We start from the raw sequence: 70,491 nt of genomic DNA on the forward strand, positions 1-70,491 counted from the left end.
GAACTAAACCTACTAAATCCACACCCCTGGGCACAGGTAGGAAGGTGTCTTCAACTCACCTTCACAGTAAGATGGCTGTCTCTATGCCAGCAGCTGGGAACCAGAGGGCAGAATTTTCACTTCTGGGGAAGTCAAGGCCATGTTCAATCATTTCTGAGTTCCTTAGCACTGGCCCATGAAGTGGTTAATATTAGTTGGGAAAAGAATAAATGAACAAGTGAGTGAGTGAGGTCCCTTCCAGTTTGATAGTAAATGTATGACTCCTGCACACAAACACACAATGCTCTACATACATGCACAGACATGGGCACACACATGCAGACACACAGACACATATACACTCACAGACATTCATATGCCCACAGGGCAGAGGTGACACAGCCTGACAAACTCCAGGTGGCCCCAGCTGCCCAGCCCTCCCCTCCCCATACACTCGTGCACACCTCTTTCTTCAATGACCTGCATTTATTGCACACCCATTGGGTGCATGGCTAAGCCCCAGGCCCTGGGTCAGATACCTCTGGCCCCCAAGGGCCAGCTCCACTTAGGGGAGTTGCAGGCTCCACGGCTGGTTACAAGCATGGACATGGACCGGAGGAGGGGGCCTGACCGGGAGGCTGGAGAGGCAGGGCATCTGCCAGCAGGCGGTAGGCGGACAGCAGAGGCCCCTCTTGGCGAGCAGCCTGTGGGCACACTTGGCTGAACAGAGACAATGGTGGCTGCTCCTCCAGTCCAGCCTCCTTCCCACAAGAACAGCCACAGATCCCTGAGTGTCTGGAACCCCCACCCACCCTGAGAACAGGCTCAGCTGGGAGCAGCCAGAGGACAGCTCAAGGGGACTTCTCAGGGAGGGCAGGGGTGCAGAGGGGGCCAGGTGGCTCTGGGGGGAGGAGCTTTAAGGGATAGGGTGTGGGGGAGGGGTCTAGTCCTCCACCATGACCTTCAACTTTCCTCAGCTGCAGCTCCTGCCAAGTGAGCCCCAAGGCTCACTACCTCTTATCCTCAGCCTCCCCAGGGGTCTGAAACTCTTTCCTGGCCCTGGGGACATAAAAATCCCTTGTCCAGGGCTCCCCTGTAGCCCCTACTGCTTTGGGGCCATTGGCTCTGTTCTTTGATTGGCAGTTGGGCATGGGAGGCGGGGCACACTCCCTTGCCCAGGTACAGGGCCCACTGTGGGAAGAGGAGAGAGAGGCACAGGCCCAGCGTCAGTCAGCCTCCCTGAGTCCCAAGCCTGCCTGCCTGAAGGCTGCCTATCCCTGGCAGGGCCAGAGTGACCCTGTCCCCTCAGTTACAGGAGGCTGGCTGGGGTGTTCCAGGGTCTCTCCCAGTAGGCCGCCTGGTTCCCAGAGCAAGACCACCCCCAGGACATTACCACCCAGAGGGCTCTGCTGTCCTAGGCTCTCTCCATCCTGCTCTGATTCTAGAACAAGTGCTCAGCTGCCCCCAGGCTCAGGAAATGTGGCTACTCTGGATTTTGGAGGAGTGGAGAGTGATATGGGCCAAACTGTGGGAGTGGAGCCAAATCTCTGGCCTCTTTCCTCCCTCAGGAGTGGCCAGGGACTGGGGCAGCTAAGGACCTGCCACAGGGGTGCAGGCAGAGCAGTATTGGCAAAGCTCAGAGAGGGAATTGGGCTGTCCTCCAGCAGGGAAGGGAGGTGCCTCACCCCCCCATCATGGGACCACTGCAATGGGTTTCCTGGAGGGTTTCATCCCAGGTCCACCCCAGAGCAGGGGTCAAAGTCTGTGAGGTGACATGCTTCACAACTGGTGGCGGTTCCGCTTGGGGATAATCTTCCGGTAGGTTCTGCGCTCTGAGATGTTGCGCTTCACCTTGGCCGTGGTGGGGGCCTCGTCCTGGTGCAGAGATGGGCTTGAGTGGGACTTCTTCAGGCTGGGCTTGGGCTCCTGGGCACCTCCAGCTTCCCTCCCCAACTGCTCCTCCCACAGGTCCAGATCATCTGAGGGGCAGTGCAGACGGGTCACCAGCAGCTGCACGTACATCTCATAGCGTGTTTTCTGCAACACACAGGCACCCCCACCTTAGTACCACCTGACTCCAGGTGGGGAGGAGGCTGGAATCATGAGGGATAGACAATTCACATGTGTATAACTCTATGGCGGTAAAAACTTCTGCAGAAAGAGGGCTGGATCGACAGCTAGTGTCTGTATTGTGTCTGCAACCAGTGTTATCTGGACAGCATTATAGTAACACCAATCAGCCAAGCCCTCTTCTAACAGCCAGTACCACGTAGTGCTGTAACTAACATCTCCCAGACACCGAAAGACCTGGGACCCACCAGGTAGGCCTGAGGTCTGTGCAGCACTGCACACAAACAGCTCATGCCTGCACTGAACCCTCGTTCAGTCTGAACAGCATTCTAACAACTGGCATTTGGAGAGTGTCATGCTAATGGCCCGCCTCTGTTCAACACTCTAAGACCTCTGTAACTAGAACCTCCAGATATGGTTCCCAGTTTGCTCAGTGCTTTCCCACCCTCCAACCCATGAGGTCGTCACCTCAGCCTGGGAGGTTGGGTGGGGCACATGTCACTGTCCCTGCTTATAAAGAAGGAAAGGAGGCCTTGGGAGGGCCAGTGGCTGCTAAAGATCCTCCTGGTCAGTGGTAGGGAGGGGCTGGAATTCTGCAGGCAGACCTAGGTCCTGTCAGACACACCTGGGGCCTCTGGGAAGTGGTGTGCTCACAGCCCAGGATGCAACAACAAGCCAGAGGGACAACCAGGCAGGGAGAGGGCAGCATAGGGGCCCAGTGGCACAGCCAGCAGGAGACAGTGAAACTGGCTTCTGTGGTTTCTGGCTTTGGATCACCTCTGACCCCTCTGTTGTCACATTGCCCCTCACCTGCCCTTGATGTTTAGGTAATATAATGGGCAGCAACGTCAGGCCAAAGCAGAATTTTGGTAGGGGTTTGGGGGTTAAAACATTTCGTATTGACCATAGAGCTAATAAAAGTCATTCATTAGTTAAGATCACAAATGACTGGAGTAGCATCTAATTATCATAAATGACTAGAGTAGCATGTAATTTTATCAGATTTGGACAAGTTATTTGATCTTTCCATGCCTCAGTTTCCTATTCTATAAAATGAGGATCATAGTCCCTACTGCAGAGCTGTTAGTGATTTAGTAAGATAATCCATGCAAATAATACAAGATCCACAAACATAGCCTACATTTTCCCTTCAACTTAGGAAAAGCCAAATACACTCTCAGGAGAAAATAACTATAAAAACAACGTCCCCTAATAGTGTTTCAAACACGCGGCTGGTCTGTGATCCCAGAACACAAGAACACACACACCGCAAGTACATTTTGTTCAGACAGCACACAGGAACACCCGGCCAACCCTAAGACAGCGGAGCGGCGGCTGCAGTTCCAGACGCGGCCATGAGGGGGAAGGCCTCACCTCATGCTCCAGGTACTCCTTCCGCAGGCGGTATTCCTCCAGCTCTCGGCCTCGACTCCGCCGCTCAGGTAAGTTCCTCTGCAGATCCAGCAGGTCGTCGGAGGCAGCGTCCAGGCAGTTCTCATGAGATCGATGCTGCTCCTCCTAGTTGCGGGAGGCAGGCGGTGGGGGAAGTAATCCCGAGTTCCCCCTCCTTCCGGGCCCAGGTGCATAGCCCACTTCACCCACTCCGTCCCCAGAGCCAGATGTGCAGCTTCATCCCCTTCCCCTTCCCAGGCCAGGTGCGCAACCCAGCGCTTCCATCATCCCAGCTCTAGTCCTCCAGTCCGTGCACCCCCTCCTGCCACCTCACCCCACCCCCCACCCCCACCCCCGCCCGCTGTTCCCGCTCCTCCCTGCAGCCTTACCAGGGAGCTCTGGGAGGGACCTACGGGCAGGATGGGCCGCACAAACCGGCGCTGGGAGCCCACGGCGGCCGGGAATGGAGGCGCGGAGTGCACAGCGGCTGCCAGGTTGATGCGCATAATCCAGGAGCTCATCTCCTTGGCGGTGCTGAGGGCAGAGAGGCCGAGCGTGGGTCCTGTGGCCCACCCCGCCCCCACCTCCTGTGTGCTCACAGCAGTCCAGCAGCTCAGGGCTCAGCCTCACAGAGCCAGAAGCCCTGCGGCTAGCAGAATGATTGACCTCTGCCAGTGGTTTCTCATTCATCAAAGGGGAAAATCCGGGAAAGGAAAGAATTTTATATCAAATGCCAAAAAAAAAAAAAAATCATGTTAGTGACTTTTTGGAATCCTTTGTTCAGAACCAGGAGGCAGCTCTGGACTTAAAAGCCCCTGCTTCTGTGCATGCAGCCCTAGACCCCTTCCAGCTGTGCATCTAAGGTTTGCTGGTCAAGTTGGCAGCTCCTATCAGGGCAGGGCCAGCAGCCACTAGAGGTAGCCAGGGCTCAGGGGACAGGAAGCTGGGGCCCTTCTGCTTGTCCTCCACCACAGACTCACGGTGCCTGGAAGAGGTAGAGGCGCCAGTCGGCAGTCCGCAGCTGGAAGACATGTGGCTTCTTGGTGTAATGGGTGGCTGGCGTGGCCAGAGAGTGGTGTACTCCGACAGGCTCATCCACCATCTGCCCCATCAAGCTCTCCCCCTCAGGGCCATGGTCCTCTCCCTGCCACAGGGCACAGTGGCTCAGAAAAGAGATTTCCACAAGCTGCCCACCATTCCAACCATTCTGGGCATTTCCTTGTCCCACCTACCTCCCCACCCCAACCCCCACTAGAGTGTGGAAACCCTTCCTACCTTCAGGAAGTAGAGGACCATCCCTCGAAGCAAAGTGTGGAACATCTTCCAGCCACGCTTACCCCATGGTGCTGCACAGGTGCAGAACACACAGGTGGGTGGGGGCACCCCACTCGGACACACTGAGACACACCCAGGCCCCCTCTCCTCACCCCTCACACCAGCTCCATTCTCCCCCCAAACCCCAAGTGAACATAAGCATGCAGAAGCATACACACACACAAACCACACACAGTCACAAACGGGCACATACCCATGTCTCACACACAGGCAGTCACACATGGAAACCAAAACAGATTAGAACTATTGACAACAAATTCAGAACATCACCTCTCCAGACACACCCACCCAACTCAGACAACACAGCCCCAACTCAGACAGATTTCTGGTCCCTGAAAGATGATCTCGACTTTAGGAACCCTTCCAGAGGCACCAGGCTCAAGCCCTTGGGCAGGAGAGGGCCTGCTGCCCCGCGGTGCCCCTAGCCTTGCATAGGGCCTGTGGAGTGCTAGTTCCCTGGCTGGTGCCCATCTGATCTGGGATTCCTGCTCTGGTCACATTGCTGCCCTACTCTAAAATTCCACCCATCCGAGAAGGATGCCCCAATGTAGAACTGGGCAATTTGCTCCAAATGCATCTCCCACCATTCTCTTTCACACACCCCATGTTTGGAACAAACTATGCCTGCTCCTTTCTCGGGGCGGGGGGGGGGGGGAGCGAAGGCGCCCTCTGCCGAACTTCAAATACCCAGACTTCCAAGGTTCAGCTCAGATATCATCATTTCCCAGGAGTTTTAACCCTCCTGTCTCCCACATCCCACCCACAACACAAAACTCCAACCCTTGCCCTCCTCCACATCCCACACTTGATCTAGTCCTCCCTATACCACTCTGATACTGACGTGCTTGTCTGATTTCTGCCTTAGCACAGGGGCTCTGGGGGCAGGATATGAGGTCCCTCTTGTGTCTTACACAGTACCCGGCCCACAGCCACCGTCAAGGAAGGAATGTGAGCTGCCTGTCCTCAACCTGTGCACATGTGAGCATGTGTCCTGAGCAGAGCCACTCCGCACACCCCCACAGACAGAGACCCCGCAGAGCAGCAGATACCCACTCTTCTTGCCGTCCACATCGTGATGCATCTTTCGAGCCAGGATGCCGTGCTTGTAGGTGGGCACCGTGGGGTCCTGGGCCAGCTGGAGGAAGGGGTTGATCATCTTGCTGACGAGGGGTGATGGAAGGGTCTTCTCGGGTATGGCTGTATCTTCTTCGTCCCTGAACAGAGAGACTGAATCAGGCAGAGGTCACCAGAAAGCACCCATTGCCCCAGCACTTCTATCCTTTCTCTCTCACTGGGGAGCCACACCTCAGGACACCCCAAAAGGAGTCCTTCAAAGCCAGCCCACCAGTTCTTGTCATCCCCAAGTCCCCTGCCTCTGGCTCCTCCAGGTTTTACCTGGGCCTATCCACCCTCTCAGACTGGTCCTGGGCCCTAAAGTTGTCCCTATTTCAGGTGGGCTGTGGGTAGGGGAAGGGCAGGCCCAGAGGTAAGGGAGGGCTGCGGGGAGGGGAGGGTGCTTTCACTTACATGGCCCACTCAAGCTTCTCACTTCGGATAGACCAGTACAGAGCCTGGAACAGAGGCAGGGGGAGGAGCTCATCCACACATCCGTGCACACATGCACACGTGCAACCACTTACGGGGCATTCACCATGTGCCGGACATGCTAGAAACTAGAGACGAGGTGACCACAGCTGTCCTAGTCCCTGCCTGAGCTCAGCGAGGCCTGAACTTGTTATCTCCAAGGGAAATGAATCATCCACATACCATCCTGCCCACAGGGAGCTGGCAGAGCAGGACTGGCTGACTGATAGGGCCAATAACTGCAGTGACTGAATGAATAAGTGAGATGCCGAACTTTGAAATGATGCAATGAAGAGTATTCATGTAGATGCATCCTGTCAGCTTTGTGTAGCCCTGGGCACACCTACAGATGCCTGGCACACAGTAAGTGTTCACTGACTAGACACAGGAACACATGCTCTAATTGCTAATGAAGAGCACGCTGTGCACCAGACCCCATGCCCAGCACCTGACAGACTTGACGTCATCGTGATAACAGCACTGCAAGTGGTTCTACCTCAGGAGGAACCTGAGTTGGCCACGGTTTAAGTTGTACAAGAGAAGAATTCAGACCCTGGAGCACCTGGTTACTGGCTCTAGACTTTTTGTTCTTGACATTTTCTTCCTGATATTATTCACTCGCAGAACCAAAAGCCAGTGCTTCTCAGGTTTCCCAGGCCTAGGAATCACCTGTAAGCTTAATGACCCTTTTACGGGCCCCAGCCCCAGAAGTCTGGTTCAGTAGGTCCGGGGTGGGGGCTGGGAATTTACACAAGCTAACAAATCCCACGGTGACACTTCAGTCCCTTCAGTAAACAGGCCCTGTCCTCTGAAGGATATGTGGTCAGGGCCAGACCCCTTGGGACAAGGAACCAGGCTCCAGGCCCCAAGCAGGGAGTCGTCCTGTGAGCAGCTCCTTGTACCTCACCTTCAGCAGCTCCTTGGGGAAGTTTCCACCATCCTGCAGGCCATTCAGGTTGGTAATGAATTCCTGACAGCTCATGCTCTTCCCAATGTTCTGTGGCCATGGAGAGAAGTGGGACAGCTGGCATCCCCCACCCCACCACCACCCAATAGGAAAATGCCCAGCCAGCCACTCTGGGACCTTCCCCAGTTCCCCAGGGCCTTTCCTGGTCCCATCCCATGCCTCTGGTCTCAACTCCCCCCTTCTAGTCCCCTGCCTCAGGTCCCACAGGTGCTCTCCCCAGTCACTCACCTGTCCATGCAAGTCTGTGTTCAGGAGCATGATGGCACAGGTCAAGGTGTGTACGGAATCTGCCTCAGAGGGGGTGGGGGGAGAAAGCGCTGGAGCCAAATTCTGCTTTCCCTCTGCCCACACTGGGTGGGTGACCTTCAAATGTTTCTGGTTCTCCACAGTCCCCCAAACATACTCCCACCAGCTGCCACCCAGGGACTCCCGAGCAGGCCCAAGGACATTCAAAGCCACTGTCCCTGGCACCCCAGAGCCCCCTGCCCTCCTACCCACTGAGGAGAAGAGCCCAGGGTTGCAGTGATGGAAGCGTCTGGAGAACTGGTACAGGACTCGCTCCCGCTCCTGGGTCTCCCCACTGAGCACCAGGGCCTGGAGGAAGCCCCTGTGGGGAGGGCCAGAATCAGGACAGTGTCCATGCTGGACACCCGCAGTCCCCAGAGCTCAGGCCAGATTCCAGCCCTGGCCATCCCTCCTCCCAGTAAAGGGCCTAGGGCATTACCGGAGGGCACGGTCCAGGCTCTGGCCACCAAACTGGAAGAAGGACAGGTACTCCTGAGCCACAGCCCTGCTGAAGTCATTACTGTGGAGGGAAGTGGGAATAAAGTCTGGGCTGGGGTCTCCGCAGGGGGCCACAGGTGCAGAAGGAACCCAGGGCCTGCTCACACCCCGGGGTCTGAGAAGTGGTGCTGGAGGCCCCGAGCAAGGCAAAGGCCCAGCCAGCTGGACCTGGGGTCCAGAGAGGGCAAGGGGCAGCCAGGGCCTTGTCTATACTGGCACCCCACCTCATGCTGGGTGGGAGGGACCGTGTAGTTGGGACAGAGAGACAAAGTGGCAGGTCCAATGGCTCTAAGCTGGGTCAAGGGTATGGAGAATTGATGACACCAGTGTGACAGAGGAAGAGGAAGACATGGAGAGGGTACAAGCAGGGGTGCAACCAGAAACAATGGGGTGAGAGGTCAACAGCGGGCTGGAGGGCAGCAGCAATGGGTAGGGTGGCCAGTGGAGCAAGCCTGTCCTGCCTCTCCCTAGAGCCTCTTGGCTTAGGCTCAGAGTCACTTACTTCTTCTGCAGGTGCACAGCGACTTCTGACTTTCGGAAACCCTCCAGGTGATAGAGGCGGGAAGCCAGGTCCCAAGCCAGCTTGTCGGTCCTGACACCATTAGTCAGCTTGTCTGCAGCCTGTGGCCTCTGGCCCTCCTCTGGGGGCTTCACTTGGGGCATGGCGCCCTCAGGAAGCCTGGAGGAGCCCTCAGAGTGCCTGCCCCTTCCCCACCCTCCAGCTCCAGCTTCACGGCTAGACCTGGAAGTGAGAAAGGTGCTTGGATGAGGCAAGAATAGGAAGCCAGACTAGCTTTAGGAATGGCGAAGTCTGGGGAGCCAGGTGGTTTTGTCTCTCCTTGGTACCATGGTAAAGAAAGGCTTTACCACGGGAGATGGGGCGGTGACCTGTTATGAGTGAGCGCAGGCCAGCAATCCCCACCGCCAGACTCAGAAGGACACTCGGAACGTCCGAAGTCACCACATCCCATCTCTACCCGACTCTTCTGTTTCCCCCGAAACATCACAGCTCAGCATGGGATATCCTCAATGGTCTGACTGCTTATTAGCCAAGTTCCCACAGTGAGGGATATTGCACAGGGAAGCAGAACTCATCATTACATGAAAATTTCATTGATAAACTACCTCTCTGGCCTGACAGGGTCAGTGTCTTTGCTGGTTACTTCTCACAGCATCCTGAGGCTTAGACATGCCCAGCAGGGCAGGTCAAACATAATGGAAACCAACTGAAAAGTACAATTACAAATCCTACCGAAAACCCTAGGATTTCATGAAGTCAGTGATGTGGGAAAACTCCAGGAATCACACAGAGAGGAGCTGGGAGAGTTAGTCCAGTAAACAACTGAAGAGCAGGAAATAAAAATGACACACGTACCCCATCTAAAGAGAACTACCTAAGTAATCAGCTGATGAAGCCCTAAAATACTTTTACAAAAATGACCTCATCAATTACTGTCATTCCTAAAATGATATGTAGGTGGAGACACTTTGCAAATATAAATTATCATGAGATTATATATTTTAAATGATTGAATTGTATCTTAATAGAGCCGTTAGTAAATTAAAAAATAAATAAAAGAAAATAAACCTCTTTGACCTCACTGTGAAAGTCAGGTGTGAATGAAAGTCATCTATTGGACCCGCAAGCTTGTGCCAGGAAAATTGAACCTCTTATATGGTGTTAAATATAAAATTAAATAAACTTACTTATGGACTATTTAGTATTACTTGTCAGGAAAGGCCCCAATTAAACCTTTCATTATTTCCTGCAAAAGCATGGTTCTCATTTTAAATGGATTTATTTATTTTATTTTGGGCTGAGGTAACATTAAATTCGGTATGGTGAACCCTCTCTGTGTAGATACTGAGAGACCCCTCTGATCACCCAGCCTCTGAGCACCTCCAGGGACAGCAGAGTTTTCCAGATGCATGAGGGGCCTGGCTCTTTGACCCTGATACTGATGGGTTCTGTGGCCATCACCCAGGGACATGGAGATGGGAGTGGGGCTGACTCTGCAGCCAGTACAACTTCAGGTCCATGACCTGAACTGTCACTGGTCTCTTCAACGTGCCCCCTCATCAGCTAACCTGAGAACAAAGCCCTTTCCTGAGTGGAGACCTCAGGGGCAGATGTCTTCATGCAGCACTCACAGGGGCAGAACTAGGCTGGTTTCCCACCTGGCCTGTTCCCACCTCTGGCCACAGTTCTGGGGATACTCTGTCCTGCGCTGGGCCCCAGGCCCATTCCCTTGGTCCTATGCAAACCCCGCCTTGGTACTTGCTCTAGCTTTGCTTTCCCTGTGACCAGAGCCAGCTCCCTGGCCCAGGCTCCTAGACAGGTTTCTCCCAGGCGCCTCCTCAAATTCAAAGCATGTGTAAAACCACATTGCATGCTCTGACCTCCCATGCTACAACCTTACATAGCACAACTCCCATCTCTCTGGGCACATGGCCCTCGTCAGGTTTCCTGGACACTGCCCCTGCCTCACCTGCTGTCCAGCCTTGGACAGGTCTCTCAGGGTCCTGATTTGACACACTCAAATTCTCCCCATATGGATGACTATCTGCTCTTTGGTTTCTGGAGCATTCAAACCCTCCTATCTTCCTCAAAACCCTACCCGTGTCTGGGCATATAATCCTGGCTTAACTGACATCAGTGTGCTAAATCCCAGGAGGCACTCCTCAGGCTCCCAGATCAGGGTACTCCTACTTACCCACCCCACACGTACCCTCCGGAAGAAGGCAGGTGAGCCTCGGGCTGGACAGCTCCGGTCTTGATGGTGCCAGCGGGGCCCTCACTCTTCACTTCCTCCCCGGGGTCTGGGGTTTCTCCAACCTCCTCTCTCTCCAAGGAACATGGTGTTGCCCCATCTGTCCCCAGGAGTGAAGGGCAGGACGCCTCTAATGTCCACATGGGGAAGATACTGCTGGTGTGGCCGCTCTGGGGCAGAGGGCTGCCTTCCCGGGAAGACACAGGACTGGGCCTGGGACCAGGACCTTTGCTCTCAGACTCAGGGCTGCTGGGCTCTGGCGAAGAGGCTGGGCCCCACCAGGGGCCAGGGGCCGGAGTGCAGGGAGCAGGCTGCTGGGGAGACTCAGCATGTCTATCACCTGAGAAAGAGCAGTAGAGAGCTGGCAAGGGGGCGAACTGAGCTGCAGGCTGAGGGCCAAGGCACCTGGCAGAGCCAGGCCAGCCCTCTGCCGCCTCCCCAGTCTCCCTCCCTGGGGCTCTTCCCTGCAGCTGCGCAGCACATCTGGCCCCTCCTTTGGGCAGTGACCTCCCATGTGCAGAGGCAGAGGACAGAGGGCCCCCAGGACTCCAGCCCTAGGGCTCAGGACCGATAAGCCACTAAGACACAGGCATCAAACATGCTGGGTCTCTTGTACATTTGTTCATTTACTCTATGGGATGGATAATTAAAACCCATGGCCCTGATGATGTCACAGAGGCAGCAGCAGGATTTAACCCCAAATCTGTCTGGCTTCAACATGGTACAATAGGACCCTTAATGATCCCCATGGATCCAAGAATGACCTTTGTCCCATTCCAAATGCCAAAGCCTCCCACCACTCAATGTCCCAGATCTCACACTGGGTCTCACCTCTGTCCTGGGAGATAAGAGGCACCTGGGGCCAGGAAGTACGATGTTCAGTCTGCCAGCCCTCAGGACTGGACAGGGCCTATTGAGAGGCACAGGGCATTCATGAGCCCTGGAGGCCCTAGAGGTGAAAAGGGAGCCCAGGCAGGGAGAGGGGGGAAGGAGGGAGAGGAGAATGACTATGACTTACAGAGCACCCCCTCCCTGCTGTCCTCCCACCCAGCCTGGGCCTGCGTTCAGAGGAGGAACCCTGGATGGGAGAAGACCTACATCCTAGAAGTGTGGCACTGAGCCCTGGAAACCACTGGGTTCACATTCCTCCTTTACAGATGGAGAGGGTGAGGCACAGAGAGGGGAGGTTACTTGCCGGAGCTTGCACAGGATGGGTAGTGGGGCTAGGGTCAGATCTGATATATCTTGTTTCCCAGGTCAATCTTTTGTCCACACAGGATGCTGCAGGATCAAGAATGTCCACCAGAGAAGTCTTAGAGAAGAAGAGGAGAGGAGAGCGGTTTGACCTGGGGAAACTGTTCCTAGGGCCTTCCCACACCCCACACAGCCTCCAGGGCCCCCAGGTCCACAACCGCTGACTTCTAACCTTCCTTGCCTGGCGTCCTCCCTCCATGGTCCTCCAGGTGGCCCTGCCTCCTGCAGCACCAGCCCAAGGAGGGGCTGTGTTATAGGAAGGACAACAGCTGCCAGGCACTGGGCAGGGTCTGCCATCCCAGGTGGGAACACACTGCAAGCTCCAAGGATGAGGACAGGGCTCCCAGGCTTTCCTCTGATGACCCCAAGGGCCCTAGAGCCAGAAAGCCCGCCCACAGTGGGACCCCAGCCTGTGGGGGAGGGGCAGCACTCAGCAGCCCCTCTGCTCTCTGGGATCCAAGAGATTAGAGCCACAGCCCTGCTCTGCCATCTGAAGGTTTCTTATCTCTGCAGCAGAGGCCTCTGCCATTGTCATATAGGCCTGATCTATTGACAAGGCACAGGGAGGGAAAATGAAAGATGATGAGCTAAAAGTAACAAAATGCTAAAATCTCTAAGAAAAGAGAGGACAGGACTCTAACAGAACTGTCCTGTCAGGTGCAGAGGTCGCCCTTGGCAGCTGACCCTGGCAGTTACAGTTGGGAATGTGCTGGAGGTGGGAGGGGCAGAGTCTGAGAATGGCCAGGAACAGGCTGCCCCTGGAGGAGCTACCGTTCCACAGTGTGTCCAGACACCACCCTCCGTCAGAACTGGTGAGGGGAGGAGACACTGGATGTAATGCCCATCATGTTCAGGTGACATCATGGCACCAATGAAATTTCCCATATTTCTAAAGGCCACACTGTTACATTATTCCAGGGTTCCCAAAGGCCCTGGCATCTGAAGAGTGTTCTGGGCCCTGGGACTGCAGAGTAAGGCCCGTCCTTCCATGTCCCCACACAGCTCTGTGTCAGTTCCCAGGGCCTGGCTTACCTCGCTCTCCCCTAGGCCAGGAGGTGCTGCGGGAGCTCGGTGGGTAGTGTCCAGAGCCGCCCAGGAGGAGGGGTGTGGTTTGTAGGTGGGCACAGGGAATGGAGGTGTGGTGTGCCCGCTGCAATCAGCCATGCTGTCCCCTGAGTCTGGCTCATCTCCCAGCACCTCCAGCACCCTGCCTCCAGGAAGAGAAGGCCCCAGGGTCTGTGGGCTCTCAGGCCTCTCATCAGTGCAGGAGTCTGGGAACCCCCAGCAAAAGTGCTCTCCAGGAGCACTGGTGTCCGAGCATGGGCTCTCCAGGAAGAGGGGGTTATTAAAGAACACGCTTTCCTCCTCAGCGCCCCACTCTGGGGAGGAGCCTGGTGTCTCCTCCCCTGGCCACCCTGAGGCCTGGTTCTCTCCTTCAGGTCTGCTGCTGTCTTCCCCAGGGGCTTCTTCCAGGGGTGGGCTGGGGTGGAGGCCCGAGACCAGGGGGCTCACCAGGCTGGAGGAGAAAGCGGGGAGGCCTGTAGGGGCCCTGGGGATGCAGGACCTCAGCTCGGCTCTGAGCTCCTCAGTCTTCTCCAGCTCCTCCTCCAGGTCTAGGACACACATCTGGGCCTGCAGGATGCTGGCCCAGAACACCACTTGGGTTGATGTGCTCTGGCTCTGCCTTGGGCTCCCCTGGGAAGATCGGCTCCCCAGGCCTTCGGGCTCTGCGCTGGAGCCCCTGGGAGGAGCATCCTGCCTTGTGGAATCAGAAGGGTCAGATGCCCAGGTCTGTTCCTGAAAAGGTCTGGCTGGGTCCAGACGGCTGCATGTTTCTCTCGGGTGCACTCCTGGGTGGGGCTGCACATCGTCTCCCAGATAGATGTTGAGAACTTCTGTGGGTTTGGGGTGTTCAGGGAGTCTTTCGTCGCCCATCATCCACAGAATGCAAGTGTGCAGGAGCCCCCAGAAGGGTCCACCTTCACCGTCTCATCGTGCAGATTAGAGGGAGTGTTGGCCACAGGGGCAATGGGAACCCACTCTGCCCTGGAAGTGTCCAAAGCAAACGCAGGTCAGCAAAGGGCTTGCAGCTGGGAGCCCCTGACGCGTCCACAGCCCCAGCCGGGGTGCACTGCCCTCCACAGCGATGTGCGAGAGGAGTGCACCACGGATGCCTTCTGACCCTGCCACCTCTACCGCTTACTTCAAAGACACCCATCTGTAGGCTGAAGGTGGCCTGAGTGGCTCAGCTGAAAAATATGCACTGGCCGAATCAGACCCTCCTCTCAGGCATCTAGACTGGCGAATGGAGAGGGGGTTGGCAGCAGAAGATGGAAATGCCTCAAAACAGCATGAAATCAGTGGCAAGCCAACACCACACAGAAACCAAAGCAGGCAGCAGCCAGATACACAGACTGAAGCTGAAAAAAATGGAACAGAATCTCTCACGAGAGAAGCCACAGCCTGCCTTATGTCCACTCCCTGAGGCTCCTGTCTTTGGGGCCTGCATCCTTTGCGAGATTGGCTGGCTGGTCTTCATTTACAGCTGAGCAGCTTGGCTAGGTGCATAGGTGGAAGCAGGTTCAGGCATCCACTAAGCTCTAAGCTGGGTCTGGGCTCCTGGGGAGTGGATGCTTCCCCCACCAGGCAGACCAGGCTGCCTGCAGAGGAGAGGGAGGCCAGGGACACGTGGCCGTGTCCGCCTGGGCTGCACCACACCTGCTCAGAGCTGCCCTGTGCATCTGCCACACAAGCCACAGCAGTGCTAGAGCTAGAGGGAAGGCCTCATCTGTTGCAGCCTAAGTTTCAGAGCTGTGAGGGGAGGGGCTGCTTCTTCAGAACAACTGGTTTGTTCTGCTCTCCTGGCCACTGAGAGGCTCGTAACTGGACTGTCTCCAGCTTGCGCTGACTCTCAGAAGAGAGTGGGAGATGAAGCACACAGGCCCTCATGTCACGCAATTCCAGCACGAATGCACCCTGACCTCATCTTCTCTTACTTTCCCTTCGCCTCAGACCCCTCACTCATGTATCGCTACCTTGAAGAGTGCGTGTGCCTCTAGTCTGTATTGAAACATTTGGTGGAACGAGTGTATACATACACAGAAATATATGCACACATGCTCACAACCTCCAACTGTGTGTGACTCACCCCCTCGATGTCCCACCTTACACATCCCATAAATGGGAGCCCAGAGCTAGAAAACCAAAGTCAAATGCGGTCCTGTCACTGAAGGCTCCCTAGAAGCCACAGTTTGGGCTGTGCCTCTTGCAGGAGGATGCCTGAGGGAGATGAGATGGGACCGCCACAAATTTCAGTTTCTTATTCTTCTTGAAACCATCCTCCCTCAAAAACAGAGTTCCTTTCTGGGTTTCCACCTCTCCCTCTGTCCCGACCCCATACTCCTCACTTAGCTAGAATATGTAATTGGAGGGTGATGGTCTCAGGATTCTGAAGTTTCAGCCCCGGGAAAGGCCCCCATCCAGCCTCAGGGCCCACTTGTCAGCGGGTTCTCAGTCACGGCCCCTCCAATACACTGTGACCTCCCATTTCTCATTCTTAGTTGTGTGTTCCATGCTCTGAATCAAACTCACTGGAACTGCTTTGCCTTTCCCTTGTCTCCGGGGGCCTCCCAATCTTTTAGCTCAGTCTTCAGTGGTCGTTCCAGGCCTTTCTCTCCACCCCACACCCCTCTCCCAAGCTACCAGCTGAGGAGTCACAGGGTTTGCTCCTGAAGCCCTGGCTACCCTGCTCTCCAAGCGGTGGTCATTTTTTACTCTCTGTCCTCTCAGGATGAGAGACCTACTGTGACCCTAGGCCCAAGAAGGCAGGAGGAGTGAGCCTCAGGACCCACGGTCTGCACTTGGGTGGCCCCTCAGGACTCCCTCCCCGGGCCCACCTGGTGGGGAGTGACTATGAGGGAGCAGGAGGTGGAACAACCCTAGTGCAGCCTCCTGAGCACGGGAAACTCTAAGAATACATATCTGATTTAGGGGAGGGGGCAGACAGAGGGGAAGAGAAAAGAGAAGAGTACCTGGTTTACAGGGACCTGAATGTGGGCATCCCCAGCACCCTTCCCAGGCCCCCTGGCCTCTCCCTCCCTTCCAAAGCCTATTTGTCACCCCTGCAACTGAATGTGTCCAGCTTTGGGAGTTCCTGCTGGCACCAGAGCCTTTTGCCTTAAGGACATCATATCTCTGCTGTTACTAGTGGGCTCACTTGACAGGAAAAGTTTAAATGCCAGCAACGAATGGAGATGGTGGGCAGAGTGAGTGAAGGGTGTCCTGCAACATTTTATATGTCCATCTTTGCAAACTTGTACTTATAAATAAGTATGTACATGTACACAAGCAGCCACACAGGCCAACGTCAATTCTATGCTAGATGCTGGATTTGCAACTCCCGAAGAAAGCAGGTGTTCCCCAAGAAATTCCAAGCAAAAAGATCCCGAGTTGTGGGGCCTGAGAGGTCTGCAGGGCTTGGGAGAGGTGGAGTGAGCCTGGGGATGGGGGAGCCCAAGGCCATGGGAGGAGAAACAGAGAGATAGACAGAGTGGCAAACAGATTGACAGCAGTTGGTGGGAGACAAGTATGCAGCTTGATGGGGTCCTGACTCTGAACCAAGGAAATTCAGCCTGCTACATGCCACCCCCCACAGAGCACTTACCCCAGTTCGCAATCTCGTTTCCTCCCTTCCCAGAATGTAAGTGCCATGAAGGCAGGTTCTGGCTCAGAGCGTCTCCCTAGGGACACGCTGGGTGACTGATTCACTTCGGCAATTGCTGATGTTATGCTCACTCCCACCTACAAAGTTCAGGGTGAGGGTATATGGTTGTGCTTCAGTTCAAGTGGGTTAGAAAAGTAAAGTTTGGTGTCGACTAAGAAGTTCAGGACCACCTGCGAAACACGGGGTTACAGAGCCCTGAGTGGCAGGGCTGACCCATTTAGCAAGTAAGTACATAGGGCGCCCATCCCTCCATTCCCAATATTTGGGATATACTTGTACTAAAATATTGTTCATTGTTTATCTGAAACACCAACATAAGCAGGCATCCTGTGCTTCACCTGGCAACCCTGTCCACAGGGCAGTGCCAGGACTGCATGGAGCCCTGCCTGTGTCAGCTGCCCCGAGCTTCACCATGAGCACCCATCAGCCGCTCGGCGAACAGGACAAGCTATAAGATCTATCTCCTCCCACTAATGGAGAAGCCAAGTTTTAGAAACACGAAGGGAGCTCAGCAGGGAGATGGGATCGGACTCTCTTGACATCACTATCTTTGCACCACCAACTGACTCCCTTGGACATTCACAAAACCCTGTGAGCGGTCACCCATTCATCTGTTCCCAGTGCCCAGAGCAAGGCCTGCTGGGCTCAGGTGGCCACGCTCCAGAGGTGTCTGTGAGAATGAGAAGAGGGATGGCACAGTGGGAGGGAGGGGCAGATCTTCAACAAACTCACAGGAGGCCTGGTGGGCCCGAGCTGAGAGGAGAGTCAGCTTCATGTGACCTTATATCCTGAGGGCCAGGCTGCCCAAGAGCCAACTACATCCTGCCAAGAAGCCCAGGGTTAGGGAGGACCTGTCCCTGATGCTCCTGCTGGGCCAGTAGCTAGCATGCTCATGTGTGTCCCCAGCTCCCAGGGCAGCTGGACAGGGAGACTGGAGGACCCACAGTCTTCTTGTCTGTGCCCTCTGCCTGTGGAAGGGACTCTGCAATTGAGTTTATGAAATATCTATCATCTATCTACCTATCTATCATCTATTATTTTATCTGTTATCTATTATCTATCTTTCCATTACCTATCTATTACCTAGCTATCTAACCCTGGCTGGTTTGGCTTAGTGGATTGAGCGTCGGCCTGCGAGCTAAGTGTCGCTGGTTCGATCTTCCAGTCAGGGTACATCAGAGAAGGAAAACTCTGATTCCAAAAAACCGCCGCTGCCTTGCGGCATACCTCTTCAGGGGAAGGCTAGGGGAGTAAACCCTGACAGAAAATCCGGAGCCGGAGTCCCTAAGGCGGTTTGACGTTGTAGTCAACACCGGCAACTCCTGCGGCGCACCTGAAGCCAAGCTGTATTGACTCCGTCTTTCCCTTGGACCCTTCAGCTGCGAAGAGAGGGGGGGTCTGCTGCATGGGCAACAGCAGACCCTCCATATCACCCTGCCCAGGCTCTGTAGCTTCAGCTTCACTGGAGAGGACACTCCAACGTCATCGCAAGATGTCGATTCAACACGGGAGGAGACAGATACCGTGTCACTCCCGAGTTGGACTGCACAGCCATTCTCGGCGGTGCAGATAGACTCTTAAGAAGCTACACCATCGTCTCTCGAGACGGACGGCTGCCGACGACCTAGCTATCCATTATCTATTCATCCATCCATCCATTCTCTATCTGTCTAAGTCTTTATCTCTATCTGCCCCCCCTTTCTTCCCTCTTTTTTAAATTTCTCCCCCCTGAATGGAGGAGTGGAATGACCTCAGGGGTGGCGTGACTTATGGCCATCGAAGCAGTCCCACCAGTCACCTGGGTCAGAGCAGCCTGACCCAGCAAAAGTCAAGGGTCAAGCAGAGATGGCCAGCCTGTTTTGGGAGGCAGCATAGCACCTCTCAGGCAGAGGTGGCCTGGTCTCTTGCATCTAGAATCTTTTCAGTTTACTTTTTTTCACCCCTGGCATTTAGTGAAATGTCTTGAAATGGCTCATCTCAGGTATCCTCAGAGCAAAGGAGGGAGAAAGTCTGCCACAGGCCTCAAAAGGTGGGTTTTGTTACCTCTAAAATAAAGTGGCCCTTCATTTGCCTAAGTATTGGGATGATAAGCTCTGGGAGAAGTGGAATGGCTGTTTGGAATCCAGGAAAATGCTTAAGCCCCAGAGACAGCAAAGGGGAGGGTGTAGAGGTAGAAAGAGGCAGCTGAATTCCTTTCAGGGAACTCCCATCTCGGGCGGTCTCTCTAGGAGAGCACTGCAGGGGCTACACCTGCACCCAGCTGATGGGGGTAAAAGACACAGAGACTGAGCTGGGAGACCAAGAGGATGTGGTGCCTCTGCACTCACTGCTGGCTCCACTGCACCCTGGGCTTCAAGGTAGTTTCATTTTGATGTTGGGACAGGAGGGAACCCAGTTACCTGGACTATGATTTTTGGGAGTAGGTTTGCCTTTCTCCCCTTGCTGGACACACAGCCCGCACTCTGCCTGCAGGAGGCTGGGCATAGCCTGCCCCGCGGAACGGTGACAGCCTGGCCATCCTGCACGCCTCACACCTGAGGTTCACAGGCTGGACTCAAAGCCTGACTACAGCGGATCAGCCACTGACTCTGGTGAGAAATGCCACCTGGCTCCTCATGTGTAAAATAAGAAAATATGGTGAAGTCAGCTGCTCCATAGATCTGCTTTAAAACAAGAATGGGCTTGAGTGTCATGCTGGGCCTAGGCCTGGGCCTGGGCCTGGGTCGGTGCTCAGAGGTACCATGTCCTGCCCATTTAACTGTGCTGTCCACTCAGAGAAGCAAAAAGAAACTGAGCAGCTGCCCCAAGAGCACGGGTGGCCAGCGGGCACACTTGCTCTCGGCCCCCCACCTCCGGAGCCAGCCCTGAATCTCCTTCTGGACTGGGTGTGTGTGCCTCTCGCCCTTTAAGCTCCCACTCAGCAAATGCTCCTTCTTTTTGCTCTGGAAGTTTTTTCCTTCCTATAGAAAAAGTAAGAGCGCCTGGCCTGTCCAGGGATTGAAGAAGTGACCAGTGCTGTCCCTGTGCAGCCCATGCAGGAACCCTGCAGCAATGTCCCAAGGGCAGGAGCCAAGGGCGGAGTCCTGTCTGGAGCTGCAGGACCAATGCCTCTGCCTGAACCTGGGGACTGAGCACCGTGAGCACCGTGAGCACCATGAGCCAAGTTTGGGGCAGACCATACTTCCTGCCTACACAAGGAGCACTCATGCAAATGTGCCAAGGGGGAGGCAGGGTGAGGGGCTCCAGGGGTGCTGAGGACCCAGAGATGGGAGCAACTAGGAGGAAGAATGAAAGGACAGAGAGGATGGGGCAGAGCACCGACAGGTCTCAGAGCAGCTGCTGCCTGGGAAGGGCAAGGAGCACTAGGAGAGCTCAGGCCTGGCTGGTTTCCTCGCCCTTTCTTGACCATCTCCTCCCACCTCCAACCTCCACAAACAGCTCGGCAACCAGGTTCTGATCCCTGAGCCAGGTGCTTTCTTATTTGTGGATGTCCAGGAGGCTGAGGAGAGAGGGGCTTGGGGCACATCCTTCAAACCTAGCCAAGGCCCAAAAGTCCTGAGGAGACTAATACTGGCTGATCACAGGTTGCCCTGCCTGGCCCTTCAGCAGAGGAGACTCCAACCACATCAAGTCAGACTCTAGAACTAGGGCAGTGTGCGGCATTCCTCCAGGAGGCTGCTGCACCCTGAGGCTACGGCTACACCTGGAAGACCCCGGAGTGCCCCACACAGGGACACTGAGAGAGACACAGCTTCTGCTGCCCATCAGGGCAACAGGAATGAACAGAGCTGACGAGGCAAACTGGCAGGTCTGGTCCCTGCCCCTAACCAGCTCCCTGGGAGCCCCCAAGAGCTGAGTCTGAACTGTTGCACCAACCACACCCAAAGCTGCCCTTGCCCCAAACCTCCGCCTGTCTGACCTCTTTCTCTCAAAGGTTGAGGAGTCAAGGCTTACTGGAAGCCTCAGGCCCCAAGAGCACCGACTGAACACCCAGACATAGCAGTCACCATGTACCCCAGGACCTTGCTTGCACCCCCCATTCACTACAGCAGACCCCAAAGGGTCCTGGTAGGGCTGGGGTAGAAAGTAGAGAAAGGGCCAGAATGGGTGGGAAGGGTGGCAGGGGGCAGGGGGATGGGAAGAGGAGGAAGGGGAAAAGTGGGGGTACAGCCCAGGGCAGGCCAACAGTGCCTTCCTTTCTGCCCACCTGCCCCAGCCACTGCCACCAGGGCACACATGACTCCTGAATGCCCTGCTCCCCTCGCTCTGCCCAGGCCCACCCCAAATGGGCCCACCTTGCTCACCTTCAAAGGACTCAGGAAAGGACCAGGGAGCCTGGCCCAGAGGAGCAGCTCCTGCTGCACAGTGTGTCCACCCCGTGAGCGGTGACTGCGGTGGCTGGAGCTTCCGACTTCCGCTCCCCTCACCCCCAGACATGCTCACCCCTCCCGCTCTGCTCCCAGCCTCCCCAGGGCTCCCCAGCTGCTCGCACCTCACACTTCCTGCCCACAAGACAGAAGCCTCCACTCCCAGGCCCAGGGCTTCACGGCCCCTTACCCACGCCACCCCTCCCCCTAGCAATGGTCCACAGAGAATCACACCCTTCTCCCTGCAGGGCCTGGGAGAGAGAAAGGGGAAGGTGCAGGCCCCGGACTGTGAACAGGCCCCACCCCTTCCTGCCTGTGGTTCTGTCCCCAGGTTCTCATCTCGGCCCAACTCTCAGTTCCCTGCAGGGCACACAGTGGGGCAAAGGAGGCCCTGTTGACCACTGTTCTCTTTTGTTTGTAACAATAGACATTTCAATTTTTGCCTCCTAATACAATTGTCTAGTAGTCAGTGTTCCCCAGCAGTGCCTCCATCATTCCTCTCACTTAAGAAGCATCACTATACCCAGCATATGGGAGGCAGGCTCAGAGTCACAAAGCCACCACCCAGGGCTGTGCAGTTGGGAAGTCACACAGCTGGGGTTAGAGCTCAGTCTTTGACCACATGAACCAACTACCACCATTCCCCACAATGAATACCAGGTGTACTTCTGTGGAACACAGGCCACAGGTGTCCATGAGTGTGAGACAGGTGGGGGGCGGGGAGGACACACCATTGTACCCTTCTTGTCTCTCTGCCAGCCTACCTCTCCAGCCTCACTACCACCGACTTACCTTCTGAGGGTCCTGAGATCCCTGCCCCCCCCCCGCCCCCCCAGCTCTGGTCCTTGTAACTCTAACTGCTATGGAGATTCCTCTACTCATATCGCCTTCAGACCAGAAGGCACAGCCCACAGTCCAGAGGGCAGGGTGGTAGCTCCAGCCCTCCACCCGCTGTAGCCCCCAGGGTGAGGGTCCACAGGGACACGTCTACCAGACCTTTCTCCTACACACTTCAGGCACCAGGAGCCTGGACTTTTCTGCCCCCAAGGCCCGTGTGGCCTCTTCCTCCCATGGGTTCATTGCCTCGCTGCTCCATGCAGCCCTAGCCCTGGAGTGGGGGCAGACAGGATTTGGACCTCTGGGCAAGAGGGAAACAGGAAGGGAAGCAGGCTGTGGCGGGGCCAAAGGCTGGGGGTGGGCTCTCTCGCAGTGGCCACATCCCCAGGAGGCTGAGGATCCTAATTCATGGTTAAGGTGGGAGGCAGTTTGTCAGCTGTGGCTATAACCTGGACACATGCCCCATGTCAGATGGGGTCTCCAGTTTTTTCTGGGATAGAAAATGCTAGGGGCATCTCAAGCTCAGTCGAACAAAGCTGATTCATTACTGCCCGCACCCCCTAGAGGCTCCTCCTTCTGTATTTGGGCTCTTACAGTGTCAGCCAGAAACCTAGTGACCTAGGTCAAAATGCAAGCCCTCCCTTCCCACATGTAGCCTCACAGGGTCTCTGGGATGTGGCCACCAGCTCAGCCAGCACACAGTCACCTCTGAGAGACTCTGCTGAATTATCAGGAAGAAAACACAATCCCTGCCCTCAGGGAGCTTCCAGTTCAGTGGCAGAGACAACAACAAAACAAATGGATGAGTAAGTCAGTGCCTGATTCTAAACTGCTGAATGCTGGGGAGGAAAGGAGTAGGGAGAAATGAGACAGCAGGGGCAAGCTCACTGGGATGGGAGGTCAGAAACACCCTGGGGTAGTCAGCCTGTGAAGAGCATGAGCAGGTGCTTCAGGCCAAGGGCCCTGCACATGTGCTTCCTCACCTGAGGCCAGAAAGGTCTCCCTGAGCTAAGGGAACAGAAGGAGGCCAGCTTGGCCAGGGCACCCGGCCTGGGGACCTGGGGTGAGGGGAAGATGGGGCTCGAGTGGCAGGGCACAAGGTCAGCAGGGAAATGGCAGGACGGAGAGCATTTCTGTACTGTGTTGAAGAGCTTCAGAGGCTGAGTGGAAAAGGCAGTCAGAGGCTCAGTGAGAGCAGGGGGACCAGTCGGGGGCTCTGTGGCCATCAGGGCAGGTGGGACAGTGGCGTAAAGGGCAAGAACATGTAGAGGCGGGGGGACACAGAGGACTTGGGGCACACATTGGATGATTGGTAGGATCTGCCTCTTAGGCAGGTGAAAGCTGGAGGGGACAGGGGAGTCAGGGGTAACCTGCAGATTTCTGGCCGGAGCGACTCGATGGGTAGTAGGTAATGGCATCCATCTGCTGAAATGGGACAGAATCAGGGAGATGGGGCTTAGGGGAGAAAAGCAAGTTTCATTTTCTAAATATTAGGTTTGTGATATCTATGAAATACTCAAGCAGGCAACTGAAAAACACACCTGGAATGGATGGGAGGGGCTGGGTGGGAGAAACCAGCATGTATATGACCAGCAGAAAGGGGGTCCATGCTGGGGGCTGGGGGGGCGGAGCCTCAGGAGAGAGCTTCACTGTCACGGAGGTGAGAGAAACATGAACAGCATTGTCACAGAGGAGGCGAGAGGAGATAACTTTAGAAAAGGAAGTGGTTGGCTCTAGCAAATGCTACTGCGAAGTCTAGGGAGATACGCAGTAAAAGTGACCATGAAAGGCGGCCACAGGGAGGCTACAGACAAGCGGTGGGGGGATGGAGGGGAGGGAAGAGAGCAACGGGAGCAGGAGCCGGGTGGCCATGAGCTCAGCCTCCCACCCCTGTGCTCTGGCCTCTCCCCCAGCCCAGGGGGTCCTCAGCTCCCTGTGCCTGGAATGGGGCTGGGCAGGAGAGGCCCAGAGATCCATCTCATTCCCTTTACTGTGAACATCTCAATGGCCAGGACTGACTGCCTCACCACACAGTGCCAAGCCGTGCAGTGCCTGGCTCACAGCGCCCCACAGGCACATGGCAAGTGAGTACACACTCCTGTCACCTCCTCCATGACCACTCCCAGACAAGCCATGGGAAGGGGAACCTGCCTCTCCCTCTCCTCCAAGTGATGGGTCTTGAATGTGAGGGTGTATGTGTTTGGGGGCTATGGGGCATGGCTAGGGGGTAGTTCCTGTGTACAGCAAACTTTAAGAGATTTCCAGACTCTTGCAACCACCGGCTCTGCTCCTTTTCCTAGAACTTTCATCTCCTTCCCAAGACTGCAAGGAGCAAAGTTCTGGCTGGATGACCCTTGGGTGCGCAAGGATGCAGGGTTAGGGCACAAAAGGGGAAACTGGCTCGTACCCCAGGGCCCCTGCCAGCATTGAGCTCTGATCCCCTGCATTCTCCCCCTCATTCCCGGGGTTTGCTACCCGGCCACCATGCCCCTCCCAGGGCCCAGAGGACAATCTCTGGCCCTGACCACAGCTGTGGGCAGGCAGCCCTGCCAGGCAGCCCTTCCTGCCTCCCTCAAGACAAGCGACTTCCTGTTTGCCCACAGAGGAAGCCACTCAGCACAGGTGGGGTGGTGGCATTTCAAAACCGAGAGCACAGAGACTGGTGCCTAGCCCCCAGAGGAGGAGCTCTGGGGATTTCGGCACAAGGGCTGCCATCCAAGAGGAAGCAAAGGAAGGGAACAGGCATGTGGCTTGTAACTGCTCTTTACCAGGGGCCCCTATTTGCTGACTGACCTTGCACCATGCCCTTTACAGGCAGCACCTCCAATCTCTGTGAGTCTGGGCGGGTGTGGGGGTCGTTATCCCCATGTTACAGAATGGGTGAGGAGACTGAAGGCTGGACTGGAACCCAGGATTGCCAAACCCTAGCAAATATACTTATATGTTCTGCTACACCTGTCACCTCTGGAACCGACAGGTAGGAAGAAGCAGACCTTCTTTCAGCGCTACTGACAGTATAGCCTGAAATCATTTCTCCCAATGGAAAGCTTAAAACATTAGAGCTGATGGAGCTTACCACAGTCCTTTCAGAGGTACCAGCTCCTGGGCAGAAGCACCTGGGCTCCCATGTCCCTGAATGTGTGGGAGGTCTTGGAGCAGGACAGCCACATGCTACTTCCTTTAGAAAAGGCCCATCCCCTCCAACTCTCCAGCCTCAGGGAGGACAGACATGATTCTTGCCTCCCAACATTCCTCTGCCAGGTCAGAGGCTACAGTCCCACTGGCTACCTTGACTGTGGACTCTCTAGAGATGGAGCAGAGCTGGGAAGGAGGGCCAAGTGAGGGCGTCCAGTGACTGAGCCCATGGCTTTGGGTCAAAGGCACCCCTAATGCCTGTGGTCTTAGAACGGGAGGGAGACTCAGGGGCAGGGCAAGGAGGAAAGGGTGCCAGCCCAGTGGGAACATCATCACCAGCCTCCCAGTACATGCCAGATACTGGTGTTGCCCTGGGTTGCCAGGAGCCGGTAGAAAGTGATTGCAGAAGTGAATGACACACCTCTATTTCTTGGACCTGGTTGCCCAATCCCTGGTAGGTACAGTAACCTTTCAAGGCTATCCTTTCTCTGCCGTGCACAGACACTCAGGCCATAGCTCCCTGGCCTGGCCTCTCTCCCAGGCTCCCTTCTCAGCTCCCTCCCAACTTGGTGTGTCTCAGATCAGCACCTTATCTGCAGCCACTTGTCATGTGTCTGTCCTCATATAGCAGTGACTAGGACTCTACAGTCATTCACTTCTGTCCCCAAGCCCCCTTGGCACCCAGAAGACACTTGCAAAACATATGCTGAAACATATGTGCATGAAGTTTCTTATACAGCAAGAATGCTCACCCATCAATATCCACAATTGGCAACTGGATAAAGTAGATAGTGGCAAAACCATAGGGCTATATGGTGAAACTTAGCAGCCTGTGGCTATCTCGTTTCTGCAAAGTATTTATTGAAGTAGAAGGATACTCACAGTATATCATTAAGTAAGAAAACTGTTTGCACTGGCTGGTTAGCTCAATTGGTTAGAGCATTGTCCCAATATGCCAAGGTTGTGGGTTCGATCCCCAGGCCATAACACAACAAGAATCAACCAATGAATGCATAAATAAGTGGAACAACAAATCGATGTTTCTCTCTCTTCCTTCCTCTCTCTAATTAATTTTAAAAATTAAAAAAAAAACTTTATACATTCAGTAAAATCTCAATTTTTGAGAACTTGTTTGTATATTTAGACCAACACCAAAATGTTGGTTGACGGTGGCTATCTGTCTGTTTGGAGTAACAGCACACATGGTTAAGTTCTTTATGCTTTTTGGTATGTAGCTAACTTTTAAAAATAAATATGTAGCATGTTAATCATCAGCAAAGATAATAAAGGTATTAGAAAATTAAATTTGTTAAATTAAATAATGATTGAATATTTCTGTTCACTTCAGAGGCCGAGAGGTTTTTTGCCAGCCTCTGTCCTCATGTCCTGGAAGGCTGAGGTCCTGTGGGCGCGAGAGGGGGCATGGTGGCTACCACTTGCAGTCCTCCCACTGGCCACCTCTCAAGTGGCTGCCAGTGTGACCTCTTTCATGTTGATGTGTGGAACTCTACAGTTGGTATGAAGATTATTTTAAGGTAAAGACATTTGAGATTTGACAGATACAAAAAGCAACCTTCTCAGAGCTTCCCTTATCTGATAAAAACAGTGACTTCTGGGAAATAGGCTGCCATAAATTCCTTCTTCCGGGCAGCTCTACCTTCTGAGGTGAACTCACTGAAAACCAACGAAACCCTTCTCTAGGAGAGAGTGACAGCCCCAAAGGACTGAGAGACCACTCAGACCTGTAAACTCAAGCATTACCACAGATTTACCCATCTCCATTTGTTCTAGAAACCCAACTGTATGTCCTACAAAAACCTACGTCTTCCCATAGAAGCCTTCTCATCCCCCTCCATTTCCCTACTAGGTATATAAGCCTTTAACTTTAGCAGCATAACAAGCCAGCTGCTTCTTTGATTGGTCCTGTGTGCATGTCATTAAACCCTTTCCTACTGTTAATCTGTCTCTTGTCAGGCCCCCATCACTAAATCAAAGAGAGCAAAGGAAAAGATTTTGCCTCTCCTACATAGTGGAGATGACCTCCTCCACACCTCACGAATCTAAGGCTGGGTTGCCTACGTGAATATGTGGGACCCAGAATGAACATCTTAAATCATCAAGCATTTATGTGCATTGCATTAAAAATAATCGGTACAGCAAACTTATAATTTCATAGATGTTATGCTTAGGGCCACGCTAAAGTAGACAATATCTACTTTATGTTGTTTTTTCAAGTTATGTGTATTCAAGGGAAAATATTAAATAAAATAGTACAGGTGGAAAACTATGTCAAAAAAGGTGACAAGCACTTGTTCCTTTGGAGGGAGAACTGAGTCTTCCTAATAATAATGCTTATTAGCTGTGATCTGCCATTGACTGTTGAACAGGATGTCAGGCTCCCACTTAGCAGGGAAGCAACGCTCAGGTGCTACATAAAACAGGGAAAAGGCATGCTGGCTGACACAGTGACACAGTGAAAGAGGAAGACAACTCAGCAGGGCACTTCCTGGGTCACCTGAAGAGTTGCTATTCCCCAGGGGCGGGGGGAGGGGCGGGGGAACGGGGGGGGGGGGGTCGGGGGGGGGTATCCATACTTATCCTGTCTGTAGCAACAAAGCTCAGGACCAAGTGTGCTCTCTGGGCCACCAGCAGCTGATCCATACTTCATACTCTATAGATAAACAGTCACCAGCAGGCCAGGTGGGGGGGCAGGGAGGCCTAGCACAGGGGCCAAGAGCTCATTCCAAAGAGGAAAGCCCCTCGCACCTACCTCTGCTCCCAGAGCCCATTTCCCTCCTTTCTGTTTCAGCATTCCTATGCACCTTCCAAGGCCCCACTGAGAGACGCCAGCAAGGCAGGGACCCCTTCTTGGATGTCCTTGTTTATAACTGTCCCCCATCCCTGCCCACGATCCCTACCAAAAGGATGTTTTCTCAAGGTTGTCTGGCCAGGAAAGAGCAGAGTTCGAAAGTACACGCAGCCTCCCTGCCTGGCTGGGCCTGTCCAGCCACTTAACCCTGCATACCTGCCCTGGGCTCTATCCTACTCAGCCTTTCCTGCTTTTCTTCACTCTCTCCCTGGGCAACCTCACTCACTCCCCCCACACCTTCACTTCCTACCTACTCATTGAACTATTGACAAAACCCTCCCCAGCCTGGAGGGCTTAACTGCCAACAGGGGGCCTCACCCTCATTCTCCTAGCAGGGTGAACAGGACTTCAGATTTGGCTGACAACATGGCCATATGCCCATGAGTGCACCTCCCCATCCCTGGGCCCAGCCTGCCCCTCCTGGGTCCTGTCTGCGGCATCACATCCTCCCAGTCTCCCAAGTTAGCAACCTGGACACTAGCCTAGACCCCTCATGACTCCTTGGCCCAGGCCTGCTGGTTCTCCCTCCCCAGCTGCTCTCCCCTCACACAGAGCCTGACCCTCTCTTATCTGCAGAACTGCAGGGGCCTCCTGCTCTCCACGTCCACATGCACAGTCCTCTCTGGTTCTCCTCCCAGACATCATTTCTGCCCTTGTAAACCTTTACCAACTGACCCCCAATCTACTGCCTCATCCTGTTGCCTTTAGGGAAAGAAAGCCAATTCCTGGCATTGGATTCCAGCCTCTCCTGGGACCACACACCCACACCCTGGGTGGAACTCCAGCAGCCTTTGGGGCTTCCCTGAATGTTCCCAGTACTTTCACGTGTCAGCATGTCCTTAATGCTGCCACTTGCTCAGCTCTGTCCTCTTCCCCACCCTCCTTCTCATCTATCAACTCCTCTTCAGCCTCCAAGGCACACGCCCAATGCACCATTTCTGCAAATAACCTTCCTAGAACAAGTCAATAAGAATCAACTGTTAGGATGATTCCATAATAAATTCTACCCATGGAACACTGAGCAGCATTCACAAAGCGGTCAGAGAGTTTTCTAAAAAAATAATATCAGGTTTAAAAAGTAAAAAGATCATTATTTGTGGCACAATGTAATATATGTAGTTTAATATACATGTACATATAAATCAACATTGTATATTTCTCTCAAATACATCCAGACCTGAGGATAAACGTATCATAAATATATTACTGTGGCTGCTGCTCTCGAGTGTAGAGGAAGGTGGTGAGGGGCAGTCAGTGGGACTAGAGATGAGGGATGACTATAATGCAGTAACAAATAACAAGAGAAAAATACAGTTTAAACACAGGCCAAAGACATCAACAGTTCATGGAAAGAGAAAGACAAATAAACCATATGTGAGACTCACAACCCAACTCACAAAGAAACACCTATTAAACTACAACATGATGCCATTTTTTTCTGTCAAATTGACAAGAACAGGAAGTTGGTAACACTGATTGATGGAGCTGCAAGGAAGCAGTCTCAGAACTAAGTCTCACAAGCTGGGGGCATTGACCGAAATCCAAAATACACATGGTTTTCCAATCAGTGAGTCCACGTGTGTGAATTTCTTCTTCTGAAACAGACACAGAAGTGAGAAAGTATGTAGGTATAAGTGTGCTTCATGCATTACTGTCAGTCACTGCAAACTAACAAACAAAAATGGGGACAACAAGCCAGAAAGCCAGAGAAGACCACTAGGTAAATGTGGGACCTCCACTCTGTGAGCTATTAATGTTTACTCAACAAGGATGGAGGACATCTGTATGTTCTGACTCATAATGGTGAGTATATTCAAGTATGAGTTTAAAAAAGTATAAACCTGAGTATTATTACAATTTGTATAAAAAAAAAGAGAAAGGAAAATAAAAAGAGATAGGGGAGGTATACACATACATATGCTTGCTTATAAGTAGCACATGTCTCTCTAGACCAGAGGTTCTCAACCTGTGGGTCACAACCCCTTTGGGGGTTGAATGACCCTTTCACAGGGTCACCTAAGACCATTGGAAAACACATATATAATTACATATTGTTTTTGTGATTAATCACTATGCTAAAGCATAGTTATGGTTGGGGGTCACCACAACATGAGGAATTGTATTAAAGGGTTGCGGCATTAGGAAGGTTGAGAACCACTGCTCTAGACAGTCTCCAGAAATTGAAAAGGACTGGGGAGCGGAGGACAGGAGAGAGAGGGAGATGTTCCACTGCATACCTGAAGGGCTGTTTGAATTGACATTTGTAAAAATATTTTTTGCACATGCAAGTATTAACCTTAAAAATAATTTTTAAAGAAAATTTACCCATGCAAGTATTACCTTAAAAAGAAGGAAAGAAGTGGAATGGACTCATAGCCCCCTATTGTCTCTCTCTAACCCCCTTGGTGGTAAGAGTGACATCTCCCTGTGACAAACATGCAGCCAGTCAAACCTCTCTCTCAAAGTACCTGGCTCTAAAACAGCACTACCTGACTGTGACCCTGACTTCCACACCCACCAGATGTGTAAAGATGGGCAGCCTCAGTGTTCTCACCTATGAAACAGGCAGTGAGAGTACACCCCACACAGATTTGTGGTGAGGGAGATGTGTGTTTGCACATAAGGCACTCAAAGCAGAGCCTGGCACACGGTGCATGCTCAACATATGTCCACTATTATATACTCTCCTGTTTTCCTTTTAAGCGAACTGATGAGGTCACCTAATTAGTTTAACAATGAAAGGTTATTGGAATTTTCCTAGAAGGTAAGTTCTTCCCCCCCATTTCCAGCTTCCAGAGTCTTAACTGATTTGAAAAACTCAGTCTACTCCCAGTTTAGCACTCTCTGTGTGTGCCATGATGTTTGGGTAAAAGCTAGGTGTGGGACAAGCAAGTGATTCATCTCCTGCCCAGATACACACTCTCCCTCTCTGGTGATCTCCTGTCCCCTGCTTGGGATAAACAACTAACTAAGCCTGACCCTGAGTTTGCTTGGAAACATCTGCTTTTCTGGGTGCCTCTGGTCATGAGGCTGACGCCACCTCCCCTCTGAGGAAAGGCTCTCAGAGGCCTCCTGGCTACTGTTCAGTTCATCCAACGAAGTCAGATGCCCAGCAGGCTCATACCTCCTTCACACCTCAGGTGCCTTTGTATGTGTTATTCCCTCTGTCTGGAACGTTCTTCCCCCAGATAGTCACATGACTATGTCTTGTGTACATGCAGGTCTCCAAATTCCATCCGCTCCACACTGCCTGTCCTGACATCCTACTGAACATAGCAGCCCCCATCACCATTAAGCTGCTCTGCTTGTCTTCATAGCATTCATCTGACTTGACATTAAAATTGCTGTTCTTATTTATTGTCATTTCTCCCCACCAGAAAATAAGCACTGTGAGGGAAAGGACCAGCCGGTTAACACCTGGAATAGTGCCTACAACATGGGGGCCTTCAGTAATATTTGAATGAATGAGCAAATGAGCCAGGAGACACAGAGCATGTTTTCTGGGGAAGCTTAAATCTCTTCCTTAGACTAAGCCTCCCAACAAATGTACTCTCAGGACTCAGAGAGGGACAAGTCACCACTCATCCACCCTCCACCACTCACTGATCTTTTCCAGGAAGCCCCTAAGTCCTGCTCACGGAAACATCCTACCTACCCTGTGCCTAGAGAGTTTGGCCTGAAACAGTGCTATCTTCCTACCTCACTCAGCAGGTCTGCCTGCTGCCTTTTCCAGCTGAGGGCCAAGTTCTCCTACCTGTTCCACTGTTGTGCCCACCAGCACCCTGTTTTGTTTTGTTTTGACAGCACTTATCACTCAGACATAATGAGTCATCTGCATATTTGCAGTCAGCGTTTGTTGAATGAATGAATGACTCTTCTTCATACCCTCCACCCAGAGGAAATGCCATGTCTGGAAGAAAAGAATGCAACCACACTATCCACTGTCTACACTTGATCTTGGTGTTTCTTATTTAGAGAGGCTGGCTAACAGACACCCAATTAGTTGCTAATTATATTCAATCAGCTCTGGGTCTGGGGAAGGGCCAGGCTAATGAGATCCAACTGCAGCTCAGGCCTTTACAGTACTTTGATGCTGGCCTCCTAACCTAGACATGCAGATCATGGGCACAGGGGTCTGAGTTCACTGACCAGAGCAGCAAAATCCATCTTGCAGTCTGGAAAAACAGCAGGGTGCCCCACGGTCCTCTTGAAAGGACAAGCTAGACTCAATTCTGGGGCCAGAAAGGAACCCTGAAGGGGTTGTGAGTTTGTCAGCTGATCAGATACTGTTGACTTTCCCAGGAATCTCTCCAATGTCTCTCGCCAGACACACCCAGAAGGGCTAAGGAAAGCTGGGTCCTCCTCCATCCAGGGCTCTCCTGGGGCCCTGGCTGCCTGTAGGGACAGGCCCCCCATCATGCAGAAGCCCTCAGAGGGGGGATCTGCCTTGGATCTACCAAGGGCCACGGAGGCACCAGACAGTACAATGGAGGCCATAGGGGAAATGGGAGATGAAGGAAAACCCTCAGGGTCATCCAGTCCTATCTAACACTGGATCACTGGGTGGCCTTAATGCCTGGGCCTGCTCCTGCTCAGCCCAGCTCCGCCCAGCCCAGCTGGAGGAGCCAGTGGAGCCACTGCACCCAGGCCCTGCCGACTTTCCCACCGGGGCACAGCCAAGCTTCCCCTTGCTGTCCCTGTCCCTGTTACCTGACCAGGTTAGATACTGAAGGACCCCACTCGCTCTCGACACTCCTGCAGCCTCTTCCGGCTCTTCCCGGCTGCGGTCCCCATGCCCACCCTCAGCTTCCCGGCCCTGCCCTGAGCAAATGCTCCCCGCCTGGCGATAGGCGAGGGGCACTCAGTCCCCGTCGGGGGCGGCGGGATCCCTACCCTGCCCTCTCCAAGGCCCTTACCCATCTCCCTCCGGGCTCCTGCTCGGGCCTCCCGCCGGCCCGGGCGCCTCATGGCCAGGTGCCCAGGTGCCCAGGTACCGGGGCAGTAAGGGCTGAGGGCGGTGGCCGCGTGGGCTGGGCCGTCCAGCTCCGCTGTGCACTCGCGGGAGAGACTGGTTCCCGGGCTCGGCGACGGGGGTGGCCGGGGGCGGAGAGGGGAAGGGAGGGGAGGGCAGGGCGTGAGACGGGGCGGGGCGTGGGGCGGGGTCGGCAGCCGGGGGCGTGGCCGTCGGACTGGTTTGACGGCAGCGGCTTCGGGCTAGTCCTGGCGGGCTCCTAGCCCAGCGCTACGCGCTCCCTCGCGCCTGCAGCGCCCCACCGTGCGCCTCACCCATCCAAGGCCGCGCGGTCGGACAGACAGGACTAGGGGGCCGTGCTCAGTCACCGTGAAGCACTGCTGCTTTGTCTTCGTTAGATGGGGCCATGATGCTAGGTCTGCACGCCTATTAATAATTCATTTGTTCACTCTATAAGTATTCATTGTGCACCTAGTGTACATATGTCAGGCACTGACTGGGCACTGTGGGGTAGGATGAGCCAAATATACCAGAAGATTGTATCCTGGCACGAAGGTCAGTAGTAGCGTGATGTAAAGGGGGGGGGGGGGCACAGGGGGTTCCCTGAGGGAAAACCCTGGGAGGGAGGGAGCTTCAAAGAGAAGAGGCCCTGCCACACTGACCTCAGATCTTTGGCGACCTCCTGAGTGAACACACATGGGGTTAGAATCTAAACAACCAAAGGAAAACAGTAGCTGAGTAAACATTTGAGCAGTGAGTTGCCTGCTGCTAGGGAATTTGGAATTCAAGTTCTGCCATTTTAGAGGAGCTTGGTAAACACTTTGGATTGTCCACTGAAACCCCAGAAGGGCCACATTGAAAGAGCAAAGACTACGTCCCAGGATTAAGAGATATACACTAAAGTTAGAGACAAAACCAAAAGAGATCCATTTAAAATCTGAAATTCTGCCTCTACAAAGCCAAGGTAAGGTCCCAGTAATTTCAGATCCTGCTAGAACACATTTGACACCCTTCAGAGGAAAATAACAGAACCCAGAGCATCTACAGTGTATCATTCACTATGTCCTCTGTACAACAAAAACCAATTAAACAAAAGATGTTCCTATCACCCTATCACTCAGGAAATGACAAGGTTTTTTTAGAAGCTTTGTGCCAGGAACCAAATATATATTTCTTATGTCACAGTGTTACAGAAACAGGGGAGTCCAAAAATCCCCAGAGTTTGCTGCTGGGGGATGGGGAGAAGTAAGCAGCTTTTCAAATGCTTCCACATGCCTGAGGCTGGTGGCTACTGTCTTTCTTATGCAAATGGCTTTAATGCATCCAAAGCCTCAGGCAGATGGGAGGAGTCTTGAACCAGGGGACAGTATGGAAAGCACACAGAGCCTACGTAAGGACCTGTGAATGGTCAGAACTATTTGCAACGCCCACTGCGTCAGATGACGCAGTCAGGGATATATAAGCAGCTGCAGACATTTTAGCTCGGACTCTCTCTGGCTCTCACTCGTGCTTTCACTCTGACTCTCTCTCGCTCTCTGACTCGGGCTCTCACTCGCGCTCTGGCTCTGGCGCTCTGACTCTCTCTCACTCGCGCGCTCGCTCTCGCTCTCGCTCTCGCTCTCTCGTGTGCTCCCTCCACGTGGCTTGGTGAAGGGGCCTTCTCCATGTGGCTTGGAGAAGGGGTCTCCAGGCTGCTTTAAGAGGCTCTCGCCATGCAGTTTTGAGAAGGAGAGAAGATCCACGCGGTTTGCAGGAAGAAGGCAGTTTGCAAGGAGGCTGAGAATCCAGGTGGTTCTGCATTGAGAGCTGGAGGGCACCACAGCACAGAAAGGACCTCCCCAATCAGGATTGAATGATTGGCAGCTGCTGGTAAAGCTGAACTGTGGAAAGTAGGGAAACGGTTTCTCTGACTTTCCTAAAACTAGCCTGGTCTGGAAGGTGGGGAGGCAAGGATATGTGTTTGTGGGTGTTTTAAAGAGCATAAGACTTAACAACAGAAATCCGCAAATAACTAAATCTATATAACTGTTAAATAAACAATTCTTTTTCTTTTCACTAAACTCTGATATTGAGAGTTATAATTTTGGCGGCGGGCAATCGGGCCCCTAACTAAAGAGCCCGTGGGTTTGTTTTCAATTGGAGCAGCCCAGGGGTTCTGTAACAACAGTGTTAGAAATAAGGACATAGTGACTCCCAAACTAGTAAAAAGTCATTAGTAACAAAGGGCAAATGTAATTAAAGGGTCTTAAGAGCAAATGTAATTAGAGGATCTCTGAGAAGGGAGCTGACAGCACTGGCATATCTACAAACCACAGTAGGGGCACTTAGATAACCGTGTTAGATTGTCGGCAGCCGTCCATCTCGAGAGACGATGATGTAGCTTCTTAAGAGTCTATCTGCACCGCCGAGAATGGCTGTGCAGTCCGACTCGGGAGTGACACGGTATCTGTCTCCTCCCGTGTTGAATCGACATCTTGCGATGATGCTGGAGTGTTCTCTCCAGTGAAGCTGAAGCTACAGAGCCTGGGCAGGGTGATATGGAGGGTCTGCTGTTGCCCATGCAGCAGACCCCCCCTCTCTTCGCAGCTGAAGGATCCAAGGGAAAGACGGAGTCAATACAGCTTGGCTTCAGGTGTGCCGCAGGAGTTGCCGGTGTTGACTACAACGTCAAACCGCCTTAGGGACTCCGGCTCCGGATTTTCTGTCGGGGTTTACTCCCTTAGCCTTTCCCCTGAAGAGGTATGCCGCAAGGCAGTGGAGGTTTTTTGGAGTCAGAGTTTTCCTTCTCTGATGTGCCCTGACTGGAAGATCGAACCAGCAACACTTAGCTCGCAGGCCGACGCTCAATCCACTGAGCCAAACCAGCCAGGGCCCTGTTAGATTGTAACTCCGGAGTAACCAGTAATGGAGAAATGGGGAAGAAGGAGAGGGGAGGGGGAACTAGTTGCGTTAGGGCGGGGAAGCTAATCGCTCTCACTTTAGGGCAAGGAAGATAATCACTTTAGGGTGGCAATTTCAGGGTGGGGAAGCTAAGACTATAAAACCAGTTTCCTTTGTCTACTTGGCGCGCACATTCTCCTGGCTGTGAGGGTGCGCCCGGCTCTGCAGACTCGTGAATAAAGGCCTCGCTTTACTGCTCAAGTCCTGTGTCCCAGTTTTTATTGTGAGCGTTTCTCACAACAGTATCACATTTGTAGAAAAGATGTTGGAATCACAGGATAAAGAATTAAAAATGAAAACGATGACAAAGATGTAAAGAACCTACAGCAAAAGATGAATATAATGGGTGAAGAGATAGGAAATGTCAGCAGAAATATGATTATCATTATTTTAAAATTAAACAACCAAGTGGAATACGGATAAATCTGTTCCAGGGATGGAACTATCTGTCTTTATTACCCTGGAATAAAGACACACCTCAACCTTTTCTTGCCAGACAGAAGCTGGATGAGTTTCTCAGCTTTCCTTATGTAAGATCAGGGCCTCTCAATATCAGGGTTTCACTGCTATAACATAGCCTGCTGTCTGTGCAGGCGACATGTGGCCCTGTTCGTAGTACCCTCTGGGGATTGGAGTTGGGAACCTATGCAACGAGTTTACTCTATTACTGCGAGTCATAAACCATCTCATCTTCCACCCATAACTATAAAAACTGTGGCATGCCAACTTGCTGGCTTGCTAGCAGAGAAAAGTAAAATCTCAGGTCCTTTTACAGTTTCTGACTTAACAGAGATAAAGAGAAAATGGGAGAAAATGCACACTGCATATAGGCACCCAATGATAGGAATGATGGCTAGCTTCTCATCAGAAACAACATAGGGCAGAAGACAATGGAACATCGATTAAAGTGCTGACAGAAAGAAAAAGTAATCAATTTATAGCTATGCATCCAGTTATAACATAACTGGAAAGCCAAATAACATTTTCAAATAAACAAAACCTAACAGTTTTCCCACCAACACACCCAGACTACAAGAAAAGTGAAGAAATGCTTTGGGGTAAAGGGAATGAAACAAGATAAGAATTAGAATTACAGAAAGGAACAAAGAGGACTGGAAATAATAAATACAAGAGTAAATATGAAAGACTATTTTCTTTCTTGTTAAATGATTTAAAAGTCAACTGACAATTTAAATGAAAAACGATAACATACTGGGGGTTTACGACACACATGGAAGTAAGGTATACAATAAGAAAAGCACCAAGCACAGAAGGGAAAGGAAAATGCCAGGAAATTGTTGTGAGGTTCAGAGTAATGTCCGGTATGGGATATAAAAATAATAACCGGGAAAAAAGACGAGGTCAGGAAAGTAAGGGAAAAATACACAAAAAACAGAGAGGACATTAAAATAAATAGCTGCATTGAAAAATTATCAGTAATTATATTAAACGTTCTAATTAAAAGGCAGAGCTTATCAAAATACCTAAGAAAAGAAGACCCAACCAAATGTTTAGGAGAGACACACTTTAAATGTAAAAACAGGTTGAAAAAGATGGAAAAAATATACTATGTAAAACACTGAGCCTGAGAAAGCTTGGTGTGGTTATGTTAATTTTGAACAAAGTATGCTTCAGTATAAGGAGTATCTCCAGAAATAAAAAGCTTTATTTTATAAAAATAAAAGGGTCAATTCATCAAGAAGACTCAACAATCCTAAATATGTATGAATTTAACAACAGAACTTCCAAATACATCAAGCAGAAATTGACAGAACCAAAGGAGGAAATGTAAAATCCACAATTTTAGTTGAAAAATTTAACACCTCTCTCAGTAATTAATGATGAGTGCACACAAAATCAGTAAGGGTGTAGGAGATTTAAACATTGTCATTCATCTTTACCAAAATGAAATTACAGAATACATGACCAATTACAGAATATATATTGCTTTCAAGTGCACGTGGAACATTAAGCAAGACCAACTATACAGACTGACAAAACAATCTGTAAGTATTAGTGGGTTGAAATCACATAGATCATATGCTCTTGGCACAATGAAATTAAATTAGAAATCAACAACAGTATTTTATCTAGAAATGCCCAAATATTTGGAAATTAAGCAATACACCCCTAAATAACCCACAGATCAAAGAAGAAATCACAGGGAAAATTAGGAAATACTTCAATCTGAAATGTCAAAAAGACACACAGATCAATGCAACAGAATTAGTGTCCAAATCTAGATCCACACATCTATGGTTAATTGGTGTCTTTTGATAAAGGTATCAAGGTAATTCAATGGGGAAGAGAAAGTTTTTCCCTGAATGGTTCTGGGATTCCTAGAAATCTGTGTTGTAAAAACAGAACCCCTGGCTGGTTTGGCTCAGTGGATTGAGCGTCGGCCTGCGAGCTAAGTGTCGCTGGTTCGATCTTCCAGTCAGGGCACATCAGAGAAGGAAAACTCTGACTCCAAAAAACCTCCGCTGCCTTGCGGCATACCTCTTCAGGGGAAAGGCTAAGGGAGTAAACCCCGACAGAAAATCCGGAGCCGGAGTCCCTAAGGCGGTTTGATGTTGTAGTCAACACCGGCAACTCCTGCGGCGCACCTGAAGCCAAGCTGTATTGACTCCGTCTTTCCCTTGGATCCTTCAGCTGCGAAGAGAGGGGGGGTCTGCTGCATGGGCAACAGCAGACCCTCCATATCACCCTGCCCAGGCTCTGTAGCTTCAGCTTCACTGGAGAGGACACTCCATCGTCATCGCAAGATGTCGATTCAACACGGGAGGAGACAGATACCGTGTCACTCCCGAGTCGGACTGCACAGCCATTCTCGGTGGTGCAGATAGACTCTTAAGAAGCTACACCATCGTCTCTCGAGACGGACGGCTGCCGACGAGGGAAAAACAGAACCTTGGACTTATATCTAGATATATAAAGAAACGTTTCAACTCAATAACAAAAAACAAGTAACCCAACCAAAAAATAGACAAAGGATCTCAATAGACATCTCTTCAAGTAAGAGACACAAATGACCAATAAACGCATGTAAAGATGATCAACATCATGAGCCATCAGAGAAATGCCTTAGATGGGCCATAATAAAAAAGTTAATAGCAAGTGCTGGGGAAAGTATGGAGAAATCGAAACCACTGGTGGAATTATCTGGTAGCTTTGGAAACATTTGGCAGTTTCTCAAGGGTTAAACATAAAACTATCATATGCCCTGGTCAGTGTGGTTCAGTTAGTTGAAGCGTTGTCCAACAGACTGAAGGGTCATGGGTTTGATTCCCAGTCAGGGCATGTCCCCAGGTTGTAGGTTCGGTCCCAGTCAGAGCAAGAGGCAAGTGATAGATGTTTCTCTCTCACATCGATATTTCTCTCCCTCTCTCCCTTCCTTCCCCTCTATCTAGAATCAGTAAGTATGTCAAGTGAGGATAAAAAAAAGTGTCATATGACCCAGCAACTGCACTTTTTGGTGTATACCCAAGAGAAATGAAAATAGATGTCCACATAAAAATTTGTACATGAATTTTCATAGCAACATTATTAACGCCCAAAATGGATACAAAGCAAATTTCCATTAACTGATGAATGAATAAACAACATGTGGTACATCTGTACAATGGGAGATTATTCGGCCATACTGAGCTGATATTACAATATGGATTAACTTCAAAAACATTATGCTAAGTGAAAGAACTCTGTCGCAAAAGACCATATGTTACACGACTCTATTTATTTAAAACGTCTGGAGTGGGCAAATCTATAGAGACAGAAGGCAATGGTTGCTTAGGGCTGGGGTAAAGGGGAAATGGGAAGTGACAGCTAAAAGATATGGGGTTTCTTTTCTGGGCAATAAAAATGATGAAATTGATTGTGATGAGCATTGCACAACTCTATGCATATACTTGTGTTAGTCATGGTTCTCTAGAGAAATAGAGCCAAGAGGATATATAGAGAGAGATATATAAAAGGAGATTTAGTATAGGTGCTGGTTCATGATTTGCCATCTGAAAGTTGGAGAACCAGGAGAGCTGGTGCTGTTAAATCTCAGTCTGAGTTCAAACGTCTGAGACCCAGGGGAGTTGATGTTCAAGGGCAGGAAAAGGTTGACATTCCAGGTCCAGCAAAGAGAGCAAATTTACCCTTCTTCCCCAGCCTGAAACGGATTGGATGAAGCCCACCTACACTGCAGGAGGGAAGTCTGCTTTATCAGTCACTGATTTAAATGTTGATCTCTTCCAGAAACGCTCTCACAGACACACCCAGAATAATGTTTGTCAGCTCCCTGGGTGTTCCTTACCCCAGGTGAGTGGTGCTTGAAATTAACCATCCCAATACTAAAAATCATGGTATCATGCACTGTAAATAGGTGATTTGGGTGGCACGAAAATGATATCTGAATAAAGTTGTTAGAAAAGAAAAAACTCTTGTGCCACAGGTAAAAATGAACTCAAAGTGGATGACTGATTTAAATGTAAAAACGAAAACTATAAAATATCTGGAAGGAAACAGGAGAAAATATTTACAATTTTGAGGGAAACAAAGGTTTCTTACAACTCGATAAAAAGAATTGATATGTTAGATATTATTAAAAAATTAAATTATGTCCATCAAAGTATCCTGTTGAGAAATGAATAGACAAGCTCATATCAGGAAAAAATATTCACAAAACATATATCAGACAGAAAAATTATATCAAGATTACATTCAACAGCTAGAAATCAAAATAAAAAAGACAAACCACTCAGTTAAAATAATGGCCACATGATCTGAACAGGCACTTTACAAAAACACATAAACAAATGGCCAATAAGCACATGATAGATGCTTAATATCATCAGTGCAAAATAAAACTGCAATGCGATACCACAGAAAAGCTAAAATTTAAATACTGATACTACCAAATATTGGTAAGGAAATGGAACAACAGTAACTCTTACGCTTTGCTGATGTAAAATGGCATGACCACTTTGGAAAGCAATTTGACAATTTCTTGTAATGTTAAACATATATCTACCTTTTAAGTCAGGTGTTCTACTCTTCGCTATTTACTCAAGGGAACTGGAAATAAACATCCATGAGAAGACTTGCCCTAAGGGATATTCACAGCTGCTTTTTTTTTGGTCACATACAAAAACTGGGAGGAACCCACAAGTTCACAAATACAGTTATGATGAATTCAGAAACTGGAACACTACTCACCAAGAGAAAGAAGCAATCTGACTGCCCACAACGACGTGGGTGAATCTCACAAACATTATATTGAGAGGAAGAAGCCAAATAAAAAGAGCATTCCTTTACTTACAGGAATCGAAGGATTCCTCTTACTTACAGGAAGTCGTAACGTGGGCACAGCCAAGCTACGGGGATAGAAACAAGGACAGTGGTTAATCTCTGGGGAGGAGGAGTGATTAGAAAGAGACAAAAATTTTCAGGAGTTACAGAAACGTTCTACATTTTCGGAGAGGTAGTAGCTACACACATACCTGCATTTGCCAAAACTCACAGGCCAAACATTTAAAAGTCGTGCATGATATTGTTTATAAATTATATTTCCATCAAAAGTGCTAATCAAATCCTTTCATCTTTAACCTTAAAAGTCCTTTAATCACTTTTGATGGCTCAGACTTTAGCTTCCTGCCATACTTATGAGGACACACATGATTTGCACTCTTACGTGGACTTGATGGTGATAACTAAATTAATGTATATTAAAAGAAAGAAAAAAGAAGAAGTGTCATCTGATTTTAACGTCACAGGCTTCATCTGAAACTGACCAGTGTGAAGGTCCTAAATATAATTTATTCCCTTGTTCCTGAGTTAATTGGGAAAAGAGGGTTGAGAATTGTGATGGGGACGTGGCAGGTAAAAAAGTTCCTTGGCCTGTATTGCCAGGGCCTAGGGAAACTTCCCTCTCACAGAGATGGCTGGGAGTAGAAACACCTAGGTTGAGGCTAGAAGTCAGAGCCAGGACTAACCCTTGGTCTTAATATTATTGTAAACTTGGCGTGGAATGGAAAATTCAAAGCAGCAAGCAATTCCGTCTTAAGAAAGATGAACACTTGGAAAGGCATTTGGGGTAGGTGGATCCCTTTTTCTGAGCACAGAATAGGGACATTTGATTATGTATTTGCAAAACAAAAACCTTCATCCCAAAAGGGGCTTTGGAGAGTTGTTCTGTGGATGGTGTGGACAGTGAGGACAGGCAGCAAGGGGCCAAATCTCCACACACAGCTTGCTGTGTTCCTTCTCCAAATGCGGGTCGGACTCTACCATGATCATAGTGTTGCTTCTGCTTGGGAATGTATGTCTTATTGAAGCAAATGATTCCAGGTCAAGTTTTCCACTGGGGTCTGAGTGCAGCATGGAGTGCCGTTTGGGGATACAAGTGCCACCTGGTGGCACAGAGCTGGGGAAATATTCTCTCCCTTTCTTGGAGCCCACATGGACACCTTGAGAACTGAAGGCTCTGGGATTACCTGGAGAGATCACCCTTGCGGCAGACACGAATCAATGAGAGGAAGGCAGTGGGGAAGGTTTGAGGTGAAGGTTCTGACAGACATGAGTGAGGGCCTCTCACAGAGTCATCCCAGAAATATCGGGTAGGGGTGGCCTCACATCAGGACCAGGACACTCGGATGGTGAGATCTGCTTTGCTTCTGCAGGCTGTGGGTTCTAGAAACAGTGGGCTGTGACATTATTAAAACCATTTTTATAGAGTGCTTTTGTACAGAGTACTTTCACATGTGAACTGTTGAAACAACCCAGAAGTATTATGATCTTGGTTTCCTTTTTAAAAAAAAATTTTTTTTTTAAATTTATATTATTTATTTTTAGTGAGGGGAAGGGAGGGAGAAAGAGAGGGAGAGAAACATCGGTTGGCTGCCTCTTGCACTACCTGGCCCGCAACACAAGCATGTGCCCTGACAGGGAATCAAACTGGTGAGCTTCTTGTTTGCAGGCCAGTGCTCAGTCCACTAAGCCACATCAGCCGGGGCTTTTCTAAATGAGCTTCAGGAAGCTTGAGCAGCTTGTTTAAAATTGTCCAACTATTAATGGTGGAGCTGAACCTTATGTCTGGGACTTCTGGCTTCAAATCAGACTTCTTTAATGCCATCCTCTCCACCTGGAAGTGGCCTGTCTAAATACCAGCTGTCTCTGTTGCTGGCTCCCCTCACCCCTGCTCAGGGTAGCCCCCTTCTTCTGACTGAGTATCTCAGATGGGGGTAAAAGTGTCCTTTTTCTGGGGTGTTTGCTCTGGTTTCCAAGCATGGAAGTTCTGCCTGAGAATGTGGTGTTAAAGGCATCCAGGGACTTTAGAGCTCCATCTAAAGGAGCCCGCAGCCCCTTTGTCCCTTTGGATATGCAGAGGAGAGCCTGGACCTACCTGGGTGGGGGAAGCTGAAGATGGGAGCTCCTTCACAGGAGACACCACAGAAATGGGGGCTTTGGGGGCTGGAGAGCAGCGGAGATGGTCTTCAGGGAAACAGAAGGGCGAGAAGAGGGCACTGGCGAGGCTTGGCATCCGGCCGTGTGGCTGGCAAGGCCACCAATGTGCAGGACAGTGGCCTCTCAGATTCAGTTCTAACAGTAGCTCATGGTGCTTTGGCTATGACACACCATTTGCTGTCCATCCTTCCCTTTCCTTTCATCTTCATTTATTCCTCCCCAGCCCCTCTACTGAGATTTTCATGGCTTTCACAACAAGGACATAGAGATGCCCAATTAGTGTCCCTGGGCTCTCATATTCACCCCATTTAGAAGGAATCATTGTTTCCCAAATTCAACCCACAACACACAAGGAAAAAAGACAGTAGCCAGAAACAAAAATTAACTGTGTAAAAATACTACAAAGTGTAATGGGTCATTTTTTACTCTTTTCCATTTTTTGCATTTTACCCCAGTGGCAGGTTATTTTTTTTGTTCACGTATCCTAGCAACCTTGAGGCCCCCCCCTTTGCTAGCTGACCCTAGCTGTAGCCAAGGACATGAGAATAGTTCTGCACCAAATGTTTATCAGCTGAAGCTCCTTCTAAATTAGAAAGTGTGTGTATATGTAGTTTCTCACGCCTATGTAGTTTTTTTTTTGTTGTTATCTGGCTACCCCAAGGACATGAGTATAGTTCTTTTGCCTTTAAAAACCTTTTAGTCTGTAAGGCGGGGCGGCTCTCCCATCTTCTGCTTCTGAAAGTGGGAAGACCCGTCCCTGACCAGGTAAATAAACACCATAAATTTATTTCTAAATTGCCTCGTGTCCTCTTTGCTTGCAAATGCTCCATAACATTTGGAGGCCCCAGCGAGATCCCCAACCTTTGTTGGGAAAGGTGGTCGAGGCTGGACGGCCACCGAACGAGAGTAAGGGGGAGATCTCCGAGAAATTTTTCTCGGCCCCGACTCTGCAGTCCGAGCCGTACCGCTGTTGTATCCTTGATTGGCTGTTTGGCGTTCAGGTATTGCCAAATACACCGAGGGAAAGGTGTATTTGGACAGGTCTGGAATCGGTACACCCAGGGGGTCCGGTGGAGGACTGGACGCAGTCTTACTCCCCGGACTAGGTCGAACCCCATGACGGTGGGTTCGAACCTCAGGTTTTCTGGTTACTGTTCTGTTTGCTGTCTGTCTCGGTCTTAGTCTGTCTTTCGCTGAAATAGGTCAGTACTCTTCGTGTTTGTCTTGTTCTCCTTTGGAATGTTTTCTCGAGAATTTTCCTGATTTTAAATGAAGGGCTTATAACCTCTTTAGGGGGAAGGTGTCCCCCGGACGACTACGGACTCGTTGTGAATTTTATGAATTGGAATGGCCTACATTCTTAGAGGCCTCCTGGCCATCTGAGGGGTCTTTTGACCTTCAAACGGCCTACGGGGTCCGCCAGGTCTGTGCCAGGAAGCCTAGCCACCCCGACCAAATTCCATATATTCAAAATTAGATTGAAATTTTGGAAGAAAAGCCCAAATAGCTACAAAATTGTCAGAAGAAAAATGCAACTATTTTGCTTACATCTAAACCAAAGGGTAGCCCTTTAAGGGTCCCCCTCCGGTCCTCCCAGTCTCACAGGAAAGTCCCCTTCCTGTGAGACCCCCTCCCTACACCCGACTGATTCCGGAGCCTTCTAGTGGGGGGCATGCAGCAGGCCGCAATCCTCCTTGCAGTCCTTCCCACACCCGTTCAGGCTGGGATTGCACTCCCCCTGACTCGACAATAGAACCAGCTCCCCTTCTCCTGCTGCGAGAGGCCTCAGCCCCTGCTGAACCCTCAAAGTCTGTTTTCTTTACTCACCAGCCAACCTGGGATGACTGTCAGCAGTTGCTCCATACTCTCCTCACTTTGGAGGAGCGAGAGCGCATAAGAGGGGAAGGGTGGAAGCTCGTCCTCGGGCTGGACGGGCAACCGTCTGAGGACCCGGTGAGACTAGAGCACGTCTTCCCCTTAAGGTGCCCAACTTGGGACCCAGCAAATGAGGTAAGGAGGCATTAAATCAATATCGCCAGATTCTCCTCTGCGCCCTCCGCGCTGCTGCTTGCCAGCTGACTAATCTGTCTAAGGTCACAGAGGTAAGTCAGGGCCCTGATGAGTCGCCAGCCGCGTTTCTCCGAGGGCTCTCAATATAGCTTTTGCATCCCAGTTGGCCCCTGATATTAGGAAGAAGTTGCAGAAATTAGAAGGCTTTGAGGGAAAGCCCCTGACCGAGTTGGTAGAGATTGCCCAGTGTGTCTTTAACAACTGAGAGGATCCTAGGGACTTGAATAAGAAAATAGCTCATGTTCTCCTAACTATAACAGGAGATCCCCCACGGAGGGACAAACGACTGTTTAAAGGACCAAGGCATATGGGACAGGAAAAGACCCCCCCCTTGGCAGAAACCAGTGCGCTTACTGCAAACAGGAAGGACATTGGAAACATGAGTGCCCCAGGCGCAAGGCTCATATGCACCGTCAGTCAGTCTTGGCACAGGAAGCTCAGGACTGATGGGGCCGGGGCTCTCTACTTTATGCCCCCAAAGAGCCCAGGGTCTGTCTCAAAGTAGGGGGCCAACCTATCAATTTCTTAGTGGACACAGGCGTGACTTTCTCAGTTCTTCAGGAAGCCCAGGGGCCAATCAGCCAGAAAAAGACTCTTATACAAGGGGCTACAGGCAAGGCTAAGTCGTACCCCTGGACTGAGGCCAGAATCACAGACCTCGGTGGCCACACAGTCATGCACTCCTTTTTAGTCATGCCTGACTGCCCATTTCCTCTCCTGGGTCGAGATCTTCTCTAAAATAGACTGAAACAGAGGAGGAGGCATTCCAGGCGCTTAAGAAGGCTTTAGCAACTGCCCCCACCTTAGCCCCCCCCCCAAACTTGACAGGCCCTTTCAACTTTATGCAGCAGAAAACGAAGGAATCACCAAGGGGATGCTCACATAACAACTAGGTCCCTGAAGGAGGCCCGTAGCATATCTATCAAAGCGATTAGATCCAATTGCTGCGGGATGGCCGAACTGCTTGCGAGCTATAGCGGCTACTGCACAACTAGTGAAGGAAGCCACAAAGTTAACTTTCAGGCAAGAACTACAAGTTATCACTGCCCATGCATTAGAGACTCTGCTAAAAAGCCCCCCCTGATAGATGGCTCTCCAATGCTCGTATTATACAGTATCAAGTTTTACTTCTAGATCCAGACCGTGTCAAGTTTTTCCAGTCTGCAGCCCTCAATCCAGCTACTCTCCTCCCGGATGATGATCCCAGCCAGCCGCTTCATGACTGTCTTGATGTGCTCACTACCCTCACCAATTACCGGGAAGACCTAACAGATATTCCCCTGACAAATCCTGATGCCGTCCTGTACACCAATGGCAGCAGCTTTGTCAAGGAAGGGATCCGGTATACAGGAGCAGCTGTTGTAACCATAGATACTGTCATCTGGGCACAGGCTTTAGGACCTGGGGCATCCACCCAGAAGGTAGAACTGATAGCCTTGACACAAGCGCTGCGCTAGTCAAAGGGGAAGCGGGTAAACATCTATACAGATAGCTGGTATGCTTTTGCTACTGTACATGTTCATAGTAGCATTTATCAGGAAAGGGGACTCTTAACATCAGAAGGAAAGCATATAAAAAAATGCTCAGGAAATCCTGAACCTCCTTGCCGCTATCTGGCTCCCAAAGCAGGTTGCTGTAATTCACTGTAAAGAGCACCAGGTTATCCGGGGGGACGCTAGAGGCCCGGTTAAATGTCTTCGCCGATAAGGAGGCCCGGAAGGTTGCCCTGTAGCCAGTGGAACCGCTCACTCTTTTGCCACTTATCCCGCCTCCAGTTCTCCAAGAGCCTCCTGTATACTCAGAGAAAGATCAGGCGCTGGCTATCAGACTAAAAGCCCCGGAGACCCAGGATGGATGGAAGGGCCTCAAGGACGGCCGCCTCTTAGTTCCAGAGGCTTTAGGGAGGGAGCTCATCAGGCAAGTACATCAAAGCACACACTTAGGGGGAAGAAGATGAGCAGAACTCCTGCAGACAGCCTATTATATCCCGGGACTATACCAAGAGACAAAAAGTGTCAGTCACCGGTGCCCCCAGTGGGCTGCTGTTAACCCAGCTCCAGTCTCCAAGGACCCATTAGCACCTCATCACCATAAGTGTGGACTCACACGGGGAGAACTATAGGAAGTTGACTTCACAGAGATGCCTGCAGCTCGAGGTGGTTTCAAATATCTTCTAGTTCTTATAGATGCCTTCTCGGGCTGGGTTGAGGCTTTCCCCACTCGGTCAGAAACAGCCCTAATAGTAACTAAGAAGTTGTTGCAGGATATCATCCCTCGATTTGGCCTCTCCCTAGCTATGGGGTCTGACAATGGCCCGGCTTTCATTAGCCAAATAACCCAACAATTAAGCAAAGCTTTAGGCATCAAGTGGAAACTCCACTGTATATATAGATCCCAGAGTTCAGGTCAGGTAGAAAGAATGAATAGAACCCTAAAAGAGACTTTGACTAAATTAAAGCTAGAAACTGGTGATGACTGGCTAACCAACCTTCCCTTTGCCCTGTTAAGAGCCCACTGTACTCCTTATTTTCAGAAGTGTACCCCCTATGAAATCATGCTCGGGAGGCCATCACCCTTCCTCCCCAAGCTCAGGGCTGATTTTACTGCTGTTATAACTAATCAAGAACTTCTTAAGGCCCTGCAGGCTTTTTCAGCAAGCACCCAAGAACTGTACGCCTATATCTGAGAGTGCCGGCCCGCTCCAAGTGACAACAACTCCAGACAACTACTGGCAGAACCGGGAGACCTCGTGTGGCTGAAGAAGTAGAATCCGGACAAGCTCGGACCGAGGTGGACTGGACCATACCAGGTGATCTTCAGTACCCCCACTGCAGTTAAAGTCGCCAGGAAAAGGTACTGGATCCACCGCTTCCAGGTCAAACCAGCAGAACTATCAGACAAGGACCTTGAGAAGTAGACAGTTGAGCGAACAGAGCACCCCCTGCAGGTGCAGCTGCGGCGGCACTCTTCCTCTTCCCCCTCCTAACTATAGTTGCAGAAAAAAACCCCACCGCTTGATTAATTACACCTGGCATCTTTCCTGAACTGGAGACGGGAAGATAGTCAGCCAGGCTAGCACTCCTGAAGCCCGAGTGTTTACTTTTGACCTTTCTGCCCTTCTCGGTAATCAGTTTTACCCCAGAGGATGGGGACAAGAGTGGACCCCAAGACTGCCGGTGGTGGCATGCTCCTAAACTAACTTTAGGGTCCTTTGAAGGCCAGGGAACTTGTGTTCTCTCCTCCAGTTTCGCCCTCACCATTTCCCCGTACAGTAGCTCCTATGCCCATATGACTATCCTACCCCCCAGAGGTGCAGCGGAATTTGTCTTAGTTGCTCCTTCAGGTACCTGGTTTGCATGTACAAGTGGATTAACTCCCTGCATTTCTTCTTCTGCACTAGACCCCAGTTTTCCTGAATTATGTATTTTAGCTCATATCCTTCCTCAAGTATACTATTATTCTGGCAGTCAACGTCGAGAGCACCTGAGGTTAGAGGGTTTACACCAATATAAGAGAGCTCCAGTACTAGTCCCGGCGCTCATTGGCCTTGGAATAGCAGGATCTGCTGCCATAGGAACCTCGGCCTTACTAGTTGGAGACAAGAACTTTAAGAATTTAAGTACTCAAATAGGTCAGGATTTAGGGACGTTAGAAGAAAGTGTCAGTAAATTAGAAGATTCACTCAGTTCTCTAGCAGAAGTAGTGTTACAGAATAGAAGAGGTCTAAACTTGCTTCTTAAACAGGGAGGATTATGCTTAGCTCTTGGAGAAACTTGCTGTTTTTATACTAACCACTCTGGAGTTATAAAAGACAGCCTTAGCCAACTTCGCAAGAGGCTACAGGATAGGGAAGAGGCCAGGAAAAGAAATGAAAATTGGTATGAGCGATTGTTCTCTATGTCCCCTTGGGCAACAACTCTTTTAACAGCCTTAACTGGACCGCTTGCCCTTCTCCTTTTAACGTTAACAGTGGGACCTTGCATTATTAACTGCCTAGTAAAGTATATCAGAGAATTCAAGCAGTGAAGCTACTAGTTCTCCATAGCCAGTACGATAGATTAAATGCTCAGGATTCAAGGATTTGAATTAGTCACAAAAACCAGTGGGGAATGTAATGGGTCATTTTTTACTCTTTTCCATTTTTTGCGTTTTACCCCAGTGGCAGGTTATTTTTTTTGCTCACGTATCCTAGCAACCTTGAGGTCCCCCTTTGCTAGCTGACCCTAGCTGTAGCCAAGGACATGAGAATAGTTCTGCGCCAAATGTTTATCAGCTGGAGCTCCTTCTAAATTAGAAAGTGTGTGTATATGTAGTTTCTCATGCCTGTGTAGTTTTTTTTTATTGTTGTTATCTGGCTACCCCAAGGACATGAGTATAGTTCTTTTGCCTTTAAAAACCTTTTAGTCTGTAAGGCGGGGCGGCTCTCCCATCTTCTGCTTCTGAAAGTGGGAAGACCTGTCCCTGGCCAGGTAAATAAACACCATAAATTTATTTCTAGATTGCCTCGTGTCCTCTTTGCTCGCAAATGCTCCATAACAAAAGTACGCTGTGTATTTGATCTGGTTCTGCTCCAGGCTAAGCTGGCTAGGGGGCCCTCTGTTCATTGTCTCCACGGCTGGAACTGGCACAGAGCAGGTGTTCCATGAAGAAGGCTGTTGAATTATTGATGGGGCACTGATGTGGGGGAGCGTTCCTGCCACGATGCAGTAGGGAAATAGGTGTCAATAAGCAAACAAGCAAGTACGTAACAGAGGTAATATTGCTAGGAAGAAAAATAAAACAAGATACAGATATCACAAGTAAAAGAGACACAAGTGGCTTTGGGGTAGAGGATCTCTTAGATGGGGTGACAAAAAAGTGCTTCTCTGATGAGGCACCATTTGTGCAGCAGCCTCAGCAAAGGAGAGGAAATGAGTCTGGTGTATCTTGGAGGTGGAGAATTCTAAGCAGAGGGAAGAGAATGGGAAATTTACATGAAGTTAACATACTTTAGAATGTGCATGAATGAGTTTTAATCAGTTTCAGGTAAGTAGCCAGGTGGTCTGGAGGTTGCAGCATGCAAAATGGCTAGTCCCCACCTTGAGGGTTCAAACATGCACCCCTGGAAAGACCTCACTTGTATAAAGCACAGCAGGACCTGGGCCACAGGACAGGTGGAGGTTTCAAGACTGGGTTACTAAGGGCTGGCATGGGACATTCTCAGCATCTTCATGGAAAACGTTTCCCAAGAGTTGAGTTTAAAGGCTGAGTAGGAAAATGGTGGCATACCCTCCGCAGTGGGGAGGGGAAAGTGGTGATTTAGGCCTCAGATTGTCCGAGGCCGGTCCACACCTTACACACAGGCTGTAACCCTGACCATCACCATCACCAGCTGGGCCCAGTGGGATTTACCCCTGCTGACTTCACCCCTGTTCCTGTGCTCCAGCTACAGACAGAAAGGAAAGCAAACTTTCTTGACTAACCAGGAATGCTGCCAAGGAGAAAGAAGGTGACAGAATTGTGAGAAACGCTCACAATAAAAACTGGGACACAGGACTTGAGCAGTAAAGTGAGGCCTTTATTCACGAGTCTGCAGAGCCGGACGCACCCTCACAGCTAGGAGAATGTGCGTACCAAGTAGACAAAGATGGCTGGTTTTATAGTCTTGGCTTCCCCACCCTGAAATTGCCAAGGTAAAGTGAAATTGACTAGCTTCCTCGCCCTCAAGTGAGAGCGATCAGCTCCCCCTCCCTAACACAACTAGCCCCCCCTCCCCTCTCCTCCTTCCCCGTTTCCCCATTACTGGTTACTCGGGAGTTACAATCTAACACGGTTATCTAATTGCCCCTTCTGTGATTTGTGAATATGCCAGTGCTGTCAGCTCCCTTCTCAGAGACCCTTTACTTACATTTGCCCTTTGTTACTAATGACTTTGCTACTGGTTTGGGAGTCACTATGTCCTTGTTTCCTACAGAATGACCCCATCATGGCCAGGGAAGGGCATCTTGACATTGGACATGGATAGTCCCGCCCTGTGACAGGAAGATTCTCAGAGGGACGATGAAGTAACAGGGGCTGGGGTGTAAAGTCATTGCCACCCAGATCATCTTTGGCTCTGACTCCAGTCATTTTCTGGTCATCTGACCCCATGGGAGGGGACAGACCTGGCTGTTCCCCCTGGATCCAGTCCTCGCTGCATTTAGTGTTTTATGTGTTTCCTGAGCTCCATCCACCACCCACCAGCAAGACAAAGTGCATGTCTTCCCTGCAGACATGGTCCCATGTTCCTGTGCTGAGTTCGGGAAAGGTGAACATGTGTTCTTTCCAGGCTGTGTGTGGAGGGTGGGGGTGAGAAGGTAATTCCATATGTCAGGCATCCAGGCAGAGGTCCCACAGAAAGAGCAGAGAAGAAAGGCCTGCATATGTATTATCATCGAGAAAATGCTGACCCCTGGTGGACATTTAAAAATTTTTATTTTTTAATTACAATTTGCATTCCAACCCTTTTTTTGTATTAGTTTTAGATGTACAACACAGCAGATAGACATTCATATCTATTACAAAGGGTTACTGATATGCAGGTGCCCACCTGACATCATACATAGTGATTACAATATTGTTAACTCCATTCCCTATGTTTTATCTTACAATCCCATGCCTATTTGGTAAGTAGCAATTAGTACTTCTTAATCCCATCACCTTTCTTACCCTATTCCCCCAAATCCTTTCCTTCTGGCCTCTATCAGTTTGTTCAATGTAACTTTAAGTCTATTTATTTATTTTTCATTATTTTGTTCTTTAGATTCCACATATAAGTGAAATCATATGGTATTTGTCTTTGTCTGGTTTATTTCACTTAGCATAATACCCTATAGGTCCATCCATGCTTCTGAAAATCTTTCTTTTTTTACGGCCAAGTAATATTCCATCTTATATATGCACTGTAGCTTTTGTATTCACTTGTCTATTGATAAACACAGGTTGCTTCCATATCTTGGCTATTGTAAATAATAATACAATGAACCTGGGGACACATATTCTTTCGAATTGGCATTTTAGGTTTCTTCAGATATATACCCAGAAGGGGGAATTTTATGGTAGTTCTATTTTTAATTTTTTGAAGAACCTCAACACTGTCTTCCATAGTGGCTGCACCAGTCTGCATTCCCATCAACAGTGTACCAGAGTTTTCTTTTCTCCACATCCTCCCCAACAATTGTTGTTTGTTTATTTATTAATGACAGTTTTTCTGACAGGTGTGAGGTGGTATCTCATTGTGGTTTTGATTTGCATTTCTCTGATTAGTGATGTTGAGCATCTTTCCATATGTCTATTGACCATCTGTATGTCCTCTTTGGGGAAGTGTCTATTCATGTTCGCTGTCCATTTTTAAATTGGGTTGTTTGTTTTTCTGGCATAGAGTTGTCAGAGTTCTTTAATTTTGGATATTAACCCCTTATTGGACATATCATCAACAAATATGTTCTCCCATTCAGTAAGTTATCTTTTCGTCTTGTTGATGGTTTCCCCTGTTGTGAAAAAACTTTTTAGTTTGATGTAGTCCATTTGTTTATTTTTCTTTCATTTCCCTTGACCGAGGAGATGTGCAAGAAAAAATATTGTTATAAGAAATGTCTGAGATTTTTTACTGCCTATGTTTTCTTCTAGAAATTTTATGGTTTCAGGTCTAACATTCAAGTTTTTAATCTATTTTGACTTTATTCTTGTATGTGGTGTGAGGTCTAGTTTCTTTCTTTCTTTCTCTCTCTCTCTCTCTCTCTTTCTTTCTTTCTTTCTTTCTTTCCTTGTATCTGTCCAGTTTTCCCAACACCATTTATTGAAGAAACTGTCTTAACCCCATTGCATATTTTTGCCTCCTTTGTCATAGGTTAATTAACATATATGTGTGGATTTACTTCTGGGTTTTCTATTCTGTTTCATTGATCTGTGTCTTTTTATACCAGTGCCATTTTTTAATTACTATAGCCTTGTAGTGTAGTTTGTTATCACAGTGTGATACCTATCAGTTGGTTCTTCCTTTTCAAAATTGCTGTTGCTATTTGGGCTCTTTTGTGTTTCCATACAAATTTTTGGACTATTTGTTCAAGTTCTGTGAAAAACACCATTGGTATTTTGATAGGAATTGCACTGAATCTGTAGATTGCTTTGGATAGTATGGACATTTTAATAATGTTAATTGTTCTTATCCATGAACATGGCATATGCTTCCAATTATTTGCATCTTCTGCTATTTCTTTCTTCAGTGTCTTATAACTTTTTGAGTATAGGTCTTTCACATCCTTAGTTAAATTTATTCCTAGGTATTTTTCAAACAAAATGGTAAATCAGATTTTTTTCCTAGTTTCTCTTTCTAGTAGTTCATTATCAGTGTCTAAAAATGCAACTGATTTCTAAATATTTATTTTGTATCCTGCTATACTTTACTGAATTCATTTATCAGTTCTATTAGTTTTTTTTGGTGAAATCTTTAAGGTTCTTTGTATACAGTATCATGTCATCTGCAAATAATGACAGTTTTATTTCTTCCTTTCCGATTTGGACACATTTTATTTCTTCTTCTTGTCTGATTGCTGTGGCTAGAACTTCCAGTACTATGTTTAATAGGAGTAGTGAGTGTGGACATCCTTGTCTTGTTCCTATTCTTATGGGAAACGCTTTAAATTTTTCCCTGTTGAGTATGATGTTAGCTACAGGTTTGTCATATATGGCCTCTATTATGTGTTCCCTCTATTCCCACTTTACTGAGAGTTTTTAATCATAAATGGCTGCTGAATTTTGTCAATTTTTTTTCCATCCATTGATAGGATCATATGATTTTTATCTCTTATTTTGTTTATGTGGTATATAATTTTATTTGATTTGCAGATGTTGAACCATCCTTGCATCTCAGGAATAAAGCCCACTTACTCGTGGTGTATGATATTGTTAATGTATTGTTGAATTCAGTTTGCTAATATTCTGTTGAGGATTTTTGTGTCTATGTTCACTAGGGACATTAACCTATAATTTTTTTCTGTGTAGTGTCTTTATATGGGTATGGAATCAGGATAATGCTGGCCTCATAAAATGAACTTGGGAGTCTTCCCTACTCTTATAGTTTTTGGAATGCTTTGAGAATGATAGGTGTTAGTTCTTCTTTGCATGTTTGGTAAAATTCACCTGTGAGGTCATCCTGTCCAGAACTTTTGTTTGTTGGAAGTTTTTATTATCATTATTATTTCTTCAATTTCACTGGTTGTGATTGATTTGTTTAGATTTTCTGTTTCCTTTTGATTCAGGCATGAGAACCTGTAGTTTCCAGGAATTTACCTTTTCCTTCAGGATTGTCCAATTTGTTGGCATATAATTGTTCATAGTATTTTCTTATAATCCTTTGTATTTCTGTGATGTCAGTTGTTACTTCTCTTTCCTTTCTGATTTTATTTGTTTAGATCTTTTCTCTCCTTTTCTTAATTAGTCTTGTTAAAGGTTTAGTGATCGTTTTTTATCTTTTCCAAGAACCAGCTCTTAGTTTCATTGAATTTTTTTAGTCTAAACTTTATTTATTTCTGCTCTGATTTTATTTCATTCCTTCTATTCACTTTGGGCTTTGTTCGTTTTTATTTTTCTAGTTCTTTTAGGTGTAAGGTTAGATTATTAATTTGGCATTTTTTTAGTTTCTTGAGGTAGGCCTAAATTGCTATGAATTTTCCCCTTAAGGCTGCTTTTGCTATCTCCCATAAATTTGGGGTTGTTGTGTATGCATTTTCATTTGTCTCAAGGTATGTTTTGATTTCTTCCTTGATCTTATTGTTAATCTGTTCATTGTTTAGTAATATGTTATTTAGCTTGCATATGTTTGTGTGTTTTTCAGGGTTGTTTTTTTTGTAATTGATTTATAGTTTCATGCCATTATGGTTAGAGAAGATGCATGAAATGATTTCAAATTTCTTTAATTTTTTGATGCTTGTTTTATGGCCTACCATGTGGTATATCTTAGAAAATGTTCCATGTACACTTGAAAAAAATGTATTTCCTGCAATCTTGGGGGTGGGGGGCAATGCTCTGAAAATATTAATTAAACCCATCTGGTCTAATGTGTCATTTATGGCCCCTGTTTCCTTGTCGATTTTTTTTGTCTGGAAGATCTATCCACTGATGCCAATGGGTGTTACCGTCCCTTACTATGACTGTATTACGGTTTATCTCTCCCTTTATGTTCATCAATATTTGCTTTGTATTTAATATTTCAATATTTATGTTGGATGCATAAATGTTTACAAGGGTTATATCCTCTTGTTGGATTGATCCCTTTATCATTATGTAATGATTTTCTTTGTCTCTTGTTATAGCCTTTTTTATAGTCTATTTTGCCTGATATAAGTATTGCTACCCTAGTTTATTTTTTTATTTCAATTTGCATAATGTATCTTTTTCCAGCCCTTTACTTTCAGTCTATGTGTGTCTTTTGTTCTGAGGTGGTTATCTTGTAGACAATATATATATGGGTCTTGTTTTCTTATCCATTCAGCAGCCCTAAACCTTTTGATTAGAGCATTTAAGCCATTTATGTTTAAAGTGATTGTTAATAGGTACATATTTATTGCCATTTTATTCTTTATAATTTTGTTATTTTTTTCTTCTTTATAGAAGTCCCTTTAACATTTCTTGTAATACTAGTTTGTTGATGAACTCCTTTAGGTTTTTTTTTTTTTGTTTTGTTTTGTTTTTCGTCTTGAAAGGTCTTTATTTCTCCTTCAATTTTAAATGATAGCCTTGCTGGGTACAGGCTGTAGGTCCTTGCTTTTCATCAGTTTGAATATTTTATGCCAATCCCTTCTGGCCTGAAAAGTTTCTGTTGAAAAATCAGCTGACAGTCTTATGGGAGCTCCCTTGTAGATACCTAACTCTCTTTCTCTTGCTGCTTTAAAAATTCTCTTTTGTTTTGAATTCTTGCCATTTTAATTATGTTGTGTCTTGGTGTGGGCCTCTTTGGATTCACCTTGTTTGGGACTCTGCAGTTCCTGGACTTGTGTGTCTTTATCCTTCATTAGGTTAGGGAAGTTTTCAGTCATTATTTCTTCAAATATGTTTTCAATCCCTTGTTGTCTCTCTTCTCCTTCTGCTACCCCTATGATGCAGATGTTATTATGCTTGATGCTGTTCCAGAGGGTCTTGAGAGTATCTTCATTTTTTAAAATTCTTTTTTCTTTTTGATGCCCTGCTTAGGTGTCTTCTGCTACCTTGTCCTCCAAATCCCTGATGTGATTCTCTGTTTTGTCTAACCTGATATTGATTCCTTCTATTATACTCTTTGTTTCAGTTGTTGTATTCTTCATTTCTGACTTGTTTTTTTTACGGTTTCTATCTCCTTTTTTTTTTTTTTTTTTTTAATGCTTACTATCTCTTTAAGTTCTCACTGAGTTCATCCACTCTTCCCCTAAGTTCTTTGTGCATTCTTATAACCATTGTTTTGAATTCTTTATCTAGTAGCTTGCTTGCCTCCATTTCATTTCATTCTTTTTTCTGTGGATTTCTCATGTCTTTCATTTGAAGCATATTTCTTTATCTTCAAATTCTGGCTGCCTCTCTGTATTTGTTTCTGTGTATTAGGTAGATCGGCTATGTCTCACAGTCTTTTTATGGTGGCCTTATATAGTAGCTGTCTTGTGGGGCTTGGTGACACATTCTCCCTGATCACCTGAGCTAGGAGCTCCAGGTTACATGAGCCCTCCTTCTATTGTAGTTGAATCTTGTTTGCTGTTGTTCAGTCTGTGGTTGGGATGGACCCTCAGGCTGGCTGACTGTGAGGATTGACTCCAACCACAGTGTATAAACTGCTGTGTGGGGGCTGACCTCATGCAGCAGAATTTTCCCCAGAAGGATCTGGTGCTTCCAGAGATCTCCCTTGGGGTGTGCCACTTGCGGAGCTAATTGGGTTGTGCTCTGGTGTTGTCTGAAGTTCACCACTGAGTGTGTCGGTTCTGGGGCCTCTTGTAAGGCACACTGGTACAGCTCAATGTCAGTCACTGCCTGTAACTAGCCTTGGTCTATCTGCCTGGAGTTACCAAGTGATCCTCAGTATGTGGCTGCTCTGCCGTGGATGGGTGCACATGGGAGGGTCCAAGCTATATACCAAGGTTGTCTTCCACCAGTTCTGAGCCCAAGGTCAGGTCAGCAAAAGGCCCAAGACACCCAGAGATCTGTTTCTGCCTGCCTGCTTCCTGTTAGTCTCAGTCATTAGGAGAGCCTCTGGCAGTGCATGAGTTGCATGAGTTACGTGAGATAGGTTCTCAGTGAATCATCAGGAAGGGGCAAGTTTTGTTTACCAGGCTGATACAGATTCAAACTCAGTGCCAGTGCTGGGTCTGAGGCCACTCAGCAGAAGTCTTAGGGTGGTGAGGCAGCGTCTCAGGAGGTCATCAGGATGAAGCCAGCAGAGTTTACCAAGCTAAAACAGACCAAGATTTGGCTATGTGGTGGGAGGGCTCCTCGCAGGAATGGAGGCGCCTCTCAGGCACAGGGGAAAAATGGTCCCCTGTACAGCCCTACAACTTAGTCTCTTTTCATGTGATTCTTGTACTGTTTAAGCCTGCCCAATTTTCCTCCAGAGCTCCTTAGTAAGGCCAGCACACAGGCTCAGGCTGGAGTCCTCCAAAGACCTCTCCGTGGGAGTGATCCCGGCAGGGTGGGTCCCCAGGAGACAGCAGGGAGGGGCTATTGACACTCCCCAGGATGATGATGTATGCAGGGGAATGCTTGACCCAGGAAAGGTGACACCTGTGGGCAGTGTGGGAGAGGGACCCAGCACAGAGACATTGGCTGCTGTCCCTCCAGCCTTCTCCCCACAGCCACACCACTCAATTTCTCCCTTTATGACTCTGGTCCCCTCCAAGCTGCTGTCCCTCTGCTAGAGCCTAGGCTTAGTGCCTCAACTGCGATTCTGTGCCTCAGCCCTTCAAGAGAGCTGTCCCCCTTCTCACCAGGGCAGGTAGAAGCCCCGCTGATTTTTCACAGTCAGATACTGTGTGGGCTTCTCTTCCAGGCTCTAGTGCTCTGGGGTAGGGACCCTAGAATGGGGCCGAGGCCCCTCACTCCTCTACAGTGATTTTTCTCAGCTGAGATAGCCCTCTGGATTCTCACCCGCCTCCCATGGGTGTGGGGCTAGACCCTTTCACATCTACTTTTCCTACTGGTCTTGATGCAGGTTCCTCTGTAAAGCCTTACTTATGAGACTTCTGTTCACCTAGTCTTCAGCTGGTTATTCATATTGATTGTTCTGTTCTTTAGCTGCTATTCTGATGTGGTCCTGAGAGGAGGCGAGTGTAACTTCTACCTACTCTGCTGCCATCTTGTCCTGCTCTTGGACATTTTTTGAGCTGCCTTTTAGCCCCATACACTTGTCACTGCAGGAAACCCAGAGACCATCCTTCTATTTAAGCTTTTTCAGTGTGAGGCCAAGAACCCCACAGGTGTGTTTCACTATCTCTCCAAACTTTTCTGACCACTGGGCTTATTATCCAGCATGTTGAGGTTTGCCATTATGACTTAGAGATTTCATAGTTATGTGAAGAGAAAACACAAAATTATTTGGTTTTCCCAAGATTTGCAAGACTTTTACTCCAACTTAACACCTGTTGTTATAGCACAATTTATGCCAAAAAAGAATAAGTGAAGCTTGAAATACATCTTAACCAGAGAAAGTGGAAAACCTTCTCTCTAAACTCAAATTAAAATATAGTCAGAATACACCCTGATTTAGTGGAGTCTTTCTTGGTAGTGAAAGACCGTCTCTCTCCTTTGCATTTGCAGAAGCTCCAGGCAGGGCCCACATGGAGGGTGCAGCTGGGAGAGTTTGACTTCAGTGTCCTTGAGTCAGGAGCCATCTGGTACAGGGGTTGGGCCCTGGCATGCTGGTGTCATGGCTTCATCCCCCAGCCACCCACAGTCCTGAGGCTGGGAGCTTGTTGCGCACTGGTATAACTTAAAAAAAAAAACTCTGTAGGTGAGCCTAATGAGAGCACAGATCTAGTCTAATCCCCTCCTCCTTAAGCAAGAAAGCTGAGCGGAGGTTGCCTGACCAAGGTCACTTCGCTTGTCAGTGGGGAAGCCATGGCTAGGCTTGAAAGCCTTGAAGACTGGTGTGTTGTGTCTTCAGTTTCAAACTTTCATTTGGGCTGTTCTGTGATTCTGTGACCTTATTGTGTAGTCAGGCCTAGATGTGACAGGAAGGCCACATTCCTCTGAGATGTTTGACCACCTTCTATCTCTGTGGTTTCTCTCCCACCTGAGACCCCCACCTCCTGTCGCTCTTGAATGCTCCCTCTTAATTGTACAGAAGCCTCATTGTAGTGTGCTGCCCAGGCCTGGTTTCCCAAGCCATGTCGCGGGCCCTGAGTTGCGCCACTGAGCAAGAGGTGGCCTCCATGTACAGACCTGGATGGTTGACTTCTTCACAACAGGCTCAGTAGCCTTCTCGTTGCCAAATTTAAATGTGTCTACATCTAATTGTTTTAAACATCACCCAAACAAGCAGAGTTTTAGCCTTTTAGAGCCTGCCTGCTTTGAATTTTCCACAAAACTGTATCCAACATTTGCCAACCATAGATAAGCCCAGCTTACAAAGACCTCAAGCTCTGCTGTCCTTCGGTGTTCTCTGTCCCCAAGATTGCCAATGTGCTGCTGAATGTGTTGCCCAGACACACGAGCCCCTTTCCCATTACCCTTCCCCAGCACCGTGCCCTCCTGTTCTCTAAGCAGCAGCCACCTATGAGTGGCCTCTGGACCGATTCCTACTGTGAGGGTTCCCCAAAGTAGCCTGTCAAAGCATCACTCAGTAAAGCTTGAGTGTCCCACTGCCACCTCATGCTCATATTTCATTCCTTGAAAGCCCCAGACCCCAGGAACCTCCCACTTCTGGGCCTTTCCCTTTTTCCAGTCTTCTTTCAAAACTGCTAGCCCAAGTCTCCTATCTTCTCAAATGTTCTGATCCAGGGAATGCATTAATTCCTATGGATTTATCACTAGCAAATTCATTTATTCACTGAATATTTACTGAGCATGCAGGGCATACTGAGCATTGATCTGGGTACCTGGGATGCATCACAGAAGAAAACGTGGAAGTTCCTGGCTGTGTGGAGTGGACATCCTAGGATGACAACAGTTCCCAGCTCTTGCTGTCCTGAAGAATTCTATGCGCCTAGATGAAGAGGTGCTGGGGCAGAGGTCTCATTGTCTTCAGTGAGCTGGAGGAAGGTACTGTGCTTTAAAAGCCAAGCTTCCCAAATTTTAGCCACTATAGAATCACCTGGAGACTGGTTAGGATTAGACCCTAAGTCAGTGAGTCTGGTGTGCAGTCTAGGGTGCCTCATTTCACCTCCCAAATGCTGCTGCTGCTGGTCTTCAAACCACACTTTGAGTGGCAATGCTTTAAAGTGGATTGCTTTGAGTTCTGACTCTTCCAGGATCAACACTAGTAAAAATAATGTTGGTACCTACCACGGAAGGTTATTGCAAGATTAAATGGGGCAACTCAGCCCTTTGCATTAGCCATGAGCAAACTGGGGTCCCAAGACCTAATCTCATCTAGGAGCATACAAGCAAACAGGAAGTGGCTCCAGAGTCCCAGGGCTTGCTTGTGTGGCACTGTCCCGCCTCACTTGGAACTAACCTCACCACAGGAAGTATCAGAAGGGCAGGATGGCTATAGAGAATCACCTGTTCACTGCTATTGTTACAATTCATCCTTGAAAGGTTTTCTGCCTTGAACTTCCCCCTTTTATCAGGACCAAAAACATAACCTCACAGGCCTTTTTATAACACAGCATTCCACCCGTCTCATATGGTTGCATCCTTGTACGGTCCCCATGGAGCAGGTGTGGCTACTTCACTTCACACACAAGGAAGAGAAGCTGAGCTGGGCAACCTCCTCAACCTCACTGTTGTCACGGGATCCGAGATCTGGAAAAGATCATGAAGATTTTCTCCAGTCAGTTGCTTTGTAACCTGCCGAACATGGTTTGTTCTTAGCAATGAGATCTCCTCCTCAAATAAAGCTGGACAGTCTGGTTTGTGAGCAAAGAGCCAAGCAGGGCGAGGGGTAGAGCCTGGCCTCTCAGCCTCCTTTGTGGGGTTCCTTTCCAGGCACCTGGGAGAGGGTCCCAAGGAGCACCCCCTTTGGAAACTAGATCTGAGTCAACACTCCCTTGGAGCAAGCCAGTGGCTTGTGGCCCAGCTGAGGCCTGACTCCAGGACTCCCCGCAGGACTCCAGGACGACAGCACTCCCTGCTCACCTATTAGCTGAGGGACATCTGAGGATCAGTTACTCTTAGGGTTTAGCACATCCACCTCAAGGGACTAAATGCAATGTTCCCTCTCTTGATCCTGTCATTTCCCAGATGCCCCCTCCCTCACATCTGGGGACAGGCTCTTTATTTGTTGGACATTTTAAAATTGAAATACAACACACATACAGGAAACTGCCTGACCATATCTATGCCAAGAAGTAGCATGTTGCCTGGATCCTCACAGCTCTGATGTCCCCTCCGTGTCCCAGAGTCACCACCATCAGCTTTCAGGGAGACCACATTTTTATCATACTTCTCCTCTTGCTTGTCTAGACATCCCTCCACACAACTGCTCACTTCTGCCTGTTTTGAACTCTACATAAGTAGACTCATGCTCTCTGCTCCTGTAATGCTTGTACTCATAGTGTGGGCAAACCTTTCCCATTTTGTTCGGTGCTGCTGGCTGTGGTTCATCCTTTTATTTTTTTCTTTCTGTTGAGCTGGATTGCATGAACACACAGGATCCACTCTTCTGTGATGGGGTTTAAGCTGTTTCCGGTTCGGGACTATTGTGGGCAAGACTGTCAAACTCCTTCCTGCAGGGAAACTTGGTCTCGAGTGTCCAGGGAGAGTGAGGCCCAAGGAGAGGAGGACTCAGAGGAGAAGCAGCCATGCTGGCCCAGGGTGAGGAGGCCCTTGGCCTCCCTGTTCCCAGCCCTCTCTGCCCTGAGCCCAGAAGCCATGGACACAGTCAGCCAAGTAGATGTGTTTTCAAGGTTTTATTATAAAACAGGAATATTCTGACCTCCCACCCATTTCCAGGAAAAACATATCCCCAAACAAAGCACCTTTTTTAAAATTGGATAAAGTGGCTTTTAAAAAATATCATGGAATCCTTATTTTTCATTTTGCCACAGACTCTAAAAGTGCTGCTGTCCCAAGGTTTGCAAAACAAGGTTTGGGAGCCACTTGGTGGGAGAGGAATGAGTGGCTTCAGGGACCTGGGGTAGGAGTGGGTGCTGGGAGATGAGAGCAGAGGGTGTCAGGCTGGCCAGATGGCCCAAATGTTATCTGGAAGGCACAGGTCGCACTAAAGGGAGGGCTTAGAGCTGTGTTGGGATTCAAGTTGCACTTTAGAAAGACCACTGTGGAGGCAGCATGAAGACTGCATTAGCTGAGAAGGTTGGAGACAGGGTCCTGATACCAGGGCTCCTGTAGTTCCTGTGAGGGTCTGCCTGCATGATAGCCAGGACCAGGGACAAGGGCAAAGACACATCTGGAGTCATGGACGTACTGGCAGTGAGGCAGCAGTGTCACAGCACCACTAGTCCTGCTGGAAGTAGAACTTGGTGACTTTGACAGCTTCCTTAGGAGTGTTGGTGAGGCTGACGGGCTGGTCCACCTCCAGCGCTGTGCAGAGGAACCAGCCAGGGCAGGCAGCAGACTCAAAGCTGGTAGTGGGGCCGCTGTCTGAGCGGATAAAGGTGAAGCGCTTGTCCTCCTCTCTGGTCTTGCTCAGGTCAGTGATGTTGACCTTCTGAAAGCCAAGAGGTGAGCAGGTGAGAGCTCTGTGCCACCCTCCCTTCCTGCCCACCATGACAGGGCCCTCGGGCCAGGCCTCCAGGAAGTGCCAGTGGAATGCAGACCTGGAGACCCCTGTAGGAGACCACAAGTCCCATTGTCACACCTTAGTTTGGGAAACTCTGGCCACTCTCACCAGGGGTCAAAAAATTTAATGGACACATGGCACCATCAGCGGAGGCCCAAGCCTGTGGAGGCTGAGCTCTGCCAGGTCTGCACCTCTGAGGAGGGGGCAGCACAGAAGGTGGGAAGAGTATCACAGTCCACTTGCCACCATCCCTACTCCACACAGAGCAGGCCATCACTCTCAGAAAAAATGCCCTGCCCACTTGTAGAGTGACCTGACAGTGTCATAGTCATGACCACTGTGGCTTAAGGTTCACATTTGGGTTAAGATTTGTTCCAAGAGGCTCCTGAGACAAAGGCATCTTCTCTGAGGGCAGCCCATTAACACTGCATGGGACCCAAGAAAGCAGGGCCCTGGATGGGATGCCAGTCCACGGGTCTGAGTGGACAAGGATTGGGAGAAACAGGTTTTGCACAGGGCCTTTACTGGAAGAGGTCAAATTTAAGTGGGTTGGAGGCCCTCGGACAAGAGAGTGGCACACAGAGATTGAGGTCCCCACATAAGCCTCCTTCAGGTGCTGACCCCTGTGTGGTCCCCTCCCCCGCTGAGGTTGGACTTGGCCATGTGACGGGCTTTGGTCAAGAGGACATTAGCAGTATGATGCAAGCAGACATTTAATAAGTGCTTGTATTTTCTGAATAATCCCTCTTGGAAACCAGCAGTCATGCTGTAAAGAAGCTGAAGCTGAACAGCAAACTCTGGGTGACCATAGGAAAAGAGCCTGGGGGAGTAGAAACCATCCTGAGGCCCCAGCCGAGCTCCCTGCCAAATGCAGCTGCGGGAGTGGCCCCATGTGAAACAGAACTGACAACCCACGGAATCATGAGAAAAGGTATACTGTGGCTGCCAGAAGCCACTGGGTTTGGGGTCACTGTTATCTGAGGCAGATCCTTACCTCCAACAGGAGCCTGATCTCATCACCAACCTTGACACAGGCCAGGCACATCTTCCCACCATGGATCCCCAGGAACACAGTATGGGCCTCAATGGGCACCACATCTATCTTCTCTGAGGAAGAGCAGAGAGGAAGTTCAGGTCATAGAGAAAAGGAGGCAGAGTTGGAGAAGAGCCCAGACTCTCCCTGGGGCTCTTCTGTGCCCCTAACTAAACCCAAGGTCATGAGGACAGCGAGGCCCCATCTTTCTGGTTTGCATCCAAACAGAACATCCAACCATGAACAACCACCTCCAGGGACCAAGTTGCCTAGGTTCTGCTCAGGTCACTTAGGTATCACTGGGATACCTGCACTCTAGGTCAATAGGTTTGCTGCTCATGCGCAGGGAATATCACCTATGAGGTCATGAGTGTGGCCCCAGGGGCTTGGTGGCTTTGAACCCGCCTCTCCCCTCAGTGGTCTCTGGGCCTCATGTAGCAGTAAAAGCCAAGTCGTCCTGCTTTAGTATGCTTCTTAGGGACTGAAAATGCAGGTCTTGTCCTCCTGCAGGATGAGGATCAGGGAGAACAGGGGAGGGGCAGGGTGAAGAGCTGAAGATGATGCATCCCAGAAGGCCAGTGCTAAAGCTCTCCCACCACGTCAGCCGCCTGCCCTCATTGCACTAAAGGGGAAACTGAAGAGTAGGTTGGGGGCAGCTGCGCCAGTTCATCTGGCTTATTTAGAACTTGGCCCAGAGCTTGCTGAATGCGTGTCCACAAATAAGGGACATAGCCCCGCTTGGGCGTGGTATGTTCATTGTGGGAGTGAATTTGAGTTTAAATACACAGGTACACAGGGGCTGACTAGGCATAGAAGGAAGGGAAGGTCCATCTTGCCTTCAGCCCCCACCCCTGAGCTGTGGCCCTGGGACCACTGGGCCCGCAGGTGGTGGCTTCCCACCTAGGCCCCCATTTCCCTGCCCTCTTGAAGCTGCCCTCAGATGTGCCCTCCAATGGCCGGGCCTTCCCAGCAGGATTGTGGTGCCACACAGAGAACGCACCGCTGCAGACCCCAGGCAGAGTGACCCAGAGCCCACACAACAGCATTCCTGGCAACCACTCACCTTCTAGTTCAGTGTTTGGTCCTTGCAAGTATCCAGCAACAAGCTGGTTATTCCTCAGGTAGAAGGTCTTCTGGTTAACATCCCAGATTCTGAAAAGTGAGAGGGTCCCCTGTACTGGACGATGTTGTGCCGGGCCCTGTGCTCAGCCCCTTGTTGTGTCCCCCAAATTCACTGAGTCTACATCCAACTTTCTGCCTGAGGAGGGGTGTTTTTGCACACCCATGGCATGAGGAGTCAACTGAGATCAACGCAGGTTAGGGAACAGGCACAATCCTTGTCCTGCTCTTCTTCTGGGGGTTCCTGGGATGAGTGCCTGGGCTTCAGCCCCAGGACGGCTCCTGCTAGTAGGACTTTCCAGGGTGCAGAATGTCCCTGTCTGTTGCCCACATGGCAGCCACCAGCCACACATGGCTACTGAGCTCTTGAAATGTGGTGTGACTGAAGATCTGAATTTTTAATTTTAATCTTTATTAATTTAATATTATTAAGTATTAATTGAAATGTAAACTTAGAGTGTCCTCTGAGACTAGAAGTTTGGAGGGAATGGAGTACCTTGTAGTAACTGGGGAAGGTCTGTCCCAGCACTTGTCCTCTGCCCACCAGGGGCCTGCCCTGGATCTGGCAGGAGCAGCTGTCCCTAGAAGGGGTCAGCATCCTGTCTAGCTCACCCAGGAGACTGTTTCTGGCTCCCAGTTTTGTCTTCCTGGTGAAGGGCCCCTCCAGCCATGAGATGGATGTGGGCCCTCTGCTCCCTACTACCCGCCAGCCCAACCAGGGGCCTGTGCCTCATCTCCTGTCCTGGGAGGCACAGCTGACAGCCCAGAGCCTGATGAGGTGGTCAGGCAAACTGTAACGTTGTTTGCACATATAAGCATGTGACCTTTTGTAATTATTCTTAGTTCCGGGTGTGTGCATCTGAAGGGACTAAACAGCCCCTTCTGGAGGCCTCTGGGAGTGACTTGCCCAGATGAATACGCAATCAGATGACCTGCAGCCTGAGGCCAGAAAAACTCAGCGCTGGATAGTGAAGTCACCCAAACATGCTCAGTCCCAAGTAACAGGACAAAGGGCACCTGTGGAAGCATCCTATCCTGTCATCTTCACAACTGATTTTGACATCCACAAAGCTCCTGGCTCAATTTTAAAAAATCATTTTAAAGTGCTTTGGGAGCACTTTAGAGCTCACAGAGTGCTGTCACACTGCTATCTTCACAACCACTCCGTTAGGCAGGCAGGGGGTCCTCATAAATCAACGTCACAGGTGGGAAAACTGAGGCTCCAGGGGCCAGGATTCTCCACTGTGTCAGCACAGACAGACATTGCTAACCATCACCTAGAACTCGGGGCAACTCTGCCTTGGCCCCTCTCTGCTTCTTCACCTGGCACACTCGGCCCAACTCCAGCTGGGCTCCTGGGTACGTGTCCATCACTCACTGAGTTGCCAGGGTCTCTGAGAAAGTCAGCCAGGCCTCCAAAGCCAGCCAAGCTTGCACACCTGGGATATTTTGAAGGCCTCACACATGGCAGCCCCCTTTTCTAATGAATGGACATCGCTTTCCAGCCCAGACATAGACAGCTGAGACATGTCTACCCTTCCTCCTCGGTCAGCCTTACCTGAAAGCTTGCATACTGCAGGGCCTCTTCCTTGAGGGGCAGCAGGCTGTTTCTGAAGGGAACAAGAAGAGGAGGAGAGAGATTAGGTGACTTGGGGGGCACCTGCAAATTTCCATCCTGTGGCACGGCAGGCAACAGGGACTGCCATGTCGGGCCCAGAGGAGCTGCTTATAAAGAAGATAGTCAGTCACCTAAACCAGTGGTTGCCGCCCTGTCCCAGTCTCAAAAACGGAAATGCCCTCACATTTCCAAAAAAGAGAAACCCTCACTGTTGTCACGGTCAGCCCTGCTGGGTGTTGCAACACAGTGTCGTAACTGCCCCTCCTCCTTTCCCCGGTGCGGTTTCCCCAAAATGGAGATTTCCATTTCCCTTCACTGGGTTCCTGGGAAGAAAAGCACAGTGAAAACCAAACACCTTCATCTGCCTGACAGGTGACCAGGGTCTGTTTGTTGACTTTACAAGCAAATTTGAATAGAAATGTCCCCTTTCCTAAGGCCGAGTGGCAGGACCCGAGCACGAAGATGGTCTCACATCATGTTGTGTCCTTTGAAGGAGGGACAGCCTTGCTGGGCTCTGGACCAGGGACTGTGAACATTCTGTGAAAAGCACCAAATAGTAAACATTTTAGGATACATGGACCACACAGTCTTGTGATTACTCAACTGAGTGTCATTTTTTAAAAGTGGGTAAAAATTCATAAATGAACATGCTGGTTGAATTTCATCTGATTTTATTTACAGAACTAGGTGATGGCAGATTTGCCTGAAGACTTCTGACTCCTGCTTCAGAGACAACTTCCTGGGAGGGACTTTGGCATCAGCTCTGTTCCTGTTGTCCATATCTCTGAAGTACGGGTCTTGGGACACTGAGGTGAACTCAGTGCCAGGACAGAAATGAATCCAAATTTCCCCTCTGCCACTTGCCTGTAGCCACCTGTGTGGCCTTGAACAAGTCACTTCACTGATTTGGGCCTCTGCTTCTTTATGCTCAGAATGAGGTCAGATGCATCTTCCTCAGTGTGAGGAGGAGGAAAGGGGAAGGGAAGGGAAAGGAGGGAAGGGAAGGGAAGGGAAGAGAAGGGAAGGGAAGAGAAGGGGAGGGGAGAGAAGGGAAGGGAAGGGAGGGGAAGGGGAGGGGAGCGGAGGGGAGCGAAGGGGAGGGAAGGGAAGAGAAGGGGCCTTAGAAGGGGAAAATTCTGGTCCAGTGTGGGCACTAATAAACATTAACTTCCTCCCTTGCTACATTCTAGAGAGTTAGGAAAAAGGCAAGCACACTTCTATTTATGGGAAGAAAAAAGACTAGGAGGGTTTCTACTTGACCTTTGTGATAGGAGTACACATGTCAGTGCAGAAACAGATTGTAGCATTTCAGGACCAGATGAGAGCTCAGCAATCCTTTCTCCACCTGTCACGGCTTTGAAGAAGACCCAGAAAGGAAAGGGACCTGTCCAAGTCGCACAACTCGTTAATGGCACAGGTATGATTCCCAGCCAGGGCTGTCCTCCTGCAGCAATCCATATGATGAGTCTGACTTGATTTTCAACAAAAAAATCGGAGTCTGTGTCCAAAAGAGGGTAAACCCTTCAAAGAGGAAGGTCACACTGTATATTTGAAAGTTGCTAAGAGAAGAGATCTTAAAAGTTCTCATCACAAGAAAAATTTTTATAACCAAGGTGTTGTGATGGGCAAATCTTTATGTTCTACACCTGAAGCTAATATAATATGTCAATTACACCTCAATAAAAAAATGAAGGAAAGGTTACAAAGGAATTTCCTGTATCTTTTAAGAGTTCTTCATAGAGCAAATGGAATATTTATGCAAAAATTGTATCACTTCCCTGGGTGTTTGCTTGGAGGGACAAATAACCCTGTGATTTGGTGGGAGTCATGTAGCCTCTGAAACACGTTCAAGAAACGGTGTCTCCCTTTGAGGGCCAAGGGGTGTTTTGCTTGTCTGTGTTGGCTTTGGGGAGGGCTGCCTAAAGGAGGTGATACATATAAACCCACAGTCAAATTCCTCCCATAGTTTCGCTCCTAGGAATGTTCTGTAGTCCCCAACCCAAATTCAGAGAGCAGTTTCTCCTGGAGAGCAGTAGCTCTGGGTTCCCACCTTTCCCAAGAAGTGGTCCACAGGTCTTTCTGGGTCTGAGGTGGGCATCCTTGGGGCCAGGCTTGAAGTCAGGAAATCTGGACTGTGTGCTCCCATGTCATTTATAAGCTGGGCCATCCAGGACATGTGCCCATGCTCTCTCGGTCCAAGTTTCATTATCCATTAGCTGGGGCTAATAACAGAAGCTTTGTCATGGGTCACTGTGAGAACTGAGGTACTGCACGTGGTGTACTTAGCCCTGACCTTGGCACATAGGAGATACTGAAACAATAGATTGCCATCAAGTGTGCTTTCATCCCAGGTGAAGTGGGTTAGATCAATCACCATGTCCCTGAGCAGTCAACCCTGCCCTGCACTCTGATCCTAGCTCCCTGGGATGGGAAGGAAGTAGAGGGAGGAGAAGCTACCTCCCTCTCCTCACGCTTCTGGCCATAGTTCTGCTCTTGGTTCCGTCTTAAAACAGTTGGTGTCACTATGATTTCTGCCCTCAAGAAATCTCTGACTAACCCTATTCTCAGTTCTGGTGCGCACAGCCTCACTCCGCTTCCTGAATTAAGTTTAATGACCGTATTAGTAGTGAACTTGGCCCTCTCTGTTGGCCCCTTGCCTTTCCCTCTGAGCTCAGGCATCACAGCTGTGTCTAATGCCTTCCACAGGCTGAGCTCTGCCTGGCTACATGCTTGTGAGAGCAGAAATGACCAAGTCCCACTTACAGGGAGATAGGAAAAGCAGGCTGTCTGTGTCCTAGGAGTGACACTGTGCAGGTCCACAGGGACCGCAGGGAGAGCCCTAATTGCTGTTCCTATACAGTGTTCAGCACAGTGACATGCACATAAATGCCATGTCTTTCTCAATTTCAGTTCATTGCATCGTTCAGTTCTAGAGTTTACATTTGGTTCCTTTCTTGTATAGTTTCCAGTTCTCTGCCAAAAGTTTCGATCTTGTCTTTTAAACCCCTCAGCATTTTATTCATGGTTCATGTAAAGGCTGCCCCTGCTGGGTCTCCTCATAGTGTCTGCTTTTCTCCTGTGCACAGGTGGCCTTGTCTGTGCCTGACTACTTTTTGCTGACTGCTGAACACTGTGTAACATGCACTGTCAGGATCACACAAGGCTCTGGATGAAGCTATCTTTATCCAGAGGTGATTCACTTCAGCTCCCACTGGGCAGTGAGGCCAGTGCACGGCAGCCCCGGTGCCTTCCACCCAGGCAGGGCTGGAGAGGACTCAGTAACTCTGTGGACTACTCTACTTCTTCACTCCTGACCCTCCAGGGTCTCAGCCCAAACCTGGGGTGT

The 70,491-nt window shown here is 49.5% G+C and overlaps 2 protein-coding genes across 7 annotated transcripts in view; both read right to left on the bottom strand.

Moving 5' to 3' along the window:
* Positions 1 to 446: 446 nt before the first annotated feature.
* On the bottom strand, positions 447 to 33,139 carry PSD4 (pleckstrin and Sec7 domain containing 4). 4 transcript variants are annotated; one of them, XM_090281714.1, is made up of 17 exons: positions 32,983 to 33,139; positions 13,168 to 14,181; positions 12,077 to 12,193; positions 11,713 to 11,791; positions 10,840 to 11,221; positions 8,613 to 8,852; positions 8,052 to 8,132; positions 7,822 to 7,934; positions 7,556 to 7,614; positions 7,268 to 7,357; positions 6,304 to 6,347; positions 5,830 to 5,990; positions 4,717 to 4,787; positions 4,422 to 4,585; positions 3,831 to 3,975; positions 3,424 to 3,567; positions 447 to 2,016 (listed from the first exon to the last, which is right to left on the bottom strand). In XM_090281714.1, exons 2-17 carry the CDS (start codon positions 14,071 to 14,073, stop codon positions 1,759 to 1,761), a joined length of 3,054 nt encoding a protein of 1,017 aa, XP_090137840.1. In that variant the 5' UTR covers positions 14,074 to 14,181; positions 32,983 to 33,139; the 3' UTR covers positions 447 to 1,758. The 4 variants fall into 4 exon arrangements, with proteins under 4 accessions (XP_090137840.1, XP_090137842.1, XP_090137839.1 ...); XM_090281716.1 differs by lacking the exon at positions 32,983 to 33,139 and adding an exon at positions 21,163 to 21,260 and having other exon boundaries at positions 7,556 to 7,569; XM_090281713.1 differs by lacking the exon at positions 32,983 to 33,139 and adding an exon at positions 21,163 to 21,260.
* A 29,391-nt stretch (positions 33,140 to 62,530) lies between these two features.
* The window catches only part of IL1RN (interleukin 1 receptor antagonist), a 16,042-nt gene continuing 8,081 nt past the window's right edge, over positions 62,531 to 70,491 (bottom strand). The window contains exons 1-5 of one of the 3 annotated variants that reach the window (XM_090281720.1): positions 67,277 to 67,330; positions 67,086 to 67,137; positions 65,472 to 65,560; positions 64,370 to 64,482; positions 62,531 to 63,303 (exon numbers count right to left, since the gene is read on the bottom strand). In XM_090281720.1, coding sequence (XP_090137846.1) covers positions 63,091 to 63,303; positions 64,370 to 64,482; positions 65,472 to 65,560; positions 67,086 to 67,099 — 429 coding nt within the window. In that variant the 5' untranslated portion in view covers positions 67,100 to 67,137; positions 67,277 to 67,330 and the 3' untranslated portion in view covers positions 62,531 to 63,090. The other 2 variants (XM_090281719.1, XM_090281718.1) reach the window with 2 other exon arrangements.

The sequence above is a fragment of the Furipterus horrens genome, unplaced genomic scaffold (assembly GCF_987537825.1).
Source record: "Furipterus horrens unplaced genomic scaffold, mFurHor1.1.pri manual_scaffold_6, whole genome shotgun sequence".
Taxonomy (NCBI): domain Eukaryota; kingdom Metazoa; phylum Chordata; class Mammalia; order Chiroptera; family Furipteridae; genus Furipterus; species Furipterus horrens.

Bases quoted from the DNA above. Each gene is read 5' to 3' on its own strand.
- PSD4 (XM_090281714.1), bottom strand. From the start codon at position 14,073: ATGATGGGCGACGAAAGACTCCCTGAACACCCCAAACCCACAGAAGTT. The intron at 7,935-8,051 runs GTAATGCCCTAG...CCCTCCCCACAG, and splicing joins AGCCTGGACCGTGCCCTCCG to GGGCTTCCTCCAGGCCCTGG. The intron at 4,586-4,716 runs GTAGGAAGGGTT...GCCCTGTGGCAG, and splicing joins TGGTCCTCTACTTCCTGAAG to GGAGAGGACCATGGCCCTGA.